We start from the raw sequence: 71,679 nt of genomic DNA, 5'->3' as shown, positions 1-71,679 counted from the left end.
TCAAATAAGTAAATTTAGTATTAAACATTAAACCCTCCTCATGTGCAATATCTAAAAGGACCAAAGACTACTGGTCTCTGACATAATCTCATAGGAGGTGCTCACACATGGATCTGTTGTGGGTAGGCATGGTGAGTGTATGCTGCTTGTCACAACAGATAGAAAGGAAGTAGGCTCTGGCAAAAATTACTTTTAATGAAGAGCTGGTGACATTACTGAACCTGTATGGAAGGCAAGTCCCTCTGGGATCCTAGGTCAACAGGAAAGAATGTGAAAGAATTAATAAGAATTTGATGAAATCCAAGTTGGAAATATACTTGCTTTTAGAATTCCAAACTACTGTATTCTGCCATGACTTAAATGGTGGTCACACTGTTTATTTTATCTGAGTTTAGCTTCTACAGACCATAAAGTGGCTGGGGAAGGCCACAACCCTTTTTTCTTCTGTACTCAGATTGATAAATCTAGATTATTTCATCCCGCTCCCACTTCCTAGTATAATAACTCACTTCCACCAGAGGTAGGAAAGGCAGTAAATTGTCCTAGCACACCTTTTTCTGAGAGTAGTAGAAAAATTCTTAGAAAGAAGTTTGGAGACAGTTATTTTTGCCCCTGAGAAAAGAACATGCTCTTTCTAATTAGACCCCAAAAGAAGGACTTTCACAGTAACTCAAGATGCAGTCATGGCCTGAGTTGAGAAGATGTGAACAAGATGCAAAATCTCAATATCCAAAAGTGTCCTGCAAGGGTGGGAGGAGGGGCAGTGGGGACAGTAGGGGATAGACAAAGCAGGTTTCTTTCTGGATCTCAGTAAGAAAGGTCCAACAACAAATGGCTTAATAAAATAGCCAGCTGGGTAAGACAGAATAAAAAGAGGAACAACTTACACCCCTTCAGATGCTGGGCAACTCATGTTCGAGCAACACTGGATGGACCCAGGATGGACCCATGGTACACTGCACAGATCCCATCTGTGGAGAGATTCCTTGTTTTCGGGTCATTCATGCTGCTACAATTTTCTCACAAAAAGCCAATTCTATTCAAGGATGTCCACATGAGAACTTCTTTTTGCACTTTTAGATACAGGCAAAGCCACGCAGGTGGTGTAATCACTGGTGCTGAGAGGGAGCTGCCTGCAGGGTCCTCCCTTACAATGAACTGAGTGTGCCCTGCAGCCAAGGGATTTGTGCAGCACAACACAGACCAAAGGCCATGGTGGATGGCAGCACAGCACAGCGCAGCACAGGCCGGGGCATGCTCAGGTTAACTGTGATGTGGATCACTGACTCCTCTATGTACAGTGGTCTCCTGGTCATGATCAAGACATTCCACCCCTTGATACAGACACAGTTTACCTTTCTCAAAGATATTATAAGTTAAAGCTTATGTTAATAACACATGGAATTCTCAAGCCCTAAGTACAAGGACCAACAGAGTAGACATGGCTTGTTCAAGATCACTGACTTCTCAAATACTCCCAATACAAATGACCTCTAATAAGATTCATATTTCAATCCGTCACCCCAAATCAAATCTCTGGCACAGCTCTAAGGTGAATTTTCACTGGAAATGAAATGTAACTGAGGAGTATGAAAATAAACAAATTCACGCTTCGGTGATTGTGACTTAAAGGATGCATAATAGCCTGGTTTTTATCTTTATGAGGTCAATTAAAACCCATCTTGATTCAGAGATAGATTCAGTCTTAATCATAGTTACCACGAAAATCTGTAGACTCCAAACCCCAGTACACACAGAGTCACTCTTGCACTTTTCAGTGACAAGACACTATATGAAATGCAACTGCTGCATGACTGCACAATAGATACATAAATAAATCCGTGTCATATAATCACTCTACTAGTGGCCATTAATTTGCAACCACATTTATTTCTGGTGTGGTTTTAGTGGATATTTTTTATCTCCTCCTAATTCAGGATTAAATTCACAATTGCATTGGAGTGTTATAGAGCCTGAAGGGGACTGGTAAAGTAAGGGTAAGAAGAACGGGGACAGAAAGAGGCAGCCCTCCAGTGCTGCAAGAGGAAAAATGGAAAAAGCTATTACCTCAACATATTCGAGACTTCCTTTTTCATTTAACTGCAAGAACATATTCTTCTTCCACTTGCTTGAAAAAACCTTTTCTCTCTTCAGTAAAACGTATTTTCCTTTGGTCTAGCTCCCTGGAAATACTCAATTTCAGTTAATGGCAGTGCAAAGTTCTCCACTGAAATGAAGGTGCTGTTGCTATCATACGGGTGTGGTGTCCTCTGCTGTATCCTGGAACAGAAAGATTTTGAAAACTCTGAGTTAACCATATTAAAATTAGAAAAATGCCATTAAGGTCTTTCCACAGAAATACAAAATAGAATATCACATCTGATCTCTCCTATAGAAATAGAGAGGCAGGCTGAGTAATGGCCTAGATGGACATTACTGGAATTTGGAAAGGCCAGTGAGGACAGGTGAGTACCGACAGAGCCAATACACAAAATTTAGATGCCCAGATTCCCACTCAGCTTCTGCCTAATTCTGAAACTGAGGCTTATGGGAACAGACCCAAAGCATGCGGGATTCTGCATCCCAAAGCAGGCAATGATTTAGCAGAAAACCTGCACATTATACCAGCAACCAGCTATCAAAGTTTAGGTTCTTAAACCTCTGTGCTCTCCACATGCTCTCCCCACCCCACCAGACACTACTTAACTGCTCTACTTCTGACCAATGTTTAATGGAAGTAAAAATTATGGCCACCTTTAGCTTGATAGGAAATCTAGAGACAGTAATGAAAGCAATGGCAGTGAGAAATGATTCATGAAGAATTACATAGTGATGCCAACTTACACATCTTAGAATTCACAATTCCTCATTTAGATGTTGAAGAAATGCAGTCTGGAAAATGTTTTTGGTTTTTTTTCTGGAAAGATCTGGGTATACTTCTAATATGAGCTCCTCAGTGGTGAAGGTTAATATTCTCAATGATTAATCAGGAGACTATCAGATAGACACTGTTGTTGAATTTGCATAGGGTGTGAAAGAACTGCGTAGAAGTGCATCTTAGACTTGTACACTACTAAAACAACATGTGGAACAGCATTAGACCAACATATGCATGTGGACATGACTTCCAAAACATCCATTTCTGCTGTATTTTCAATTACATGCCCTATGGTGATTCTGTCTTGTGGTGTCAAAGATAGGCAGCCTGCTACCTCACACTGCAGTGCAACCAAACCTCATCGTGTCTCCATCAAGCCTCACTCAGTGGGGGCCTAGCTGTCCTGTGAGGATATCTAGAACTGCCTCCCTTTTCAGGCAAACCTTCTGGTCCTCAGATGAACCTTAGTAAAAACTTCAGAGAAAATATCACATCAGTCAGAAAACAGCATGTGCACTTGGTCAGTGCCAAAACACCATTGAAATGCTGTGATGCATAGTAGCTTGCATCCAATCCTGTCCACATACTGCATATTATGCATTTAACTGGAAGTTGGAGATGGAGGTCCATGTATATGCTTCATGTCCCAAAAACCCTGTACCAAAAAGTGGGTTCAAGATATGAAAAACATCATACTAAAATAGCAGGTCTAGTGGCTGACAATGAAAGGGAGTATATTGTGGCAAAAGGTCTGCAGGTGCCTGATGTTTTATCTTTGGGAAGAATAGGTGTCATTGGTGTGGCACTACTAAGAAGACTGAAGGACACTTACAGAGATCCTGTTAGATGTTCCTGATATCAGAGGGAACCTGTTGTGATTATGTCACCTGATTATGAAACATGTTGTGTTGTTATGTTTGTTTTCAAGGTACTATGTTATGCTATCTATTTAACTGAGCACTGGCACTTAAAAAAATAGGTCTTTACAGAGGAACACCAACAGCTCTTCATTTTTTGCCCAGACATCTTCAAGATAGCCATAGTTCATGTATCTGGCTGTCTGAAACCTGGCTGCTGTTTCCTGGAGAGAGCCATGTTTGCCAGTATGTGTTGCACAGTATTTAGTGGAGGAAGGAGAAAACAAGAGATGAAGGCTAAGAATGTGAAGCTAAAGTGGATCACAGCCACCAGAGCCTATTACTGCATTTTCATTCTTCCCAAGAAAACCTAGAAGGCTGCATCTCAAAGGGTATTTTAGCAAATCATTTTGTGCAAAATTTCTGTCTATTATGCCTTTGAAGTTCTGTGAGGTTTTGTTATTCAAATAACAATTATGCAGGCAGGAGCAACTCAGATTTCTGCCAGGAAGCCACATTAGAAGGTAGGTACAGATCTTCTAAGAGATATATGTCCCCCATCACACTCTCAGAAGTGAGGTTCTCCAGAGTCTGTATCTAATGGGAGTGGGGAGTGGAAGAGGGAGAGGAAGAGAGGACATGAGGAGAAGATATGGAAAATGGTTTGGAGAGATGGAATGTGGAGTTTGAAGGCTCTGCCTAGGAGGAAGAGATGAAGAGGAAGGGTCACCAATCAATGTTGCAGCTGCTTTCTCACATAGAGTAGCTTTCTCCTGCCTTCCAATCCCAGAGCCTCTGTACAGACTACTAGGTATTACCAGCTGCTGGCAGGTCCTCTCCTTATTGCCTTTCTCCCACTCCTGTCACTGCTCCATTACCCTGATGTTTCTTGGTAAATTCATATAGCATGAACAAACTTCTCTTTCTGAGGGCATGAGTTTCTTTAACATAATTGTCAATCTCTTCACTGAAGTTCTCCAAGTCCTTTTATGTCTCTGGCTGCACCCAAAAGCAGTGGAAATTTTTGAATAAAAACATTATAATCTTTCCCTGATCCTGTTTATGAAAGGATACCACCAGTGCATTTCCTGGTCCAAGCCAGCACTAGAGATGGTACAATCTACTTTACAGTCCCCCAGATATAAAACATTCTCACACAAAGAAAATATCAGCCAAATTCCACTGTTCAGCAAGACCATGATGGATTGGGGAAGGAAGAAATAAGAGAGGAAGAAACAACTTATGCCCAGTACTTTGAAAACTGGATACAACAATGGGTAACTGTAAAGCAAATAAAGAATCCATGTCAGAGTAAATGCTCAAGGTTATGGTCTTGGTCTGATCATGACAGGTCAGCAAAAGAACCTGTTCAGACCAACCAGAGAGACATACCCTACCACTACTTTGCAGAGCCTACTTGCAGTTAGTTAGAGCTGCCACCTGTCCTGGGACACCTGCTGTGTGTATTTCTTGAGCCCATGCTAAGAGAGATGCTGCTGCATTCTTATAGGCTCAAGCTCCAATTCCTCTTCTCTTGACAGACTTGACAAACAATTAACCATGAATAGACACCACTTGGTATGGATTGCTCCAATGGTTACTGGTTCTGTGCAAATATCCTGCTCAACTAAAACAAAGTGAAACAATTTTCTCTTCATCAAAGCTGAGAGATGGAGGAGGGACAGGACCCAAAGCCAGGGAAGTCGGAAGCATCAGTAAGGCTGGAAGTTTCTGCTTTGCTGTGGTGGAAGCAGAGAGGCCAGCCAGCCCAGAAAAGATTCAGGCTGGGCAATGACTAACATTACCCACTCAGACTGGGCAGAGTAGAGAAGCTTCAGACCACACCAGTGAAGGGCTGGATCAGAATTTACAACCTGGGACAAAGAGCCCAAAAGGGAAACTCCAGGAGTCCAGCAATAACATCAGACATGGGAAAAAAAGGAGAAAACACCTAATATATTAACTAAAAAGAGCTTAATATAAGCTAGAACCTAAACACAAAAATGCCTCGGTGAGAATTTTAGTTACAGAAACTATTACTGTGGGTATACCAGGGCCTGAACAAGTTATTGTATTGCAGCTACATATCATTAACCTTCACAGATTTCTTGCAAGTATTACAGTAATGCTGACTTTTCTGTCTTTGACTGTCTAGTATGCTACCTTAAAATCAGTGGGCAATATTGGATGAGGATAGTAGCATAAAGATTGTATTGCTTATGTGTAAATGCTCCTTTCAGTGAAATGTGTTGTTCATATCAGTTATTCCCACTTTAAATGTAAAAGTCACCTCCACAGCAGAATGAACAGGGGGGAAATAATTTTTCTCAGGGGTCTTGGAAAAGGCAGGCCATAAACTGAGAATTTTGAGATATTTCAACTTCATTTTACCTGAAATGCTGAAATTACTTGTCTGTCCTTTCTGGCCCCTCTCAGCATGGGGGAAGGGAAGTCATATCTTCAGAGCTGGCAGAAAGTGAGGCAGCTGCTTGATCTCCATCTCAAGAAAGATCTATTTTCAGCATATCCAAATCCCCCCTCCCCTGTAGGGAATGTCAGCACTCCACTGCCTTGCTCACACCACATTGCTGTGCAGGATATTCTATATCCAGAGATGGTTTTCAATCAACCACTTCATTTTGACTGTGCCGTGTTTTGCTTCTAGTGCCAGTGGAATCCAACCCTGCAGAGATGGAAACAGAAATGGCAGGAAGTCATTTATTGGCAGGACCCTACTTGTTCTTCTTTTTGCATCTAAACATTGCTGGCTCTTTCAGGACTGTCGCTCCACCTCATCTAGCTGAACCTTGATTAGACATGGCATGTGGATTCGCAGACTAAATGCAATCGCATCATAAATTTCAGAGGTCATTCTGTCTTTCTCTTCATAATCACCTTTTGTAGGAACGCTTTTTGTCTTTTGTTTTGGGGTTTTTTTTGGGGGGTGGGGGGGTTAAAGCACACAAACATATACACACCTCCTCTCTCCCACGATTGTCAGCTTCCCTTGGATTGTACCTAGCTGACACTAACCTGTGCACATTATTTGCATTTCCCTTTGTTGAATATCATGAGATTTCTGTCTTCCCATTTCTCCAGCCTGTCAAGGTCCTTCCAAGGTTGGCCAAGGCCGTGGCCAACTGTATGAGGTTCAACAAGGCCAAGTGCCGGGTCCTGCACTTCGGTCACAACAACCCCATGCAACGCTACAGGCTTGGGGAGGAGTGGCTGGAAAGCTGCCTGGCCGAAAAGGACCTGGGGGTGTTAGTAGATAGCCAGCTGAACATGAGCCAGCAGTGTGCCCAGGTGGCCAAGAAGGCCAACAGCATCCTGGCTTGTATCAGGAATGCTGTGGCCAGCAGGAGCAGGGAGGTGATTGTCCCCCTGTACTCGGCGCTGGTGAGGCCGCACCTGGAATACTGTGTCCAGTTTTGGGCCCCTCACTACAAGAAAGACATTGAGGTGCTGGAGCGTGTCCAGAGGCGGGCAACGAAGCTGGTGAAGGGTCTGGAGCACAGGCCTTATGAGGAGCGGCTGAGGGAACTGGGGTTGTTTAGCCTGGAGAAGAGGAGGCTGAGGGGAGACCTTATCGCTCTCTACAACTACCTGAAAGGAGGTTGTAGTGAGGTGGGTGTTGGTCTCTTCTCCCAAGTAGCTAGCGATAGGACAAGAGGAAATGGGCTTAAGCTGCGCCAGGGGAGGTTTAGACTGGAAATTAGGAAAAATTTCTTTACGGAAAGGGTGGTCAGGCATTGGAACAGGCTGCCCAGAGAGGTGGTGGAGTCCCCATCCCTGGAGGCGTTTAAAAAACGGGTAGATGTGGCACTTCGGGATATGGTTTAGTGTGGTCTACCCTTGATTAGTCTAGAGTGGGCTTGGTAGTGTAGGTTAATGGTTGGACTGGATGATCTTAAAGGTCTTTTCCAACCTAGATGATTCTATGATTCTATGATATGATTCTGCATAGAACCATACAAAACAGTAAGAGCATTCAATAACCCTAACTCAAGCAACAGTCTGTGAGACCAATCAACAAACCCCCACAACAGAAGAAGGCTTAGAGATAGTAAGCAAGGATGATGTGCTCAAGAAGCTCAGAAAAGAATGTAGGAAGCAATCACAGCTATCCTAAAGGGAGCTGAACTTATCTCAACATAAAGGCAGCCTTTGTTTTAGATAAACAGCTGTATCAGTTGAGTGGCACAACTGTTTATGTAAATGATTTTCCCTAAAACAACCAGTAGAAAATATAATCCTCCTGAGCCAGTCAGACCAGGCAGGAGGGGAGGAGGAAAAGTTTGTGTGTGGCTCAGGACAACGACTATAAAAATCAAGCAATAAGCAAAATGAACTTTGAAGAAAGCAATGGGCTTGGGCTAGCTTCAACCCACATATTCCTTCCCAGTGACTGGGGATGCCCAGCATCATGATGGTGAGAATCTGGACACTGGTAATGGGAATCATGCTTGGGAATCACAATTCAACTGTATATTGTAATGACTATATTATGTTTGTGTTGTGATTTCTGTATTTTATGGTATCACTCTGCAAAATCAAAATACTCTGCAATGTCAAATATCTTCAAATAGCTAAATCTGGTATTAAAACTTTAAACCCTCTTTGTGTGGAATATCCAAAAGAGCCCGGTCAGAGAGTATTGGAACCTGACAGTCTGGAAATTTCCATTTAAAACACTTTATTTAACAAAAGAGAAATGATAATTATTAAAGTGCTAAAGTTAAAAAAAAAATGGCTAAACTTATTCCTAAATGCTTTATTGAATTAACCTTCTAGGTTTGCTTAAAAAAGTGTTTCTGAATACTGGCTGTGATAACAGAACTAACAGGATCAAGCAGGTACATAGCATAGCATTTAGTGTGATGCTCCCCTGGTGCTGAAACACAATAACTGTTTTGCAGTTTTCCAGTTCATAGACGTCAGTACGATGAGGACTAAGCTGCAGCTCACTACAGCAGCATGTGTATAGGGTGATGAGGAAGGCATGTGTTGCACTATGTTGCATTAGGATACAGGTAGCCTATTCAGTAGCTATATTGTCTGTCTGGAACAGATCCTGGGGTGAACTAATGTATCACATTGTGCCACAGCTGCCAGGTGGAGAGAACCAGCTGGTGTGCTCCAGATTGGATTCTGGGAGCAAAGTATCATGTCTGTATGTGGAGTCATACTGGAGCATCACAATGAGACATGCTGACAGTAATAACAATTTCAAAAAAATCTTGCCAAATTTCTCATCACTTCTGCTTAGTCCTTCAAAGAATAATGTGCGTGTCCCCTAAGCTACTCATTTGACAGCTGTTAATATGAAAGTTTTAGTATTTCCAGAGAGGAAAGCCATGATTATGCCATGCTCCAAACTGAGATGAGATGTATAAAGATCTTAGGAATCCAAAAAGTGGAAAATAGCATTGTAAAGGTGGGAGCTAACTGCAGGCTGGTTTACACTGGCAAGCAAGCTGGCATCCTGATGCTGCCACAGAAGAAGCATTAGCACCAGCTCTGGGTAGTCCCATGTTATGCATGATATCCAGTGACACCCCTGAGATACAGAAGTTTGTTTGAGATCCCCTAGTTTAACAAAAAACATGGGTGCAACTAACGAAACTGCAAACAATATGCAATACAGAAAATACAGGGCCAGAAAATATAGGTTCAATAGCGTTTAACATCATCATTAACAAACTGAATGATGGGACAGAACACACTCTCAGCAACTTTCCACACAGTACAAAATTGGGAGTAGTTGATAGGGAACTTGGCAGCAGGCTGAAGAAAAGGGCCGACATGAAGTTCAATGAAGGAAAGCGTGAAGTCCTGTACCTGAGAAAGAATAGCCACATGCACTAGCACAGGCTGAGAACCAACCATCTGGAAAGCAGCTTTGCAGAGAAGGACTAGGCACTCCTGGTGGACAGCAATGTACCCCTGCAGCAAAGCCCAAGTATCCTGAGCTGCATTAGAAAGAGCACCACCAGCAGGTCGAGGGAGGTGATCCTTTCCCTCTTCTCAGCACTAGTAAAAGGGTAAAAGAAACTGCAGAAATTATGAGAAAAGGGAATAGAGAGAAAACCAAAACAAGTCCCCAGGTTTTTGCTGCATTGCAATATGTGTATAACACCTGAATATAGTAGCTGTTCTTATCCCTCATCTGAAAGAAGACATAGCAGAACTGGATAAGGTCCAGAGAGAACAATAAAGATAGCGGCTTACAGATTTGAACAGAACGGTCTACCTGGACTTGTATGAATAATTGCTTGTGATGGACCTAATCTCCAAAAATTAGTCTAAATTCTTATGAAATTTTAAAAAAAAGACCACACAACAAAACTTGTTAATTCTTTTTAACTCATTTACCCTTTGACCTTCATAGTGTTCTGTGAAAATTATTTCTACAGTTCAGCTGTGCATTCTAAGAAAAATAATTTCATTGGTACCAGGTGTCCCTTAGCTATTTTTCCATATTCACCTTTGCATGTCTGTCATTATTTTCTGAATTCTTTGAGACCTAAGTGTAATCAGCCACTCCCACTCCAAGAAAGAAGGGTCCTGCCCTATGTAGTGTCCTTTATGTGCAGACCACTCCTGATCCCTGATCACTCTCCCCTGTTTTTTTGTTTGGTTTCTGTTTGTTTGTTTGTTTGTTTGTTTCTACATGTGCTTTTAAGTGGAGTAATCACATGGACTCCCTAGGTGAGTTGGGTGCCCAATCAATTTAATAGCATGGCATAGTAACGTTTCCTGGGTTTATTTTCTATTATTATTTTGCATGTTGCCAAGCTCTGACCTATTTTTATTGAGTACCACATTTTTTACATCCTTTTTCTAAATTTTCTGAGATGTCTGATTATGCCAGGACCCTGAACTGATCAAAACTTTGCAGCTGATCGGCACAAATCTTTTTCGTAAAGTGATGAAATCAACACTGTTATAGGACTGTTATACCCTCAAAGCTGATCCTACTATGAAGGACAGTTTGCAAGAACACAAAAATTCAGAAACAGAAAGATCAGAAATACAAAGATTTTATAAATAAATTTCCCCATCCTTTATATCCTGGCAGGCTGCTTCTCCCATTCAGTTAAGATCAGATTTGCTGTGAACTCTCTGCAATCCACTGTAAGAACATGGGAAAAAAACATCCAGATTCAACAGTCATTTTGTATACTGCAATAAGTTACATCCTTGGATGAAGGAAGCCTGGACAAAGAAGGGACATAGGAGTATTTGGGAAGTTTCTTCAGCAAAGACTACCTGTAGTCATGCTGAAGAGGGGATATGAGAGGAAGTTATAGAGCTATTAAAGCATAACTTTGAAGGAGCTGTGAGGACTCTTCATGGCCAGGTGCAGCTAATAGGATGGCCAGCAGCATGGAGCTGCTGCAAGAGACAGCAAGCAAAGAACACTGACCTGCAAATGGCTCACACCTGTGGGCATTCATGTCCTAAACTCTGACCCCAGGAAATGCAGAATCAGGTAATAGCCAGAGAGTCTCAAGAGAAAGAGGACTAATTGTGCCCTTTCACATATTATTCTGTTTTCCTATCATCTTTCCAATAATGCACTCTTTAATTAAGCCTGTTTGTTTGTTTGTTGATATGCTAGCAACAGAAAAGGGAGGGTGCTCAGATCAGCTGATCTAACTTTCCTAGGCTTCTGGTTGGGGCTTTGAGCTTACCATGGACTTCCTGAGGGCAGACTTTGGCCTGTTCAGGACACTGGCTGAGAGAGTCCCTTGGGAGACAGCCCTGAAGGGCAAAGGGGTCCAGGAAGGCTGGGCATTCTTCAAGAAGGAAGTCTTCAAGACACAAGAGCAGGCTGTCCCCACGTGCCATCAGATGAACCAGTAGGGAAGACAACTGGCCTGGCTGAACAGGGAGCTTTCGCTGGGACTCAGGAAAAAAAAAGGAGAATTTACCACTTTTGGAAGAAGAAGCAGGCAACTCCAGAAGAGTACAGGGATCTCATTAGGTCATGCAGAGAGAAAATTAGAAAGGCAAAAGCCCAGCAAGAACTCAATCTGGCAACTGTTGTAAGAGATAACAAAAAATGTTTCTACAAATACATTAAGAACAAAAAGAGAGCCAAGGAGAATCTCCATCCTTTATTGGATATATATATATAATTCCCCCCTTATATGCAGTGGGGAACATTGCCACCAAGGATGCAGAAAAGGCTGAGGTACTTAATGCCTTCTTTGCATCTGTCTTTAACAGTCAGACCTGTTATCCCCAGGGTTTTCAGCCCCCTGAGCTGGAAGACAGGGAAGGAGAGCAGGATAAACTCCCCATAGTCCAGGAGGAAGCAGTTAATGACCTGCTACGCCACCTGGACACTCACAAGTCTGTGGGGCCAGATGGGATCCACCCGAGAGTACTGAGGGAGCTGGCGGAGGAGCTTCTCAAGCCACTCTCCATCATTTATCAGCAGTCCTGGTTAACAGGGGAGGTCCCAGACAACTGAAGTCTTGCCAATGCAACACCAATCTACAAGAAGGGCTGGAAGGAGGATCCAGGGAACTACAGGCCTGTCAGCCTGACCTCAGTGCTGGGGAAGATTATGGAGTGGTTCATCCTGAGTACGCTCAACAGGCATGTGCAGGTCAACCAGGGGACTGGGTCCAGCCAGCATGGGTTCATGAAAGGCAGGTCCTGCTTGACCAACCCGATCTTCCTTTTATGACCTGGTGACCCACCTAGTGGATGAAGAAAAGGCTGTGGATGTCATCTACCTGGACTTTAGTAAAGCCTTAATTGGTTTAGTGGTGGACTTGGTAGTGTTGGGTTAATGGTTGAACTGGATGATCTTAAAGGTCTTTTCCAACCTGAACAATTCTATGATTCTGTGATTCTTCTGTGACTGTCTTCCTTTGCTGTGTTCTGACATGGTGTTAACAGCCCAGGCAGAAGCAGTCTCACTCAGCAGATGGAATGGGGAGCTTTAGGCCAAATCATTCTATGCAAAGGAAGAACAGCTCACTTATGGCTCTTTATCCCCTCAGCAGACTGAGGATCAGGATAGGGGTAAGAGGAGCACCTCATCTCCTATACAGCAAAGTGAGGAGAAATGCTTCTGCCTTGGCAAGTCCTCTTTCCAGACAGGTAATGGATAGAAACTCTTTCTAGACCGGTTAGAGTCTCCCTCTTCTCACTTTTCCAAGCTAGATGGAGAGGCAAGGCAATCCACAAGAACTCAGGGCCCCAGGATCGCTTTAGGACCAGATGGTGTACTCACTGCAGGGAGAGCATGTGTGAGGTGCTATTTCCTGCACTAGGCAGATGAAAGCCATGCATTGTGGAAGGTGGTCCTTCATTACCAGGTTTCTAGCAAAGGAAGTTAGAGACACAAGAAATAGAAAAACAAGTCATCTGTTATTCCCTCTCAAATATGTTGCCTTCCCAGATGATTCCCATTACCCTAGGAGGTGAAACAAAATGCAAGATGTCAAACTGACAGAGGGGATGATATACTGCAAGTGTGATCTTTGAACCCATGTACTGGAATCCAAGTCATCCTCTTTAATTAACATGTGCAGAGGACCCGAGAAGGAAGCTGAAATATAAAGAATCATTTTGCAGCTACTACTAGACACATAAACACAGTAATGACTGTAAAAGCAGATATTGCCAGGGTCACAGAAAGCCTTAATCATAATTAAAAGGGTGAGAGGTTTCTTATGGCTATATGGATTTCAGCCGCTAAGCTTCCAGTTCCTGCACAACTTGGAAGTCACTATGTCAACAGTCAGAGACAAGTTTATCAAAAAACTACAGATCCAACTTGGCGTTAATTTCATGTGTCATATAAAGAAGAGTCAAGTCTGTTCTTTGTAAGCAATTATATAATGCATTAGAAGAAGAGGGGAAAATCTACCCTTTCTTTCTCTCCCTTTATCCTGTTTTACATGTTAGAGGATGAATAAGACCTTTCCATTTTCTTCAAGGACATTTCTACAAGTACTCAATATTATTTTTCAAACAGAAACCATAAAATCTCACATTTACTGTTCCGAAAAACATTGACAGCCTCATGAAAGAATACTTGATCTCAGATGTTTCAGTTGTATATGAAGTATTGGAAACATAAAGTTCTTTAAAGCAGTGAGTTGTGAAGACTGGTTATCCTTTCTGACCCCTCTTACAGTGCTTCACCTCCCAGACATTTGAGGGTGAGTGTGAGCCTTCAGAATAGGGTACAGAATCACAGAACCTCATCCTAGCTCCATTGAACAACTTCAAATAGCAGATCATATCTAACTCTTTGCAAAGAAAATGACAGCTCTGCAGGACCCCAAAGGTATTCCCAGACATCTCATGAATCTCAAACTTTTATTGTATAGAGCAGATCGAGTGTTCTATTTGTGTCTTTTCCCCCTACATCCTTCCCAGAAGATATGATATAAATTTTCTGCTGTCTGATACGTAGCACCAGAGGATATGGCCACACCACATTCCCTAAACTGGCCGTATCCTTAAAATTCCCTATGAATTGCTAAAAGCCATGTGAGTGGCTTGTTTTTCCAGTTACTTAATGCGTCTCTTCCTAGGTTTACCTAATATTTGCCTTCACTGAGAACTATCACGCTTAGTTTAAAAGCTATCTATCTGCACAACTGAACTTATTTGTACATAGATAAACTATGTGCCTGTCTTAAGACACAATGCATTGTCATTGATGTAATGGAACAAGTCAAGTGTTCTTCTTCCCATATGTAAACAGCATCCAAAACCTTCGTGAATTTTGCTTAAAATAATGATTCTTTCTTTCTTTATTTGTTTTAGAAATGAAAAGGCATTTTAAGATTAAGAAAAATCTTCCTTCTTGATCTAGATTTGTATTCTTAGGGTGAGGTTTAGGTTACTTTTGTTAATACTTCCTGTTGAACGAGGCTTCTGGCACAATAAATCTACCTAGAATGCCTAGGATTTGCACTGGATTGCTATGGGGAAAAAAAAAGTCATGTCTACATCCACAGGTTAGACATGTCAAGATCCACAGCATCCCACGAGTTCTCTAAATTTCTGTGGAGTTTGTGTTTGTGCTTGGGAAGGCTGGAGGAGGTGTGTTTGTAATCTAAATCCCATTCTCTCATTTGGTAACTACAGCCACTGTCCAAGGTCTCTACAATAGCAGCAAACTGGTAAGTTAAAACTGCCAATAATCCTAAAAGAAGAAGGACGCAAAATGCCAGTATCACTGCTAATCTGACCTTACCGAAACTTCTGCTAGACATTTGTCTGAGCAAACCAGCACAACCAGATATGGAGAACAGCAAAACAATACCTTTAAAATCCAATTTCAAACAGTAGCCAATTGGCAATACTTCAGAAGAAGGTAAAAGATGTAATTAAATGTATGAATCAAGGGGGGTAAAGAGTCTTCTCTGATCTTTTGAAAGTAGCCAGCAAAAAAACTAAGGAGTTGTAAATAGCTGCAGTAACACAAGCATGATATGGTTGTCCAAACATTTGGAATTAGACTATACTAGATTGTTCTTATTCTTTATGTCCAGAGTATTTCAGAATAGAATCTCTCCAAAGCTCTTTGTAATAGTAATCTTTCTCACTACTGCTGAGTCCTGAGACACACAAATATTCTATGTCAAACAGCAATTCAGAGTCAGGAGAAAAGAAGACAACAATTCCAAGTCCCAGTGTCCTGCTCTATTTGCTGGACAGCACCTCCTCCTTTCAGATTCCTAGTCAAAATATTTATAGGAGATTTATTCACATAGCTAGTAAGACTTCAAATATTTCTAAATATATCCACGAGCACAAATGGAAATCATGCACTCAGTCAAGTTTGCCAAACAATGCTTTGCCAAAATTTTTTTGACCTCAGAAAGAGGAGGAGGGAGTTGTATGTGCAGACCAGAACCTATAAAAGTGCTGGTAGGACGAGTCTGTTCTGTCTCCACAGAAAGCTTCAAGGTAAGAATATGGAGGGCTGGGTGCTGGCAGAATCCCACTGCATTCGTGCTGCCTGTAGAACTGCCTTCCTCAAAGGATGGTTTGTATCAATAGAGGTTTTCTTTCTGCTTCCAAGTCACCAGCATATTTTTGCCCTGCTACTTATCCTTGGCATTCTGTGCAAAAATAAGAAGGAAGTTGTCATTTCTGTTTTTCAGTATTGACCAGCTTCCAGCCTGAGAGCCAGCTGGTATCACAAGAGGTAAGACTGATTTATCTACTGCATGGGAATAGACACTCCAGGATGTTTTTTTTAATGCAGCTGTATGGGCACTTTCCATATCCCTTTACATCTGTGCATACTAATGCAGTGCAATTCTACCCGAGCTGTGCTGTCTAAAACAGCAAATTTCCTTTCACCACTGGGTTGGACACATTTGTTTGGTACCTGCTGGGAAATAGTTGACTTCTTACCACACAGAATTGTTAACAGGAGATTTCCTGTAAACAGGAATCCAGGAAAGAGAAGATGAATGAACAGCACACATACAGTTAAGATTTTGTCAAATCCCTCTGAGTATTTCTTTATTGAGTTTTCCTCTTTTGGTACAAATTAATCTTAAAGGATCAGGTTGAACTGGAAAAGTCAGAACAACTGAAGAAGCTAAAAATCTGTTTTCTAACTGAGGAAAAAGCTTTGCACAGACAATTCACACGTGTTTCTGCTTACTCCATACTTTTTTTATGTTGCTCTATCTCTATAGTCGATACAAATTACATGGTCTAAAATGTGCAAGAGAGAAAGGATATAAGTGGGCTTTCATAATTTCAAGAAGATTACTTCCCTTGGAATCTTTGCTTCTTTGTACTGAAAATTTTTATATTGTGCCAATTAATCCAATTTTTCTGTATAGCCTACTGAAACACTACTAGACCTAAAGAACTGAACATATAAACTGGAATAAGGGAAAGAAGGTTAAAATAATCTAAAGCAAAGGTACCTATCTTCTTTAGGATCTAAATAAATTAAAGGATATCTAGGGTGAAAAGCAGATAAGACAGAGAGGGAGATTGTAAGAATAGGCAGAGCAGAACACTACAGAGAGTCAGGTGAGGGGTACAAAGGTATTTCTTCCTTCACTCAGCACTGTAGTCCGTTTCTCCACTTCATCCCCGTGCTGTGCTGCACTCAGTGAACTGCAGCCATGTCATCAGACTCTGAGATGGCCATCTTTGGAGAGGCAGCTCCTTACCTCCGAAAGTCAGAAAAGGAGAGAATTGAGGCCCAGAACAAGCCTTTTGATGCCAAGACATCTGTCTTTGTGGTGCATGCTAAGGAATCCTATGTGAAAGGGACAATCCAGAGCAAAGAATCAGGCAAGGTCACCGTCAAGACTGAAGCTGGAGAGGTGGGTAAAATGCAACATTTACAAGCAGCATTAAATTCCCACTCGGAGATCTTAACTGACATGCATGTACCTTTCTTTCCTCTGACAGACCTTGACTGTGAAGGAAGATCAAATCTTTGCCATGAACCCTCCCAAGTACGATAAAATTGAGGACATGGCCATGATGACCCACCTCCACGAACCCGCTGTGCTGTACAACCTCAAAGAGCGTTATGCAGCCTGGATGATCTACGTAAGTACCAGCAGCAGTCTTCCTTTGGGTAGCTAGGAGGAACTGCTCTGCCAGGATAAGTGGAAACCCATGTGCTGTCTCCCTTCCTTGCAGACCTACTCAGGTCTCTTCTGTGTCACTGTCAACCCCTACAAGTGGCTGCCGGTGTACAACCCGGCAGTGGTGTTGGCCTACCGAGGCAAGAAGCGCCAGGAGGCCCCCCCCCACATCTTCTCCATCTCTGACAATGCCTATCAGTTCATGTTAACTGGTGAGTGGCTCTCAGTTATTCTATCAAAAAGGCATTTTAAAAGTAATCACATAATTTCCCTGATAAATATGCTGATATTTCCTTAACATATCATTAGAGTTTTATTTCAGTCATAGCTTTAATCACTGCTAATTTAAAAGATTTTTTCATGTCAGTATTTCTAAAAAGGAAGTATACTACCACAGATATTTAGTGTGTCTGGAAAAACAATAAGCCAAATGGACTAGGTGGAGTAAGGAATATAATTATGTCTGTAATGAAATAGTGAAAGTGAACAGGGTATGAAATCCATATGTGATGTAAAAATTCTGTCTAACAATGTGAAGTTAATTCATCAAAGGCCTACAGGAAACATCAATATCACAAATGTTCAGATTTGCCTTGATAAAACCATGACATGAAAAAATGAAATAGAATTATATATTGCTGCTAGCTTTGCATCCACCTTTTCATTCTTTTATTTCTCTGTGCTATTGGGTTCAGAACAATTAGCCATGCTCAAGATTCCTTTGTCGTGGGTCCTTACTCTCCTTTTCTCTACTTCTGCTCTAAATACAGTCTGTGCAGCAGAAAAGTAAAACAACAAAACCAGAAACAATTTACTGTATGCAGGAGAAAAAAGACTGTAAAGAGCGCTGTAGGGAAGAAACAAATGTCCCTTCAAGGGTTTTCAATGTTCATAGAATCATAGAATGGTTTGGGCTGGAAAAGACCTTTAAAAATTATGTAGTCATTCCCTCTGGCTTTGGGAGGGACATCTTCCACTAGTTTACGTTGCTCAAGCTCTGTCCAACCTGACCTGGAGTACTTCTACTGATAGGGCATCCACAACTTCTCTGGGCAGCCTGTTCCAGTAGCTCACCACCCTCATCATGAAATATTTCTTCTTTATATCCAATCTAAACCTACACTCTTCTAGTTTAAAACTGTTGCCCCTTGTCCTGTCACTACAGGCCTTGGTAAAAAGTCTTTCTCTGTCTTTCTGGTAAGCCCCCTTTATATATTGAAAGGCTGCAATGAGGTGTCCCTGGAGCCTTCTCTTCTCCAGGCTGAACAACCCCAACTCTCTCAGCCATTCTTCATAGGAGAGATGTTCCAGACCTCAGACCATCTTCATGGCCCTCTTCTGGACCTACTCTAACAGGTTCATGTCTTTTTTGCACTGGAGACCCCAGAGCTGGAGGGAGTATTCCAGGTGGCGTCTCACGAGAGTGGAGTAGAGGGGCAGAATCACCTACCTTGCCCTGCTGTGCATGCATCTTATTGCCCAGCCCAGGATATAATTGGGTTTCTGGCCTGCAAGTGCACATTGCCAGCTCATATCCAATTTTACATCCACCAATACCCCAATTCCTTGTCTGCAGGGCTGCTGTCAAGCCAGTCATCCCTCAGTCTGGACTAATATTGGGGATTGCCCTGACCCAGGTGCAGGACTTTTCACTCAGCCTTGTTGAACTTCATGATGTTCACATGGGCCCACTCCTCAAGCCTGTCAAGGTCCCTGTGGATGGCATCCCTTCCCACTGATGCACCACTTAATTTGGTGTTGTCTGCAAACTTGCTGAGGGTTCACTCAATCCCACTATGTATGTCATTAATGGAGGTATTAAATAACTTTTGTCCCACTACAAAGCCTTCAGGGATGCCACTCTAACCATTTGCACATTGAGCCTTTGACTCTAACTCTTTGGATGTGGCCATCCAGCCAATTCCTCATCCATCTAACAGTCCACCCTTCAAATCCATATGTCTCTAATTTAGGGGCAAGAGTGGGTATGTTAAGAGGTAAGAATATGGTACAAATTACTTTGCAAGGACTGAAACTGAAAAAAAATTATTAGGAGTAAACAAAGGAAAAAATATGCAGAATTCTTTTCTTGTCACAACTTACATTTACTGCATTAATTTTCAGTCTTTTTGTGCTACTCATTTACAAAGACTGTTTGTTTCTGCCTCTTTCATAGATCGCGAGAACCAGTCAATCCTGATCACGTATGTACGCTCCCTGCTCGGGTCCCCGCGGGGCTGCCCGGTACCATGGCACATCCTGCCTGACTACATGCTCTCTGCTTCTCTCTTTGGTTTCACAGTGGAGAATCCGGTGCAGGGAAGACTGTGAACACAAAGCGTGTCATCCAGTACTTTGCAACAATTGCAGCAAGCGGGGATAAGAAGAAGGAAGAGCAGCAGTCGGCAGGCAAAATGCAGGTGAGGTCCTAGGGGTAGGAACTTGTAACTATCAAATTTGTTTATGAGCCGTATCATGACAATACGATTTCTATTTTAGGGGACACTTGAGGATCAAATCATCAGTGCCAACCCACTGCTGGAGGCTTTTGGTAATGCCAAGACAGTGAGGAACGACAACTCCTCACGCTTTGTAAGTTGTCGCCTGGGACAAAAGTACTTTTTTCATATCAGCACACGGACTTGAATATTCTTGCAGTCAGGATTGGTAAAATTGATTGACTTTTCTGCTTCTTTCAGGGTAAATTCATCAGAATCCACTTTGGCGCCACAGGAAAACTGGCTTCTGCTGACATTGAAACATGTAGGTGACCCTTCTGGCCTGATCCCTTTCCTTCCAGCCCTCCTCAGTTCTTGTGCTAACTCTGTCCTACCGTCCTTGCCAGATCTGCTGGAGAAGTCCAGAGTCACTTTCCAGCTCAAGGCAGAAAGAAGCTACCACATATTTTATCAGATCATGTCCAACAAGAAGCCGGAGCTAATTGGTAGGAAATATCACTAACTTCTCCAGACAAAGGTCATGGAACAACATTTAATTCCTTTACGCGCCAATTACATTTGATCTGTATGTGTTTTGTCCTTCTTTTCAGAGATGTTACTGATCACCACCAACCCGTATGACTATCAGTATGTGAGTCAAGGTGAGATCACGGTTCCCAGCATTAACGATCAGGAAGAGCTGATGGCTACGGATGTAAGTAATGCACAGAAGTTTTCTTAGGCAGACTCTGACCTTTGACATGCATGGTACTTACTCTAATGATTCTTTTGTTAGAGTGCCATTGACATCCTGGGCTTCACTCCTGATGAGAAGACAGCCATTTACAAGCTGACGGGGGCTGTCATGCACTATGGCAACCTGAAGTTTAAGCAGAAGCAGCGTGAGGAGCAGGCAGAGCCGGATGGCACAGAAGGTACCAGCACGATATATACTGCAGCACTGTATATACCAGAACACTCACTAATACAGGCAGTAGTTCAGGGTCAGAATCACTGAGTCAGCCTGCACATTTCCCCAGATGCTCGTATTGTAGAATATAAATGTGTCCTAACCAGAGGACTTGGCTGGAAGAACACAACTCAGTGGAAGATGCAGATTATTTTGAACTATGCAAAGCATAAGGTCCAGTGAATCCTAAAGCATACTTCCATTGGCTGACATGGTAGGAGTCAGGCAGAAGAAAAGCAAACTTTACCGCTATACTGAATGGCAGCTCCCCAGCCCTGGCACAGAAATAGGAGCTACTCTGCTAAGTTCATTCACCCAGGTAGCTACTACCATTTACCATCAGCTGTGGTCACCTCCTAATGGTATTGTGTCCAGGTGACAAGAAGCCAGAATCCTGAAGTTGCTGTGCTTCAAAGCCCATATTCTGGAGACAACTCACAATGCCTGAACTGAGATCATTGTGCTACTTCATTTTACATGGGGGGTTAGAAAGGAACATCAGTTAATATTGCGGCTGTGGCTGATATGTTCTACAATTTCTGTAGAGTCTCAGCATGTCTCCAGGACTTCTGTTTGAAAGATAGACATCTAAGATATGTCTATCACATTTACTTTGCCTAGAATTGTTCAAAGGTACATTCCTTTAAAAGTTCATGGAAGTATTTCCATGAAAACAGAGTTAGTTGCATATATCATAAACATGTGTGATTAAGGTTTGGGTTTTTTTTTTTCTGGAGTTGTTTTTTAGTGTGCATGGTTTGGGGGTTTTTAGGAAAGTTAAGCCGTAAATTAAAATGACTGCAAGGAATACAATAGCAATGAATCTGATAATGATGAATAGCAATAGTAGAATAAGCTACAAATCATAGCTGTAACTTTACTTAAGTGATGGTATTTTGCTAACCAAATCTCGGAAATATTTGGATCAGTGTATGTAATACTGATTCCACTGAAATCAGTTCTGTTGCACAGACACTGTAATCTTCTTCTGAGAATTACTCGCAACCTGTGAACAAATTTCTCTGTGTGGCAAAGTCATCTTTTATTTTGCTAGTTTTATTTGCTCCTAAAGCTGAGAGAGGACTATGGCAGTTGTTTTCACCTCTTGTGGACTCCATTTACTGTGCAATCTTTCTTTCTTTGTCTGCTTTTGAAAACATTGAGGAAAACATGCAATCTATTCCAGTACTTCACTATCCTTACTCATTGGAAAGTTTTCCCCACTTCTAGCCTAAATATCTCTTGAAACAATTTCAGTCTGTTGGATCATGTCCAATATTCATGCAGCAATCTGCTATACTTTTTTATCATGATTTCATATGTATTATATAAGCATTCTTGAACAAATTATTTTATATACTGTGCCTGCTGGCAGAGATTAAATTCAATAGTAAAAGCAATAACAGAAGGTTAAATGCCAAAATTTTTGTTTGAGGATGCACTTCTAAAAATAGCCCTTCATCTCATATGTTTATCTGTAGATTTGTAAAGGCATAGTTGACACTTATGTATTGTGCTCTCTTGAGTATGATGTCTTTAAAGTTACCCTACCACAAGTCACTGAAACAAATTGCACTGTATTTGTTTCTGAGAGGATCTGCAATTGTCTGCAACCTGATCATCATCCCAGGCTTATCTTTCCAGGGTTTTTTTTCAGCATTTATTTTTGAGAAGTCTGCCTACCTAAATGTTTCTAAACTGATTTTTCATTCAAAATTCAAACCAAAAGAAAAAAAAGAATAGGTGAAGAAAAAAATAGCCAACATCATAATTGCTCCATAATTACTGGGGAATGTTGCTTATGATGAACTACAAATACGTTACTTTATCTTAACTAATATTTTTATCGTTACTAGAATTGCCTTTTAACACTGGTTTTAAGGGACCATTAATGTCTGCTGGTAACCTAACAACTGATTTTTTTGGTCTTTAGTTGCTGACAAGGCTGCCTACCTAATGGGTCTGAACTCAGCTGACCTGCTTAAGGCCCTCTGCTACCCCCGAGTCAAGGTTGGGAATGAATATGTAACCAAAGGTCAAACTGTGCAGCAGGTAACAAAAATCCCTGTTTTGTTGACAAATCCTCCAGACTTCCTCTTTTGCTCTGCATGATAACTACAAGTTGTCCTTTTTTATTATTATTATTTTAGGTATACAATTCAGTAGGTGCCTTGGCAAAGGCTGTGTTTGAGAAGATGTTCTTGTGGATGGTGATGCGCATCAACCAACAGCTGGATACCAAGCAACCCAGACAGTACTTCATTGGTGTCCTGGACATTGCTGGCTTTGAGATCTTTGATGTAAGAACGGTGTTTTATTACCATGATTTTAGAAGTAACTCTATTGCGTGCTGAAGTACTTAAGAAGGAATGATGGTTTGGGTTTGGGTTTTTTTTTCCAGAAATGGTTTGATCCTTTCAGATTGTATCTAAAGCATCATGATTCCCACAGGTTTTTAATTGGGAATAGATTTTTGTGTTGCACATATGCCAATGGAAATCCATAAATGTGGGTTTTTGCCTGATTACAAACAGTAGACTAACATGGCATTTGGTACCTAATGCAGAGGCACCAGTTCCATAGACACAATTTGTGCTTAGAAGGCTTGGGTCATGCTTTGAAATCAGGATTTGGAAATGTTGGATAAACTGTTGCACTATGGACTCTCCCGTAACTGAATTAGCCCAGTCTAGTAGAAATCAAAACTGGCAAGTCTGAAATATTATGGTGGCCTAAGCTTCTAGGGGTCATAAACATATGGATAAAGTTTAGCTTGACAAAAGAGACACACTGACGGAAGTTCCAAACTCCTGGCTGAGCAAAGACAGAACACTCACAGATCCTCCTGTAATTAGCACAAAAAGCCAGCACTGTTCTTTATCCCTAGCTTTCTAAATTTACATTAATACTAATCTCTCTTTGTAATTGTGCAGTTCAACAGCCTGGAGCAGCTGTGCATCAACTTCACCAATGAGAAACTGCAACAGTTCTTCAACCACCACATGTTCGTGCTGGAGCAGGAGGAGTACAAGAAGGAAGGAATTGAATGGGAGTTCATTGACTTTGGGATGGACCTGGCTGCTTGCATTGAGCTCATTGAGAAGGTATTTGTATAATACACATTGTCTAATATTTTCAGAAATGCATTAATGTTTATACATTTAAAAACGTATCTTGAAAGGGTAAATGAGATATTGTAAATACATAAGTTTAGATTATTTTATAATTTGCTCTGCTGAGCAGAAGAACAATCCCCCAGAGCATTACTATTGTCCCACTGAAGAAGCTATTTCTTTATCTGTGGTTCTTTCTGCCTTTTCACCTTTTTCCTCCCTCCTTCTACTTCTTCCAGCCCATGGGCATCTTCTCCATCCTGGAAGAGGAGTGCATGTTCCCCAAGGCAACTGACACCTCTTTCAAGAACAAGCTCTATGACCAGCATCTGGGCAAGTCCAACAACTTCCAGAAGCCCAAGCCTGGCAAAGGCAAGGCTGAGGCCCACTTCTCCCTGGTGCACTATGCTGGCACAGTGGACTACAACATCTCTGGCTGGCTTGACAAGAACAAGGACCCCCTGAATGAAACTGTTGTGGGGCTGTACCAGAAATCATCAATGAAGACACTGGCCTTACTCTTTGCCTCTGCTGGAGGAGAGGCGGGTCAGTTCTGTGAAATTCATATTTTCATTTTTATTTAATGACTCTACCAGAGACATGAATATCAGCTAGAGTGTTCTAAAGAAACTGCATGTTGTGCAGAGTCTCCCATGGTTTGAATTTAGTAATAAAGGATCAAATATATTTCAGGCCTGCCACTCAGCCACGATAATCCCTTGGATCCTTTGGTCCTGTGTACCTTTAGACTGAGTGTTGACTCTGTTTCCCACTATATCCTAGGTTCCTTTCTTAGCATGACTGATACATTTGAACAAGCTTTTTGTAGTCTCATAGAGAACAATTTTACAAATCAAAGTTGTAAAACCAACTTTAACCATCTTTGTCTGGTGTTCTTCAGAGTCTGGTGGTGGTGGCAAGAAGGGAGGCAAGAAGAAGGGTTCTTCTTTCCAGACTGTATCAGCTCTTTTCAGGGTAAGTACAGATGTCATTCTCTCTATGTTTTTCCTCCTTTTTTTTTAGTTGAAGATTGTGAAATATCACACTATGTCCAACAAGGCCATTTTACTGCACCTATTAACATTTTTCTGCATCAAGAACATCTCTTCAGCTATTCATAAAAGAGCTGACTGCAAGTCAGCTGAGGCCAGCTGAGGAAGATACATCTTGACCTAGCCTTTCTTCGAATGTTAGGAAAAGTACTTATGTCAGGCTACAGTTTCATTTACTCCTGAGTACACTGGTTGGTAGGATCAAGCCCTTCCCCCTCTCCCTCTGTCTTGGAAGGACAATGGTGGATCTGGCTACCTGCCTCAGGGAATCTCAAGTCTGGATTGGCATGTACAAATGTATGTGCATTTGCACATGATAATGCATAACACATAATACATAATTGTTTGAACATGATTATACATATATAGCAAGGCAATAGGGAAATGCCAAGGCCAGTTACTTTTCCACTAATGACAGAGCTTAAGGCAGATGGAAACACCCTTGTTTCAGCACCTGTGGCATCTAGCTACTATCTGGCATCCTGAGCAGTTTTTCACACTGTGAAAGAGATATTTGTCTAAGCAGCTTTGCCCCTGCTCCAAACCAGGGCTAAACTGAGAACTGTTATGACATAGCTAGTAAAAGTAATTGTTAAAATCAGAGATAGTTCATGGGTTTGCTTTTAAAAACACTTCTATAACGGGGTGCTGTAGGACCTGCAACTCATACCTTTTCCCTATGACTTGTGACCCCCATTCTCACTGAACAGGGAGTCTTTCTTGTCTTCCCCTGCTGAACCTTTGACAAATATATCTTCACAAGTAGCCCCTAATTCCATTAAGCTTCCCTTTCCCAGACTTCACAGCAAACATGGTCCTTGCCCATCTTCTCTTATGTCCTATTTTTGGTTCTGTTTCTGTTCCCGTCAATAGTCAGTGTCGTCCATAGAGTGAGGATCTGGTGATTAAAAAGAATCATCTTTCACTCAAAATTATACCTTTTGCCACAAACATCCGGTCACCATTCTCCATAGGACCCCTGTCTGAGTGGATTTATCCCGCAGTCTCATGAAAACACATTACACTGTTTTGTGACTTTCTCTCATGCTCAAGATTGAAAGGCAGAAGAAAACTCAAATTAGGATGGCTATATGTGGGAATAATAAATCCATTATTGCTTTCCAACACTTTTCTCACATCTGAAGGTATAACTGCAAAGGTACCATTTGTTATATGAAAAATCTTTGCTCATGAACCCACAGGAGAACCTAAACAAGCTGATGACCAATCTGCGGAGCACTCACCCCCATTTTGTGCGCTGTATCATCCCCAATGAATCAAAAACACCTGGTAGGAACCTCAAGTAGAGAGAAATCATAGTGTGATGCAGCCATTATTCTCTATGCTATATCATGAAGTAATCAAATAATTGTCTTATTTGCTTAGGTGCCATGGAGCATGAACTGGTGCTACACCAGCTGCGGTGTAACGGTGTGCTGGAAGGCATCAGAATTTGCAGGAAGGGATTCCCCAGCAGAATCCTCTATGCAGACTTCAAACAGAGGTCCATTTCTTTTCTGCTCTCCATTCTGTCTTCACTGCATAAGTTATACATCATAACTATTTTAACATTTCTGGTTGTTTTTTAATGCCAACTCTATCTCATCATAACTGAAAGAAGGGGAAAAAGCTGAAATGTACAACTAAAAGCAACATGTATGGCTAGCAAAAGAGAAATTGTTGAGAAATGAAGAGATAAGTCAGGTGTCCTCACTGATTGCTATTCAGCACACAACTCTGTGTGTCATGTCTCGGAATGCCAGTGTCTCTGAATATGGAAGTACAATAGAGCTACAAGATTACAAGCCAATGCTCACAAGATTAAAAAATGCAGATGTGGCTACAATACTTTCTCAGACAAAAATTACAAACTCAGATAGAGTGCTTTGGCCATTGCATCAGCCGCAAGTTTCAGGGGAAGGTGCTTTCCTCCTATATGCATAGTGGCAATGTTCCTCTCTAGCAATTTTCTACGGCATAGTTTAAGTGAAAAAGGTATTGGGCTGAAATGGCTGGAGATAAGTGTCCTCTTTTCATCTACGACTGATCACCTAAAGACAGTAAAAGTTTCCTTAATTTTGTTATCAGATTAGGACTTCATTAGAACTGTATCTTCAAACAAGGGATGGAATTCCAACTTCCTCAGCCTGATCCTGCTGCAAAGGTTGCCCTTAATTTCAATAAACAGTATAACCTTATGACTTGAGATTACCTTAACTCATATTTCCTCTCATTTCACAGATACAAGGTGCTTAATGCCAGTGCTATCCCAGAGGGACAGTTCATTGATAGCAAGAAGGCTTCTGAGAAGCTTCTTGGGTCAATTGATGTCGACCACACCCAGTACAAATTTGGCCACACCAAGGTACAAACCCTCCTTGACTCACTCACTGTGTGCCTCTGCTTTGCTCTACCTGACAGTGATGTGTGGAAACATTCCCTTTCTCAAGGTGTTCTTCAAAGCTGGGCTGCTGGGACTCCTGGAGGAGATGAGGGATGAGAAACTGGCACAGCTCATCACTCGCACACAGGCCAGGTGCAGGGGCTTCCTGATGAGAGTGGAGTACCAGAGAATGGTGGAGAGGAGGTAGACATTCTTCATCTTCAGTTAAATTACTGTACTTGGGGGAAAGTGTTGGCACTCATCATACTGAAAATATGCAATTTACATTTTAATTATGCTTCAGGGAATCCATCTTCTGCATCCAGTACAACGTTCGTGCATTCATGAACGTCAAGCACTGGCCCTGGATGAAGCTGTTCTTCAAGATCAAGCCCTTGCTGAAGAGTGCAGAATCTGAGAAGGAGATGGCCAACATGAAGGGGGAGTTTGAGAAAACCAAGGAAGATCTTGCAAAGTCTGAGGCAAAGAGGAAGGAGCTGGAGGAGAAAATGGTTTCTTTGCTGCAGGAGAAAAATGACCTGCAGCTCCAAGTGCAGGCTGTGAGTATTATTAGTATATTTCTTCTAGGGGAAAATAAGTAAGGTCTAAATTCTGTCTCATAGTATGGAACTCTCACACTGCACACTAAATTTCCTTAGAAAATGTTTTAATCTGAATCACTAAAGGTAAAATTCAGACCAGTCACTGTCAACATTATAATATGAGGTTCTAACCTGGGAATGACTTTTTAAGTCTCTGTGCCTATAGGTATGTTGCTCCCTGCAAGCTCACAATATAAGGTCCAGCTGTAGTCACTAGAGATTTCATATATACAGTTAACAGAGTCTGGAGAGCAATTCAGCTGACTGCTCACTCTGGTTTTAATCAGTTGCCTAAGTAAAAGAGCCTTATGTTGTTTCTTATGATACATGGTACCTCACCTGTCCTCCTGCAGCTACTATTCCAGGAAGACACAAATACCCTCTACATTCTAACTGTCAGCCCCATGTGTGTCTCCAATGTCCTTTGGAAGGTCAAAAGATTTGGCAATATTTACACAATGCTCTTGTGTCTTTAAGTGTCTACTCCAAAGCTTCAAAATAAAGTCAGATTCAAATGGAAACCACTAATTGCATCTAGATTATGTACCAATTTATCTGGAACAAAGAAGACGAATTCTAACTAAGTCTTGGAAAGAAAAGCTTTTAGAGAGATAAAACAAAAAGATCTGTGCACAATGGTATTCAGATACTAACTTTCAGGGACAGTAATCAAAATCCTTAGGAAAAAAAAAAAATTATATATTTAGATACCTTCTCTATAAATACAACAAGAAAGAATACTTGGTGAGAGGAAAAAAAAAAAAAACCCACAAAAACCAAACAGAAAAACCCCCAAAAAACCAGAACAAAAACCGACTCTGATTTAAAAGAGGCAATGCAAAAATAATTTCCCACAAGATAATACAAAATAATAATTCCATGTTGCTTGGAAAGGAAAAGGAAATACCCTTTTTCTACTCAGCTTTTGCTAAAACTTGGGATTAGCAAACAAAAATATGTTTCTCTAACAGGAGGCTGATGCTTTAGCTGATGCTGAGGAAAGATGTGATCAGCTCATCAAAACCAAAATCCAGCTGGAAGCCAAAATTAAGGAGGTGACTGAAAGGGCTGAGGACGAGGAGGAAATTAATGCTGAGCTGACAGCCAAGAAGAGGAAACTGGAGGATGAATGTTCAGAGCTCAAGAAAGATATTGATGACCTGGAGTTAACGCTGGCCAAGGTTGAGAAGGAAAAACACGCCACCGAAAACAAGGTATAAGGCACAAGCTGTCACTCGCGCTCCAGAAAGGAGCACTGTGCTGTTACAGGACTTCGGTATCTACTTCCTTTACTTACATTTGCTCCCTTCTTCTGCAAGGTGAAGAACCTCACAGAGGAGATGGCAGCCCTGGACGAGACCATTGCCAAGCTGACAAAAGAGAAGAAAGCCCTCCAAGAGGCCCACCAGCAGACACTGGATGACCTGCAGGCAGAAGAGGACAAAGTCAATACTCTGACCAAAGCTAAGACCAAGCTGGAGCAGCAAGTGGACGATGTAAGCACATGTATAGCTAAATGAAACGGAAAACTTTGTAGAGGAAAGCGTAGGCAGCAGAGCACTGATGGCTTTGTTCTTTTTAGCTGGAAGGGTCCCTGGAGCAAGAGAAGAAACTGCGCATGGACCTTGAGAGAGCTAAGAGGAAACTCGAAGGAGACCTGAAGCTGGCAAATGACAGCATAATGGACTTGGAAAATGATAAGCAGCAGCTGGATGAGAAACTGAAGAAGTAAGTGTGGCTGTGGGGCACCTGAGTGCTGGGCTGGCGCACTTGGGTGGTTGTGTTCAGGCACTAACACGGTTTGCTTTGTGCAAAGGAAAGACTTTGAAATCAGCCAGATCCAGAGCAAAATCGAGGATGAGCAAGCCCTGGGCATGCAATTGCAGAAGAAGATCAAGGAGCTGCAGGCAAGTCTGTGTTCCTTCCCCTCTCCCACCCAGTCTCAGGTCAGGTAGGAGGAGGCCATGGGTGTGAAGGGTCCCTAAATGTTCCCCAGGCTCGCATTGAGGAACTGGAAGAGGAAATTGAGGCTGAACGTGCCTCTCGGGCAAAAGCAGAGAAGCATCGGGCTGACCTCTCGAGGGAGCTAGAGGAGATCAGCGAGCGCCTGGAAGAAGCAGGAGGGGCTACCACAGCTCAGATCGAGATGAACAAGAAGCGTGAGGCAGAATTCCAGAAGATGCGCCGCGACCTCGAAGAGGCCACGCTGCAGCACGAAGCCACGGCTGCCGCCCTGCGGAAAAAGCATGCGGACAGCACAGCTGAGCTTGGGGAGCAGATCGACAACCTGCAACGAGTGAAGCAGAAGCTGGAGAAGGAGAAGAGTGAGCTGAAGATGGAGATTGATGACTTGGCCAGTAACATGGAGTCAGTCTCCAAAGCCAAGGTACTGAAATATTTCTTTGTACTAATTCAAACATAATCAAGTATTTATATTTTAACATATAAATTTACATTCTTCATAGTTTAAAATAAATAGTTGCACTTTACATCTTTGAATTTGAGTTTATATATTTCAGTATTAGTATAATAACATACTGTATCCTTTGGGTGAGAGCTAAAAAATGTCACCTGAAGCACCTAACCTAAGGAACTGTAGGGTCTCATTGCTTGGTGCAGAATATTATGACAGTGAAATGAAAGACACTGACCTTATCAGTTTTTTAGTTTCTTCTAAAATAGAAATTACTCCTACCCTACCCTTTCTTTTTTATTCCAATTTTTCTTTTCGTCCCTTAAATACTCCAACGACATAATCGCTAAGAGCCAAACAGAAATTTAAAACAGTTCCTCATGTTACAGTGTCCAGTCATCCTTTTTATTGAAAAAATGGAGTGTACATTAATAAATTATACAAATGTTGGAATTAGGGATGCAAATTTCATAGAAGATGTGTTAGTTAACTGAGACATTTTGACTTGACTTCTAAATCACTGGCTTCTTTATTTGCCCTTGGTAAGACTTCAGATTCTCAGTAATTATGTGTTGAACCACCAATCATCTTTCATCCTGTTCTTCATGCAAATAGGCAAATCTGGAGAAGATGTGTCGCTCCCTGGAAGATCAGCTCAGTGAGATTAAGACAAAGGAGGAGGAACAACAGCGCACAATTAATGACATTAGTACACAGAGAGCTCGGCTACAAACAGAATCTGGTAAGACATTTGTTTTTTAAGAGAACACTGTATATGACCTGGGGCTTTACAAAAAGGCTCAAAAGTCCTGGTGGTCTTGGTGGAAACTAAGTTGAACATGAGCCAGAAGTGTGCTCTTGTGGCACAGGCCAACAGAATCCTGAGCTGCATGAGGAGAAGTGTTGCCAGCAGGTTAACAGAGGGTGATCCTTCCCCCGACTCAGCACACCTGGAGTGCTGTGTCCAGTGCTAGGCTCCCCAGTACCAGAGAGATACAGACATCCTGGAGCAGGACCAACAACATGTTTAAGGGACTGGAACAACCAGCCACTGGAACAACCTCCCCAGGAGTGTGGTAGAGTCCCCATCACTGGAGGTTTTCAAAACATGACTGGATAGGGTGCTAAGTAATCCATTCTAGGCTCTCTTTCCCACAAAAGGTTAGACCAGATGACCTTTCAAGGTCTGTTCCGACCCGGACTGTTCTATGACTCTACGACTGCAGTTTCAAAGAAGAATTCATCTATCTCATAACCTAGACTTCATCCTTCTGCTTCCCAGGAGACATTCAGGGGAAGACAGTGATATACCTGAGCACATACACCATATATTACTCATTCTGTAAGCTCAAGGCTTGAAGTGACCACTGGACTTAGTGCAAACATACAGTAAGACAAGTCAGATATTGGACAAGGGGGCATGATGTATCTCATTTCTTGCCTCTAAGATAAATAATTTGGCATGCCTAGAGATATGGACAGGTATCAGTGATTAGGATTCCACCAAAGAAATAAAATTTTGTTTAACTCAATATATTTTTATGTGTCGTTCATTATCAAGGTTAACACTTTTAAATAAGCCATAAAAAGGTTCTTTTACTCATCTGAACTCTCCAAGGTGAATATTCACGCCAGGTGGAGGAGAAAGATGCTCTGATTTCTCAGTTGTCAAGAGGCAAGCAGGCATTCACCCAACAGATTGAGGAACTCAAGAGGCACCTAGAGGAAGAGATAAAGGTGACAAGACTTTCCATATTCTATCTTATCCATTGGATTCCTTCTGTCTAGGAGGAACTTCAGATACGTATGAAATTATGGCATCAACAAAAAAAAAAAAAAAAAAAAAGTGGGAAAAAGCCCACTTGGGTAATTCAGTGCAAGTCTTCCAGTATTAGCTTTGCTCCCCGTTCCCTACAGTCTATCCATTAATTCTTTTGCAGATTCCTAGATCTTCCTTTCTCATTCAGTAGCTTGCCATCACTCACAGCAGAATAATCCAGTGTCCACCAACATGCTGCCTGGAGGAAAAGGACCTGGGGGTATTGGTAGACAGCCAGCTGAACATGAGCCAGCAGTGTGCCCAGGTGGCCAAGAGGGTCAACGGCATCCTGGCTTGTGTCAGGAATAGTATGGCCAGCAGGAGCAGGGAGGTGATTGTTCCCCTGTACTCGGCGCTGGTGAGGCCGCACCTGGAATACTGTGTCCAGTTTTGGGCCCCTCACTACAAGAAAGACATTGAGGTGCTGGAGCGTGTCCAGAGGCGGGCAACGAAGCTGGTGAAGGGTCTGGAGCACAGGCCTTATGAGGAGCGGCTGAGGGAACTGGGGTTGTTTAGCCTGGAGAAGAGGAGGCTGAGGGGAGACCTTATCGCCCTGTACAGCTACCTGAAAGGAGGTTGTAGTGAGGTGGGTGTTGGTCTCTTCTCCCAAGTAGTTAGCGATAGGACAAGAGGAAATGGGCTCAAGCTGCGCCAGGAGAGGTTTAGGCTGGAAATTAGGAGAAATTTCTTCATGGAAAGGGTAGTCAAGCATTGGAACAGGCTGCCCAGAGAGGTGGTGGAGTCACCATCCCTGGCAGTGTTCAAAAAACGGGTAGATGTGGTACTTTGGGACATGGTTTAGTCTAGTCTACCCTTGATTGGTTTAGTGTGGATTGGGTTGTGTAGGTTAATGGTTGGACTGGAAGATCTTAAAGGTCTTTTCCAACCTAAACGATTCTATGATTCTATGATTTCAGTCAGGAGATTTCCCAACTTATTTCCATTCATTGTCACGCTCCTATATTTCCCCCAGGCCAAGAACGCCCTGGCCCACGCCTTGCAGTCTGCTCGCCATGACTGTGACTTGCTCCGGGAACAATATGAGGAGGAGCAGGAAGCCAAGGGGGAGCTGCAGCGTGCCCTGTCCAAGGCCAACAGCGAAGTGGCCCAGTGGAGAACCAAATACGAGACGGACGCTATTCAGCGCACAGAGGAGCTGGAGGAGGCCAAGTATGTGAGGAATGCGGGGAAGGCTGGCAGAGACTAAGAATGGAAACTGGAGGAGACCACTGTGATATTGTCAGGAAGAAGTCAATGTTCTGCTTTGGGGTGGGGTGACAAGAAGAGAGAAAATATAACCAAGAGCAGGTATGCATTGGGGAAAAGCAGAAGCAGCAAACCTCTTCAGGTGCAGAAGAGCAGAGAGATGCTAGTGTGAACAGCAGAGTGAACAGCAGAGAGTGAATTGCTGTAGCCCAGGATTCAGACATAGAAATACAGTGGCTGGTTGGGAGAGGTCCTACACCTCTGTGTAAATGTGGATCACACACTACCACGTGGCTAAGTGTGCTCTGGTGAAAAATGTACTGGCTGCACACCATGGGTTCCCATTTGCTTCCTCACCCGGTCCCATGCTTACCACCTTCCAGGAAGAAGCTGGCACAGCGCCTGCAGGATGCAGAGGAACACGTCGAAGCTGTCAATGCCAAATGTGCCTCCCTGGAAAAGACAAAGCAGCGGCTGCAGAATGAAGTGGAGGACCTGATGATTGACGTGGAGCGATCAAATGCTGCCTGCGCAGCTCTGGATAAGAAGCAGAAGAACTTTGACAAGGTCTTTTGGGCTCCAGACCTGGGGCTCCTGGGCAGAGCATCCCCTCCTGATTGCCACATCCATGCTGAGGCCCTGTTTCTCTCCAGATCCTGGCAGAATGGAAGCAGAAGTATGAGGAAACGCAGGCTGAGCTGGAAGCCTCCCAGAAGGAGTCTCGCTCTCTCAGCACGGAGCTGTTTAAGATGAAGAATGCCTATGAGGAGTCCTTGGATCACCTGGAAACGCTGAAGCGTGAGAACAAGAACTTGCAGCGTAAGTCCCTGGCCCTCTGCTCCTGGCAGGGCTTTCCCACAAGCTTGTCTACTGAGCATTCCACATGGGTCTGTGCCTGCAGGTCGGCAAAGGCGTTTGTCACCCTGGTGTGGCAGGGCCCTTCCCAATTCGGCTCTGTGCCTGACCATGCCATTGGTCTTTGTTCCCACAGAGGAGATTTCCGACCTCACGGAGCAGATTGCTGAGGGAGGAAAGGCGATTCATGAGCTGGAGAAAGTAAAGAAGCAGATTGAGCAGGAGAAATCTGAAATCCAGGCTGCCTTGGAGGAAGCTGAGGTACACAGCATTATTTATTCCTCTCTTACATGTCCTGGATCTCTATCTCATTATAAGTGCTGTGAAGTCATTCCCGACAAAAGGGGAAAGGAGTGTTTCTGTAAAAGTGTAGAGATAGTATCTAAACATGGCACTCTCTTACTCAGAGCTTCAGGTTCAGCATTTTCACACAAAAAAGTATTCTAATTTATTGTTGTCCAGGCCTCCCTAGAACATGAAGAGGGGAAGATCCTGCGCCTCCAGCTTGAGCTCAGCCAGGTGAAGTCTGAGATTGACAGGAAGATAGCAGAGAAAGATGAGGAAATTGACCAGCTGAAGAGAAACCACCTCCGAGTTGTGGAGTCCATGCAGAGCACCCTGGACGCTGAGATCAGGAGCAGGAATGAAGCCCTGCGTTTGAAGAAGAAGATGGAGGGAGACCTGAATGAAATGGAGATCCAGCTGAGCCATGCCAACCGCGTGGCTGCAGAGGCACAAAAGAATCTAAGAAACACACAGGCAGTGCTCAAGGTCCGTTGAACAATAATTGCCTACAGAGAAATATCTTAGCTGATCTTTTCAGTGCCAAACAGCTCTGAATCTGCTTATAATTTCTTTCAATGGTTCTACAGGATACCCAGATACATTTGGACGATGCTCTCAGGGCACAGGAGGACCTGAAGGAGCAGGTGGCCATGGTGGAGCGCAGAGCAAACCTGCTGCAGGCTGAAATTGAGGAGCTACGAGCAGCACTAGAACAAACAGAGAGATGTAGAAAGGTGGCTGAGCAGGAACTGATCGATGCAAGTGAGCGTGTGCAGCTCCTCCATACCCAGGTCAGTGTATAAATATATTTAGTATTTATACTTTTGCTCCATATATTTAAAATAGCTGAAGACTGGCTGAACTGTAACAGTATTTTGTAAAATGCATTGTAATTTTCACAGTATGGATAACAAATACTAAAAGTGACTTTTCAGCTGCAGATACTATATGAATTTCACTAGACTACAGTGCAGACACCTTAAAAGTAACAAATTCAGAGATATGTGAATATAACTTAAGTGAGTTCAACAGCTTTCACATTTACATTTGAGACTGTAACGTCAAATTTTGGTTGATCATTAACAAAATAGGAATACATTAATACTGTCACTAACATCATTTAACCAAGTCCGTATAAGTATTCTATAGCACCATTCAAAATTTTTACTGCCACTAGATTGAAAATGGTAAGGAAAGATTATATCTTTTTTCTTTATAAGTCTAAATTTCTTCTCTCTTGACTGAGAAACTGTGAGGAAAGACTTTATGGAGGATGTTACTGAAGCAGCTCATAGCTGAGAAACTAAGAGCTACCACAGCAGCTCCTTTAGAACAGAATCCCATGTAACCTAATGGCACAATTTATATTAAAAAACAACATTTATGCAATATTCTTGATATGATATTGCAAGCAAACAAAACCAAAATTGTGATGTTGATGGTCTTCAACAGAACACCAACTTGATCAATACCAAGAAGAAGCTGGAAACAGATATTTCCCAAATCCAAAGTGAAATGGAAGAAACAGTCCAGGAAGCCCGCAATGCTGAAGAGAAGGCCAAAAAGGCCATCACAGATGTGAGTTGGGGGCTCCTTTCACTGCTGATGGTGGATGTATTCTCCCCCAAACCATCTCCAGCCCCAAAACGGCTTTGACCCTTTGCTCTCATCAGGCAGCCATGATGGCAGAAGAGCTGAAGAAGGAGCAGGACACCAGCGCCCACCTGGAGAGGATGAAGAAGAACCTCGACCAGACAGTGAAGGACCTGCAGCACCGTCTGGATGAGGCTGAGCAGTTGGCGCTGAAGGGAGGCAAGAAGCAAATCCAGAAGCTGGAGGCCAGAGTGCGTAGGGCTTTCAGTTGTGCATGAGTGAGCATGTCCCTTGGTGAGATACCAGGGAAGCTCCACAGATGGGCTTCTCGTTGCAGGTGCGGGAGCTGGAAGGGGAGGTTGATGCTGAGCAGAAGCGCAGCGCTGAAGCCGTGAAGGGTATGCGCAAGTACGAGAGGAGGGTGAAGGAGCTGACCTACCAGGTAACACGGGAGGCTTCTTTGTGTTGACACACTCTTGTTCCAGGAAGCCAAAATGTTGGCACATTGCCTTCTAGAGGGATTTCTTTCTATACTTCAGTCAGTGACACAGTTACTAGGATTTTGACCTCTGTCCTTCTAGACAGCAATGCTCCATAAGGAATATTACTCCCTCTGTTTCACGTTTATGTAATTTAGAGAAAGAGGCAAATGAGTTTCTATTACTTGTCATTCTCTGTAGTCTGAGGAAGATCGGAAGAATGTTCTCAGGCTCCAAGATCTAGTGGACAAGCTGCAAATGAAAGTGAAGTCCTACAAGAGACAAGCTGAGGAGGCTGTAAGTACAACTCTGACCAAGGCCAGACTTCCTTCTGGTGGAGGTGGAATTCTGTGTTGGTGTTTTCTTCTGTCCAACTTTTTGAAACCTTGACTGTTTTGATGCATTTGCTGGCACAGGACAATGGGGAATGTAAGAATAAGAATTTTCTGGGCTTGGAAGGAACTATACTTTCCCAGCTCTATTTCTTTTGCTCTAAGCTTCATTTCCCACCTCTCTTGATTCATTCCTACCCTACCTTGGGTGTCAGAAGTAGCTGCTAGTCTGTCTGTTCAGGACTCTGCCACAAACTCTGCCTGGACCTTGCTGTGTGTAATGTGGCTATGGCCTTTTTGACACTGCAATATTCTTTTCTCTTCTGGTACACTTAATGTCTTGAGCAGCTTCTTTCCTTAGTTCTGAACCTGCCCTACTTGCCCAGCTATGGCATTTAAATTGCCCAGTTTTCAGATATTAAATGTCCACATGCTACCTGTTGTTTTCACAACTCCCTCTCCCCACATAGGAGGAGCTGTCCAATGTCAACCTCTCCAAATTCCGCAAGATTCAGCACGAGCTGGAAGAAGCTGAGGAGCGGGCTGACGTTGCAGAGTCACAGGTTAACAAGCTCCGAGCAAAGAGCCGGGAGTTTCGAAAGAAGATAGAAGAGGAGGAATGAGGATCCTGAGGCTAAAAAGTGACCTGAGGCATGCATAAAATGTAAATCTCTGTGTTGCTTTCTTCTGTAATTATAATCTATGTCTAGGTAATAAAGACAGTAGAGACCTTTGCATATGAACAGTGATTAGCATGCTTTATTTATTTATTCTAGCGTTCATTACTTTTGGAGTACATGTACACAGTTCTTGTTCACATTTAAAAGTATATTAAACAGCAATAAATTTTTACATTTAAATTTTTAAAAATGCATGAGGAATAATAACAATTATATGGATTTTCTACTCATCTTGCAATGAGAAGTATGCATTTCTTTGATAGACTAAGACTACTTTCAAGTTATTTCGATGAATTCTCAGGAAAAAAAAACAAAAAAAGAAGAAGAAGAAAATAAAATGAAAAGAGATTTCTGTAGCTTTTTTTTAAAGAAAACATATATTGTTTTTGTTAACTGAAAAATGTTGCTTATTTGGTTAGGCTTAAGTGTGTGAGAAACTCAAATTTCTACTTTGATTCAGGAGACTGAAGTTCACTCCAAGCATTGATAAGCAGTCAAACCAATATGGTGAGATAGTGGCATGAAGAGATATCCTCACTCTCTTTCTCTGAAGATATTGTATTTCATACATAGCACAAAATGAGAGCCAGTTCACAGGTGGGGCCAGTGACAAAAATCCACAGTTAAAAGACTACAGAAGAAAGAATAGCTAAGTCTGCAGACTCCTGGGCGTAGGTAAAACCAAGTGTTTTATGGACAACTGAAAGATAATTGAACATATATTAAGACAGATAAAGGTGATGGAGTATTTTCTGTTTTTCATTATAGATACAATATAATGTAAAGTAATGTCATAGACAAAAGGAACAAGTTTAAGCGAAAATCACTCAGGAATCACAACAGTTTCTACTGAGGTGTTAGTATGGTATCAGGAAAGTCTGCTTCCCAGAGATTGGATTTGAATATGGATAGGTATTTCTGTGTCTTAAAAAAGAGAAATAATTCTGGAAATTGTGTTCTCATGTTGACTTCCCCCATACAGACTGAAGATCAGACATGATTGTGGGTTTTTGTATTTCTCCAGCAAGCTGTTTGTGAAACAAGAGGAGGTCACAGTCTACCATTGATTTTTCTAAGTAACAGTATTAGAAGCAAATATTTAAGTTCAAGATAGTAATCTCATAAGTGATAATGGATTGATTCAGTTTAAAAGAAAGGATACACAGAGTTTACTTAAATCACCTTTTTAGACAGTAACAAAATTTTTTAAAGTAAAAATCGATGGACATAAAAGTTCAGAATGTAAGAGGTATAGCAACTATCAACAGTTGATGGAGATCTTTTATTTCTGTTGATATATTTAAAAACTGCCTTCTATAGAAATCAAACATTGTTTCATAATGAAATGTTCTGGGTGAGATTCACCTGTTACATTCTGACACAGAGTAGACTCCTATCAATGAGTTTATCTCATCTCACTGTTTTATTTTGCTATTCCCTGCATGAATGCTTGCTGTAAGGAGACCTGCAAAAGAGTCTCTGTGAAAAGCAAACATAATCTTCAGGGTTTTCTATATTCTCCACATTCTGACATGCAGATATCAAGAGGGATGAAAGAGTATCTGCATCTCCTGGAGGAGCAGGACCAAGAGAAGGAAGTCCTGTATTAGCAGAAGGAGTGTCTGAAGAAAGATGCCCTGTGGAAACAAAAGGAAGATAGAACAGGTCTTCCCTGACAGGTCAAGCCCAGGCAGCCAGTGCTGCATGCAGCAGCCCTGGAAGAAGATGGACTGTTAGGTACAGAATACTGCTTTCCTCACCTGGCAGTGAAGGAGAGAGATCAGTCACTCACCCACACTAATCTTTATAGGTCTAAATCTTGGGAAGGGCCCTATGGTCAAGAACATTACGAGAGATACCCCTCAACAAGACCCTCAAATACATTGACAATCCCCAAATATAATGATATGAGGAAATGGAACGAAACTGCATCAGGGGAAGTTCACATTGGAGACAGGAAAATGTTCTTCACTGATAGGGTGGTCGGTCACTGGAACAGGCTCCCCAGAGAGGTGGTCATGGCACTAAGCCTGTCAGAGTTCAAGTAATGTCTGGACGACACTTTTACTCATTATGGTTTAGTTTTAGGTAGTCCTGCAAGGAGCAGGGAGTTGGACTCAATGATCCTAATGGGTCCCTTCCAACTTGAGATATTCTATGATTCTATGATTGACAATGTTGTGCACCTCATGCTTGAGGAACTGCACTGATCATCTTCAGGAACCTCACTGACCCAAAACCTGATGGTAAATACAGCGCAAAGGCAACCCAGTTGGGGTACTGAAGAATGTGATAAGGGAGAAGTAAGCTGGAAGATGACCAGAGCCAACACTGGCTTTGCAACAGAAACTTTCTAAGGTGGCAAAAAATCTCTCTCCTCCTAGCTAAGAACAAGCCCTTACCCCTCTTCCCCATGTGCGTGCCCTCCTGCTCCATGACCAGTTCTCAACACAGGCCAAGTCCCAGCCAACTTCACATATACTCCTAAGCAATTCCAGCCAAAGTTCAAGGAATGTCATGCAAAGACCTAAGAAAAACAATCCTTTCTTCAAGGTATTACATCACAGTAATGTCCTGTAATGTTGGACAGTAAAGTTGGACAGAAGCACAGCTGGATGGTCAGCTTACTGGGACAACTGAGTGAGGACTATAGAATATGCACAGTACATATCTCACATGTGGTAGTGTATCTGTACCACCAAAGCAGGGAAAGGTGCTCAGTGTAGAACTGTCTTGTGCTATTCAATTGTGAGAGGCAATCACCATGGTTTGTCATCCAAAAATCATAAAGTAAATCAATTATCATGGTGATATGTTTTGGCAGTGAGCAATGCTGTCATAGAAGAATGTGTCAGAGGAGAAAAGTACCAAGGGGGATTCCTGGGAACATATCTGTTTTCTGAATTGTCTCTACACACTGTCACGAATGCAGGTCTGTGAATCCTGCTGATTATGTCAATTCACTATGAATGAGTGACTTTACACAGTTTGATTTAGTAAAAGTTAGAATTTACTTGTAGCAAATTGCAAAATTTGATTATATTTTCAATAGCAATCAATCATCAATGATTAATAAAGTGATTAGACAAAATTGATCAAAACAGTGACTTAGTTACAGATTCGAGGATGGCAAGGTTCACTCTATTACTACATAGAAGCACTGTCATGGTTTAGCTCCAGCCAGCAACTAAGCACCACGCAGCTGCTCACTTACTCCCCCTACCCCGATGGGATGGGGGAGAGAATTGGAGGAGTAAGAGTAAAAAAAAACCACTCCTGGGTTGAGATAAGAACAGTTTAATAATTGAAATAAGGTAAATAATAATAGTAATAATAATAATAGTATAATAATGATAACAATAATAATAATATACAAAGCAAGTGATGCACAATGCAATTGCTCACCACCTGCTGACCGATACCCAGACAGTTCCCGAGCAGCGATCACTGCTCCCCGGCCAACCCCCCCCAGTTTATATACTGAGCATGACGTCATATGGTATGGAATAGTCCTTTGGTCAGTTTGGATCAACTATTCTGTCTGTGCCCCCTCCCAGTTTCTTGTGTACCTGGCAGAGCATGGGAAGCTGAAATGTCCTTGACTAGCATAAGCAGTACTTAGCAACAACTAAACCATCAGTGTGTTATCAACATTCTTCTCCTACTAAATCCAAAACACAGCACTATACCTGTTACTAGGAAGAAAATTAACTCTGTCCCAGCCCGAAACAAGGACAAGCACATAAAAGAGAATTAAATCACAACGAGTTAAAATGATTCATAAAATCATTGCATATATATGGAATAAAAGCAAGGGGGGGAGGGGGGCTCCTGTTGAGTCACGAGGTTTAGACTAGACCCCCTTGCTTTCTAAACACCTTCTCAGAGAGGAGCCTAGGTGCGGCTACGTCTAGACCTAGTCTCAGACTTGGTCAACGGTTTATATGGATAAGGATAATGTATATATATGCATGTATGTATATCTAGTACATAGGAAAAATATATAAAGAAAATTGGGTTATATGAGAGAGAAAGAGAAATCATATGTAGGGGATACAGAAACCCTCCCGTTGAGTCACGAGGTTCAGAATGGACCCCCTTGCTTTCTAAACTCCTTCTCAGAGAGGAGCCTAGGTGCAGCTGGGCCCACTCTTAGTCTCAGACTTGGTCAACGGTTTAGGAGGGTAACGCTATAAGAATAGTACAGCAATATAAAACTCCTTTTAAAATTAAATCATACATCTACAAAACTACTTAAATTGATTCATGCATGCACACTTACAACTATAAATGCATATATGAAAATAATATACCTGTTAAAAATTCCCCTTGAGTTTAGTGAAATACGTCTAATGCCTTGGCATTTCTCAACGGGCAAGAGCAGAGTCTCAAGGAGTGAAGAATATCAGCAGCCCAGGCTCCGTTGTCGATCTCTGGCAATGGAGTTCTGGTAGCAGCAGACTTTCAGAATCTGCTAGTTTTCGCTGACTCTGAGAGACATTTTGATCAGAGGGAGATGCTGCTGCAGCCTGCAGCGGTCCAGGAGAGCTCAAAGGGCCTCACTTAGGACTGCCATTTATAGGATTGTGAGATGATTGACTTTAATCACCAGTAAATTTCCATCCGAGCCACAATTTGGGTTGGCTTGTTGTTAGAATTCCAGCAGTGATGATACCACCCTGTTTTAAGACTGTCTGGGGTAGCTGTTTGTTCTCGTTCCCCTCGTTAGCCATAATATGAATGTTGATAAGAACAGAGCCACTCTCTGCTCCAGCCATGTAGGAGTTTCTGGTACAATTAAGGGGCGCTTAACTGACCAGCTTGCTACACAAAAGCTGCAGCCTGGAATTCCTGAGATTGTAAAGCAGATGAAGTAAAGGGGAAAAACAGAACAGAAAAACGGGGGCGGTGGGGATGTACCACCACACACACAGAATAGTCACTTTAAGGAGACCCCTGCTCAGGCCAGTCTCCTAAAAGTCTCCTGCTTTCACAAACCAATGTGTTTACTCTGAAATATCCTATGTTGTCCAGAATGTAGGGGACCAGCAGAGACTGGATGCTCTGAAGGAGAATATAAGGGACATTGTGACCATGGCTAGAGGCTCTTTCTACCATGTATTGTGTGGGAACACAGCAGAGTCAGGCTCAATAAAGGAGTGATACTTGCCACAGCCTCTGGATTCAGAGCCCTTTCACCACAGGGAAGACTCACTGGGTAAAGAAGGGGCAGAAACCACAGGGTGATTTTCCTCAGGCCCCTCATTTGTTTTTCACACTGCATTGCCATTTATTTCACAAGGTCCTTAAGGACTGAAGGGTGTCCTAGAATTGGTGGGCATTTGATTTAGCCATCACAGTATATTTAATCTATTTATAATTTGAGTCAAGCTCTCCCCTACCTTTCTAGGAGTCTTTACTCTCTCTCTCTCTGTCCAGGGAAAGTCTACTGCAGAACCATCCAAGAATGGGCCTAGGAAACAGTGGTTTTACCAGTGTCCAGATCCATAGCAAAGGTATAGCTGCCTCCTCACAGAAGAGGAATGACATGGCAGTGGCTGCTGCTGTTGATCATTTACTTCTAGATGAATATGCCAGCCAAGCAAGCTGGTCATCTCTGTCAGATGCAGTGCCATTGTCTTATCACACAGGTCCACCACTATCTTCCTGACTACAAAACAAGCGCCAGGGCAGGGAAGACTCCAGTTTAGGCAGTTGCTTAAAAAAATTTATTTCTTTTCTCTGAATGATTAAGGCAAAGCCTGGACACCAGATGGAAGGAGTCTATGCTGGTTACAACTTGACAACTAAGGCCAGCACTGTAGCCAGACGTCCTATGCTGTAAGAAATGTTAGGCTTTCAGCCATCCACAAGAAATCAGGCAGTGAGAAGGGGGTGTTGCATTCATTACCCTCATAGCAAGTAAAGGAAGATGCTGCAATATGCCAAGATGCTCTAGTAAGGTGTCTAACTACTGATCACACTTTACAGATGGGTAAGTAAATTACATGGTTTGGGAATACATTCAATGTCTCTAAGGACTCAGGTAAATTAGAAGTGAAGCTGTATAGGGATTCCTGTTACTGCTCAATAACTTTGGTTTTGCCAAGCCACAGAGGAGTGTGAGATTGACTTGGTTGGTATTTTTGGCATATGTGACAAGCTTTAGCAGCTACCTCAAACTTGTTGCTTATTTAAAGCAAGTGCTAAACACCTTTGGCCATCCCACCAGAATTGTCAATCCCTAGCTGACCTTCATGTGTCCTTTTTGGATATCTTTTTTAACCCTCCAGCCAGCCTTCAAGTGCTGTAAAAAAACCATTGCCTTCACATGCTAAGGGTTCTTAATAAAACATGTAAATAACATTTGGGCAGCGGAAGACAGCTGGAATTAGGAAGGGACACTACTACTCCAGACATTTTAGAAATGGTAGTTCAGGATCCATCTGAGCTGAGCATCTCTGCTGCTTTTAGTGCCCCCTTGAACCCTTCAGATTATTGTGGCACCCTTTGTACAAACAGCACCTGTTTTCCTTGTGACACTGATAATGCTAAACACAACCCAACTGCAGTGAGAAGAAGCATCGCCCATCACAGGATTTGTAACTGTACTAACATATGCCCTGCTATTCTAATGGTTCATCAGAGACCTCCATTAATACATCACAGTTTTTGGTACCAGCCACATTTCAGAAAGGGTGGCAAGAGGTGAACAAGCTGTTCTGCTAATGCACTTGCTCGTTTGGCTGTGCACCAGGAGAGAGATCATCTTTATTTCCCCCTGTAGCTGCTCACCTACATCCAGCTCCTCTACCACAAAAGCAGGGCATGGAAGGAGAGCAGTGAGAGGCAGGCAGCTGGTGGTCAAGTGACAGGAAGCCTCTGTCAGTGCCTCATGCCACCCTCTCCTGTGGGGCAATGGCCACTGCCCTTGTTGGCTCTTGAGGACAGAGGACCTGCCAGGGGAAGCGTGCAGGGAGGTAGGTCAGTGAATGCCAGCTATGAGCTGATTTTAAAACCCCTTTTGGTGGTCTATTCAGCTCTCTGGGAATTTCAATAGTTCCCTTTCTCTTTTCACTGTTTTTTCAGTCTTGGTCACCCCATGCTCTGCCCCTGATGCATCACACCCAGCACCCGCCTGAGTTCTGGCCTCATCTCCTTGCCCATGGCACAGCCTGCTGCAGGCAGGCCAAAGACTCCACTGGCCAGCTCAAGGCCCCACCAACATCAGGCCTGTCCTTGTGGCAGTGCTGCATGGCAGCATGGATGCTGGTCTCATTGCTGGAGCCCCACAGACCGTCCATACTGCAGCCTCTGCCTCTGGGGTCTTCCTGCTTAGATGTGGTGACTGTCCAGGTTGGCTGCAACCTCTGCATTGGGGCAGCAAGATGAGGGAGGGGAGCATGGGGTGAGTCTGTCAGAGGTAGGGGATGAAGAAAAATACTGTGGCATAATGCTTATTTAGCCCTTTCTTCTATCAGTCAGAAATGACATTGCCTATGTACTACTGGTGATGGTAGATAGGAAAGTATCAGTGACATCAATAGGCACCCAGACAACTTCTGGAGTATGCCTAAAATGAGAAATAATTTATTTTGTCCTCTATATAGATTTATTCTTTTTTCTGGAATGTATCATATATAAGCTAGTCTTTGTGCTCTTTTATTTTGTAGTAATTTGTTTAGTGAATGTTCAACAGTGATCAGTTGCAATCAGTTGATGTGTTCTCTGGCTGACATTTTTCAGGGATTACAATTTATCATTGTTGACTTCTTGGAAAGTGGCATTGTTATCCCAAACTGAATATGGTATAAAGGTAAAGCATGAACTAGTTATAATACAGAGGAGAAAATTATATTGGCATAGTTTTTACCATTATGTTTAATAAGAAAAACTTGTCCTTTAATAAGTGTCTCAAACATTTTCCTTTTGAAGAAGCCACCACCTTTCAACAGGTCTGGGAGCTGGCTGAAGAGGCTGCTCAGGGTTCCCATTTCACTGCAGACTCTCTGGAGGTATTTATAGGTTCCTCTGTGCTCAGGCAACTGCTGCTTCCCCTTTCTCAAGCAGCAGTGCAGCAATTTTAGCTTCAGTAACTGTTGCCAGTGTGGACACTCTCAGAATGAATAAATGGACAAAGTGAGGAGGATTTGGCCACAGGAGAGAGGAATTTCAGTGATGGGTAGATGTGTGGCACTAGGTTTGGGTTTGTTACATGTGTGGGTGAGGTTCAATTCTAAACTCAAATATTTACATCATGCACCATTTACATATGTCAACTTCATGCCTAAATGAATATGTAGGTGAGTGAGCTGAATGTCTAAACTCCCATTGTAGACACTACTATTAGAGTCAAGCAAATGTTTCGGTTTGCTCTAAGGTAGACAACCACATTAGAACAACTGAATAATTCTCCGGACTCCATTAGTTTAAGCTGCATCAGTGATAACAGGATCTCAGGCACCTAGCTCACAGGTATGAGAGCATGTCTGCATATAGTTTGTCAAGAAGGGTTGCTGCTGATGGAAGACTTGAGCAAATGCGGAGTACACATATACAGTAGGAGGACTATACTTGTACAGGTATTAGGGAGGGAGTTGCAATGGGTTTGGTAGAGAAGGGGAGACCCTGGGAGAATATTATAGCTGGCAAAAAAGTGCTAAAATGCTTTCTGTGAAATGCTGTGAAAACCTGTGGCTGTTTTCATTCTGCTTGATTGAAATAAAACCATTGTATTAAAGAAAAAGATTTCTTGACATTTTGGAGGGGAAAAACACTGCAGGTTTTATGAGCTGCCACAATTAATTTTTTTAATTTTGACTTTTTTTCTTTTACTACCAAAGGCAGCAAAAAAAAAATTACATACAAGGCTTAATCCCCCAGACACACATACACACACATGCACACACAGAGACATTTTTTTCTTGACTTCCAGCTTTTACTTGTCTGTGTTTTTTCCAAGTTTTTCCAATTCAGAAAGTCACAGATTCAGTTTTCTTTGACAGCTACAGAGTTTTTTCAAAGTAAGAAGATGTTGCTCTTAAAATGACAAAAAAGAAAAAGCAAAAGCAAGGATACATACAGATAGAAAACCAATAGTCATGTTGTATTCTGTTATATTGACCAGCAACATAAATGCAAAGAAGAGCAAGGGAAAAATATAAGTGAAAACATACCAAGTAATATGTTACATGTTGTGGAAATTTCCAATTTCAATGTAATTTTGAAAAATAATTTTAAAAAATATTTCTCATAAGTCCTTTTGAGTCTTCAGAAATTTATGGATGATTCTTTTTCTATTTGAAAAAACCTTGCAAATAAAGACTTTTGGCCAGCTGTCAGCTTTATGCCAGTATTACATATGACTCTGGGAAAACCATGAGTTTTTCTTTTTTTTGTAGCCAATTTTAATCCAGGTCAAAACTGCATGCACCAGCAAAATGACACAATACACAGAGACATTGAAATACCTGACATTCACAGTGAATTCCACTTCTCAGACAATGTAATTGCATTAAAGACATGAAAGAAGTGCTTTTTTTATACTCAGGTGAGGATCTAGCTGTTAGGGTTAAACCATAGGCCTCAGTCTTGTTCTTCAGTGTGAAGTTACTCCAAATGTGAAGCTGACCCCTGCCAATTTCCTCCCCACGCCCAGGATTACAGTGCCATCACAGAGACACAGTCATCTGAGAGAAGAGGAGGAAGGAATTTCCTCACTTTCTTATCCAGACCTCTGAGTAGGTGATGCTTAGAGGGAGTGTAGCACAACAGGTGCTGTATGTGGGGACGCAGTACGCTATGGGATCAGGTGAAGCTGCTGAGATGTGATTCAGTTCAGATTGCCTTGTTTGTCATAGCCACTGTAATTTGGAAACTGAAAACCAACACATGAAAAAGAAACCCAAATCAAGATCTGTTGCACAGGGATGAAATTGTTCCTCAATAAAGCAAAAGGTTCCACTGCCCTCTTCACCACTGCCCTCCTTGTACGGTTGCAGAACATGTGTAACCCCCTCCTTAATCTGGATCAGGAACATCCCAGGGATCAGCACAGTAGGTTGGCTTTTTTCATATACTAGTATGGGGTTCAGCTCCTTCTAACAATAACCACCTCTCTTCCAGACTAGCATAGGACATGACTGTTTCTTTTCTAGACAAAGTAAATTTATTAATACTTCCCTCCATCTAGCACACTTATCCTGCAAAAGTAGTGCTGGATGACTCCCCTATGTGGAGACAGCACCTATATCTCCTGCTTCCAGTGGGATGCATGTCTTAAGTACAGTACAACAGTTCCATAGTCCTGTTCATATGATCAGCCCCAGAAACAAGAGTTGGATTTCTGTGCCTTTCCTCTGTGATCTCACTCAGTGACTTCAGTCTTAGAGGTTTCTATTTTCAACTCCAGACTTAACTTTTTTTGCCCTTTTATTGGTCCTTGTGTCAATGGTGAACTGCTGTTATCCCTTTGGAATCACACCCCTATTTACTTCCTTTTCCTTAATCACATATAATTCCTTATCACTACCTTCAGATTCATCCTTACCCCCTTCCCTTGCTTTGGCTTTGGTCCACTTTACTACTTGGTCATTCATATCATCCCTTGATTCTCTCCTGTGACTTCTGTTCCTGAACAGGTGCTTCCTTGTATGCTGGGATTTCCTTCCTCTATCAATGACCCAGCATCTCAGTAGGACCCCTCAGTCTTCCACACTGCAGACTCAGAGCATTTACAGCATGCAGGAACCTGTGCCTTCACCTCTCTATGCCTATATGTTTCCTACTACAATACACTGGCTCTTACTCTTCACTTTGTCTGCTTGAGTCAGCATCTGATGGGTTACAGTACCAATGTAGCCCCTTTCATCTCCTTTAGCACACCCTCTTGCCCCCCACCCCCACCCCCTTCTCAGGCTCTCTTAAATTATTTATAGGAGATTGATTCACAGACCTGTTATGTCTAATTATATCCATTCACTTCTAATATGAATGGCAATTCTTCTAGGAGTTAAGATTGCCAAAAAAGTTTTGACCTAAGAAAGAGGAGGTGGTGGCTATGTATGCAGATCAGACCCTATAAAAGTACCCTGGGATCAGTGTGTCTTGTCCTTCCTCAGAAATCTTTAAGGTAAGAGTGTCAGAGGCTTTGGACTGGGGAGGTAGGGGATGAAGGGAAACTGGCCCTGCATTCCACAAGCACCAGTGCATTCCTACAGACATTCACATTCATTCAATGGGGGACTGCTAGTGTCAGCTGGGATTTTCAGTCTGCTTTCAAGGCATCCATGTGTTTTCTGTCTACAAATTTTCTCTGGAATTCTGTGCAGCAATAAGAAGGCAGTTGCTAATTATTTTTTACAGTACTGAACAGCTTCCAGTCTGCAAGCCATCCATCTTGTCTCACAAAAGGTAAGATCTTGATTTATTCACTCTTTAATGACAGATGGAGATGCTCTAAGGTAGGACTTCTGTGCAAGTGTGCTGGCCATCCGTGTATTCTTTATATTTATGTCCATTGTATAAATACAGTATGAGAATTGAGCTGGATTGCTGATATCTTTGCCACAAGATTCTCAAAGACAGTGGTCTTAAAAGTACTGATCACTGCTGCATTGCTTACATTCTCCCCAGGATCATTCTACAGAGACCAGTTTCCTACATTAACGGACATTAGGTCCTAAGCTTAGGAGAAACTGTCCTAAGAAGGAAAAACCCATCAACAAGTAGTTTCCAATTACTTGTCCATAAACCAAATATACTCTTGAAGCAAACTTTTTTTTTTTCTTTTTGCATTTACCTCAAGCATCAGGGGTCACTAGTCCTAGCTGTGAAGCAACAGAAAAAGATATACATATTTAAATAAATATTAAATAATGGTAATATTTTCCTTTTTTTATAGAGAAGCTTGGGGAATGGAGGCTTAGAATGTTGTGTATCAAAACATCAAAGTGCTAAAAGAAAGTGTTTCAGTCTGAGCTTCTTTATAAGCTTGCTTGTGCCTACAAAAATACTGCAGAATTGTGATATAATTACATAGGCAAATATTAATAATCACAGGGAAATGAAGAAAGGATGATACCTACTTGGATAAATAGAAAAAGAGACATGGAACAGCAACTAAATTCAAAGTTTTAAATATTTACACCCAGGAAAATTAACCGTTCATGCTTACTTTTTACATTAATTTATATGAATTTTGTCAAATATTGTCACTGGAATATATCCCTCAAAATTATAAAATGTCAGCAAGCTATCATGCATAAAGAATAAGTGGAAGAGAGTTAGCACATCATTGATTTCAGGAAAAATCATATAAAAAAGTAAAAATAAAATAGCCATCAAATACTTTAAACCAGCAATCTACTGACATATTATATATATTATATGTTAACGTAATGTATACTAACCTACTATATATACAATATATTGTAATAATACCATAAGATACATTGTAATAATAGCATACAATATCTATACAAAAATACAATATACAATATATATGCAATATACATAATATACACTAGTATACTATAATATATACTAGCATATTATATACTAACAGTGTATACTAATATATATAATACGCTGGTATTATTCCTGTTAGGAATCTTGTAAGAAAATGTGAGATATTATAGGCAATGATAAAACTTCTGGTGAAAGACTGGGTGTATTTTACAACCTTATGTAATTATTTTGTAAAATGGTCTCATTTGATTAATAACACTTTAATGAAGTGGAAAATCATGTACTTAGGAACAAAAACATCAGTCAGGCAATTGTACCAATGCATTTGAATTGATAATACTAAGTTGTGTCATGAAGTCTGTATTTGCTGGCTAAGAAGACAAAGCAATTTTTTTCACATGTTAGCAGTGGAATACTGAGTGGAATGAGTTTTATAATGTATAAAAATACCGTGATTACTATTAAAATACTACTTCAGTTAGGCTGGCCATACTGCAATAATGAGGTTCCTAAATGGTAAAGGACTCAGAAAAGAGTTTAAAAAAAGAATTCTAAGTTCAGAATATCTTTCCTGCAATCAAGGTGAAACTGTTTCTCAAGGAAAACTTAACCAATTATTTGATTTTCACCTAGAGAGGTGCAGTAGGCCTAGAGAACTCACTACCTAAAACAGAAATAAAGGAAAGAATATTATAGAACAGAGCTCTGAATTAGCACCATCTAATTGGCTATGCTGTGGGACTGTTTCTTCCATCATGTGCTGTTGTAATGTATTTTTACTCTCACAGATACTTGCTGCATTAGCCCTAGTAAACTGCAGCCATGTCATCAGACTCTGAGATGGCCATCTTTGGGGCAGCAGCTCCCTACCTCAGAAAGTCAGAAAAGGAGAGAATTGAGGCCCAGAACAAACCTTTTGATGCCAAGACTTCAGTCTTTGTGGCACATGCAAAGGAATCCTATGTGAAAAGCACAATCCAGAGCAAAGAAGCAGGAAAAGTCACAGTCAAGACCGAAGGTGGAGAAGTGAGTAAAAAAAATTCAAGGCTTGAGAATACACTTTAATCCTGCTGTGGACTTCTGGATGGCAAATATGTGTCTTTCTGGTTTTTTGGCAGGTTCTCACCGTGAAGGATGATCAAATCTTCCCCATGAACCCTCCCAAGTATGATAAAATTGAGGACATGGCCATGATGACCCACCTCCATGAACCTGCTGTGCTATATAACCTCAAAGAGCGTTATGCAGCCTGGATGATTTATGTGAGTACCAGCAGAAGGACAGAATTCCTGCATTTGAGCAGTTGAAGACACCTTTCAATCTCTCTGAAGAGCTTCCCGACTTCTTTCCTCATTTTCCTATTTCTTCTTTCTTTCTTGCATATGTTTTCCTCTTGCTGTCTACATCCTCTCCTTCTTCCTTCCTGCTTTCACCTTTCCTTGTGTCGTGGTTTAGCCCCAGCCAGCAACTAAGCACCACGCAGCTGCTCACTCACTCCCCCTGCCCCGGTAGGATGGGGGAGAGAATCGGAGGAGTAAGAGTGAGAAACACTCCTGGGTTGAGATAAGAACAGTTTAATAATTGAAATAAAGTAAAATAGTAATTATAATAGTAATATTATAATAATAATAATAATAATAATAATAATAATAATAATAATAATAATAATAATATACAAAGCAAGTGATGCACAATGCAATTGCTCACCACCCACCGACCGATACCCAGACAGTTCCCGAGCAGCGATCACTGCTCCCCGGCCAACCCACCCACACCCCCCCACACCCCCCCCTTTATATACTAAGCACGATGTCACATGGTATGGAATAGCCCTTTGGTCAGTTTGGATCAACTATTCTGGCTGTGCCCCCTCCCAGTTTCTTGTGTACCTGGCAGAACATGGGAAGCTAAAAAGTCCTTGACTAGCATAAGCACTACATAGCAACAACTAAACCATCAGTGTGTTATCAACATTCTTCTTATTCCAAATCCAAAACACAGCACTATGCCAGCTACTAGGAAGAAAATTAAGCCTATCCCAGCTGAAACCAGGACACCTTGTCATATGCAATATCTCACCCGTTCTCTGACAGGTCATTCCTCCACTTTATTTTCTTTCACTATCCTGGTCTCTCCAGAACATCATTCACCTCTGCCTTATCTGCAACTCTCCTCAGGTCTCCAAAATCAGCACCCTGTCCCCCTTCCTTACAGACATATTCGGGTCTCTTCTGTGTCACTGTCAACCCCTACAAGTGGCTGCCGGTGTACAACCCGGAGGTGGTGTTGGCCTACCGAGGCAAGAAGCGCCAGGAGGCCCCTCCACACATCTTCTCCATCTCTGACAATGCCTATCAGTTCATGCTAACTGGTGAGTGCTTGACTTCCCTCACAGCAAGCTAAACTAGAATGGCCCACTGATCTCAGTGGAGCATGTGACAAGCCAGCTAAAAGTACCACGGAGCTGTATGACTGAGAATTTGATCGAGTTATGCAGCAATTAAATTCAAGTGAAACTGACCTAGAAGCATGCATAGACTCAGCACTGTGTATTATTTGTACTTTATTGTATGAAATTCTACACTCTCCCCCTGCTTGACATTGCTAATTTTTTCCACTGATGGGACAGAAACAATTATTATACCATATAATCCTCTATTTTGAACTCAGATAGGCAATTTAATTACATTTTTTGATGAGAATTGTGTGAAGGGCAAGTGCATGTACAACTTGTATGAGGACTGCATGCCTCTGACAGCTCTACACATCCATTTAGGCTTATACTTTCTACTGTTAGGACCTGGAAGGGATCTAGGTAGTCTTGGACTACTTGGACTACTATTCTTGGACTTGGGAGAAACCCCAACTTCCATTTACTGCTTTATTTCTTATTCAGCATAGTGTTACTCAGGACAACTGCTAACACTAGCTTTCATTCTGCCTCTTTCATAGATCGCGAGAACCAATCGATCCTGATCACGTATGTACGCTCCCTGCTCGGGTCCCCGCAGGGCTGCCCGGTGCCATGGCACATCCTGCCTGACTACATGCTCTCTGCTTCTCTCTTTGGTTTCACAGTGGAGAATCCGGTGCAGGGAAGACTGTGAACACAAAGCGTGTCATCCAGTACTTTGCAACAATTGCAGCAAGCGGGGATAAGAAGAAGGAAGAGCAGCAGTCGGCAGGCAAAATGCAGGTGAGGTCCTAGGGGTAGGAACTTGTAACTATCAAATTTGTTTATGAGCCGTATCATGACAATACGATTTCTATTTTAGGGGACACTTGAGGATCAAATCATCAGTGCCAACCCACTGCTGGAGGCTTTTGGTAATGCCAAGACAGTGAGGAACGACAACTCCTCACGCTTTGTAAGTTGTCGCCTGGGACAAAAGTACTTTTTTCATATCAGCACACGGACTTGAATATTCTTGCAGTCAGGATTGGTAAAATAGATCTCGATTGACTTTTCTGCTTCTTTCAGGGTAAATTCATCAGAATCCACTTTGGCGCCACGGGAAAACTGGCTTCTGCTGATATTGAAACATGTAGGTGACCCTTCTGGCCTGATCCCTTTCCTTCCAGCCCTCCTCAGTTCTTGTGCTAACTCTGTCCTACCGTCCTTGCCAGATCTGCTGGAGAAGTCCAGAGTCACTTTCCAGCTCAAGGCAGAAAGAAGCTACCACATATTTTATCAGATCATGTCCAACAAGAAGCCGGAGCTAATTGGTAGGAAATATCACTAACTTCTCCAGACAAAGGTCATGGAACAACATTTAATTCCTTTACGCGCCAATTACATTTGATCTGTATGTGTTTTGTCCTTCTTTTCAGAGATGTTACTGATCACCACCAACCCGTATGACTATCAGTATGTGAGTCAAGGTGAGATCACGGTTCCCAGCATTAACGATCAGGAAGAGCTGATGGCTACGGATGTAAGTAATGCACAGAAGTTTTCTTAGGCAGACTCTGACCTTTGACATGCATGGTACTTACTCTAATGATTCTTTTGTTAGAGTGCCATTGACATCCTGGGCTTCACTCCTGATGAGAAGACAGCCATTTACAAGCTGACGGGGGCTGTCATGCACTATGGCAACCTGAAGTTTAAGCAGAAGCAGCGTGAGGAGCAGGCAGAGCCGGATGGCACAGAAGGTTCCAGCACGATAGATTGAATACTTAGTTGTAAAAACACATACAATAGAAGCAGCTCAAAATTAGCATGTGTATACATATATTTTATAATGAGGCTTGGCCTTCTCACATTAAATGACTCTGTAAATAGTACTGGTGCTCACTATCATCTTTGCTGTGAGAAAAGACAGGCAGCAAAATGGGAAGTGATGACAATATATCCAGTGCTCTAGTGTTTGTATTTAAAAGTCTAGATTCAGAGAAAATGAGAGCTGGTAAAGACCTATGTGTGTCTCCCTTAGGGAGAATGTGGTCCCAGTATGAAAGTTGTCTGAGATATCATATGCATACGTTTGGCATAATGCTTCACTAATCTCTCTCTCTAATGACAGTAGAGTTTCACTGAGTAAAACTTTCCATTCAGTGTATTTCAATACCAACCAGTTTCCTTTTCTGTTTTATTCAGATATTGTAACTTGTTTGACCTGCCATTTTCATGGCCCTTTGCCCTTTTTTCTGTCTAGTTACTAGTTTCAAAATTTGCATGTTCATGTAAAGGCATTGGAAGAATCTTTACATTTACAAATCATCTAAATTAAATGGGAAAAAAACAGTAAATCAAGAAAACTGACAATATTTTAAAGTATGTGACAAAGTATATGTGGCTTCTGCAGAAACGATTCTGAATTACTACAAGATACATCTAGTAGAGAGCCAATATTCAATCCTGCTGTATACTTGTTTCCTTAGTTGCTGATAAGGCTGCCTACCTGATGGGTCTGAACTCAGCAGATCTGCTCAAGGCCCTCTGCTACCCCCGAGTCAAGGTTGGGAATGAATATGTGACCAAAGGTCAAACTGTGCAGCAGGTAAGAAAAAAGTGATGATAGAAAATAAATGACATGAATTAAAAACTTTGAACTTCCTCTTTTGCCCTGGATGGTAACTTTTCTCTTACTTTCCTTTAGGTATACAATTCAGTGGGTGCCCTGGCAAAAGCTGTCTTTGAGAAGATGTTCCTGTGGATGGTTGTTCGCATCAACCAACAGCTGGATACCAAGCAGCCGAGACAGTACTTCATTGGTGTCCTGGACATTGCTGGCTTCGAGATCTTTGATGTAAGAGGAGGATCTTCATACAAGTTTCCTGGAAGGGGCATTTAGAAACTGGAATAGTTTTGGGTTTGGCTTTGTTTGGTTTAGTTATGGATTGTTTTTATTTATTGGGTAATCTTGACATTCCTGTGGAATGACACTCTTCTGGTTCTCATTGTACGTATTATCCCACAAGGGCTGCAGGTTTTTATAGATGTCTGTTGTTGCATGCAGAAGTGTAAATTGCATTGAAAACTGATATGAAAATGTTAAACAGCTGATAGGTAATAGCAGAGACAGATTTTGAGGAAGTTAAAATATGCCATCTTGAAGGAAGATTTTGTTAATGCTGAAGCCAGGTCCCCTCTGAATGCTTGGGAATAGACTGGTAGTGTAGATAAATTCAAGCAGATGAAAAGCTGGACTTGGACTAAGCTCTGCAACTCTTTTCAGAGCTCAGAAATATGTTGGGACAGTACCAGGGCCTGGAAGGGTAGGTATATTAGAGGATGGAATATGCCAGTCACCTGTCCAGTCCCATGACTAGAAATTCAGGATCCCAGTCATGGAGACCTTAATGGGTTGAAAATAAAACCTACTGGAAGATTGAAAGTGTTCCTGGAACTGAACTTTGCAAGTAAATAAATCTCTTTGCATTCTGCAGTTCAACAGCCTGGAGCAGCTGTGCATCAACTTCACCAATGAGAAACTGCAACAGTTCTTCAACCACCACATGTTCGTGCTGGAGCAGGAGGAGTACAAGAAGGAAGGAATTGAATGGGAGTTCATTGACTTTGGGATGGACCTGGCTGCTTGCATTGAGCTCATTGAGAAGGTTCTTGGGCCCTTCACACGTATAATAGTTTTCCAGATGTAAAATGTAGATGGAATCTTCTATGCTCAAATTAGACGACTCTAATGTGTGTCACTCACACTTAATGCAGCACATAACATTAATTTTTCGGGGCTCCAAGCATTTCATATACATTTTCATTTCTCTGTTACTTCACTGCCTGTGGGATTCTGTCACGTAGTACATATGATTTACATGGGGCAAAAATTTCAGTCCTAGTCACTGTTCTGGAGTTCATACTCTGCATGTATTTTTTAATGCATGCTGAGTGAGAAAATACACTGAGCAACTTCTATTTTATTATGTTTAAAGGCATTTTCTATCTTGTTTCCAAGAAAAAGCATTTAGGAAGTGTAAACTCTTCCCTACATCTAAATGCTACTAATTTCATTCATTTTGCTTTCCATCTTCAACTAACATGCACATAGAAAATTTCTACATGCTAGATCTTTATTATATCACAACCCTGAAACCTATCGGTGAGCTTGTTTTCATATAACTGATGGCATATCCACTAACAAAACGCCCTTTCTCAAAAACATAAGATTACACATCCTGAAGAGGTTTTTTTTGTATACTTTTTATCTTCCATTCCTTTCTCATATACATTCTCTCTGCTTCTTGCTTCCACACTTTCTTTCTTCACGTGTTTCTATTTCTTCCAGCCCATGGGCATCTTCTCCATCCTGGAAGAGGAGTGCATGTTCCCCAAGGCAACTGACACCTCTTTCAAGAACAAGCTCTATGACCAGCATCTGGGCAAGTCCAACAACTTCCAGAAGCCCAAGCCCGCCAAAGGCAAGGCTGAGGCCCACTTCTCCCTGGTGCACTACGCTGGTACAGTGGACTACAACATCACTGGCTGGCTTGAGAAGAATAAGGATCCCTTGAATGAAACTGTTGTGGGGCTGTACCAGAAATCATCAATGAAGACACTGGCCTTGCTCTTTGCCTCTGTTGGTGGGGCGGAAGCAGGTGATTTCTTTGAAATCCGTCCTACTATAATTTAGAGGAAAAAAACTCTTGCAATAATATTTACATTTCAAAAATTGAAAACCCAAAACCTCATCTACTTTTTGGAAGTCCGTCACTCAGACTAATAAAGGATATTACACTTCCCTAGAGACCTTAATAGATATTTTGGTTGTAAGACCAGACAGCTGTACTATAACATTAACACAGGCTAGCTGACAAACCAGATTTCTGCAACATGGGGCATTCCCAAATACTTCAGGGAAAACAATCAAATGTATCAACATGCTGTTAAATTTATGCACACCCTTAGATGTAGAGATACATAAAGACTGCATTTGGTGTATTCACTAGAGATTTATTTAATTCTGTAAATACCTTACTATGCAAAATATTACATTTTATTTCCTGTTTATATTTTCCTAACTTCAGCTTGAAGTCATTAGATTTCATTCTGCTTTCATCTGAAAAAATTGAGTGTCCCATTGTAACTTTAAACACTGTATGCATTTGCAAATTTTGATCATATTATTACATTTTCTATTTTTTTAAGACAAACACACAAAGTTCTTCAGATTCTAACTGCATGCTTTTGTTGTTCATTTCTTTTAAAAAAAAATTATTGTTTAGAGAGTGGTGGCGGTGGCAAGAAGGGCAGCAAGAAGAAGGGTTCTTCTTTCCAGACTGTCTCGGCTCTTTTCCGGGTACTGTAGAATAATCATTATAAAATTTACCTCACTGTCAAAAAAAAAAAAAAAATTCAGTTCAGAAAAGCTTTACATCGATCTAATATACAAAATCTGTATGTTCAGAAAGGATAAAGGCACGTGTTTCTTAATAAAGAAGGATTCTCATTGAATTCTTGGAAGTAATCTTTCAGAACTGCCCAAAATTTCTGTAAAAAAAAAATACTGATCATGGTTTTATTGCAGTGTTTTTACTCCACCTAATATTGAGATTGTGTAAATGACATTTCTAAACCCAAACCTTTGCTCTTGCTCTTAAGGAAAATTTAAACAAGCTGATGAGCAATCTGCGAAGCACACATCCCCATTTTGTGCGATGCCTTATTCCTAATGAAACAAAAACACCTGGTAAGTTGTTGAAGTTCAAAAATGTGATAAATTTGTTCTTCTCTGTGCAGTACAATGAAGTACCAATTCATTACATCATTTATTAGGTGCCATGGAACATGAGCTGGTGCTGCACCAGCTGCGGTGTAACGGCGTGCTGGAAGGGATTAGAATTTGCAGAAAAGGATTCCCCAGCAGAATACTCTATGCAGACTTTAAACAGAGGTCAGATTCCATGTCATCCACCCTCCACCATATCCACCAATGCTGAATATTTTGCATTTCCTATTTGTTTTAACTACTGTGGGAGTTATGGAAGGGATTCATTGCACCTACCCTTAGGCATACAAAAGTTAATTGTCCAAGTTAGTCATCCAGTTTCTTTCTACAGCTAACTAGAATAACAGGCATTTTCAAAGGGCAATTATTTATTCCTCTCCTTGATTCATATTCTGGTATGGGATAAAGCATTTTTTAATTAACTATCCAGAAATGAAGTTGACTAGCTTAGGCTTAGGTAACTTCTGGGTAGCAAAGTAAGATGACTTGCAGCCATCATCACAGAAATGCAAATAAAGAAAATACAAAATATTCTAAACTACCTTGATGGACCAAATCAAATAAAAAGAGCTTTTTTCTTGTTCTATATCAGCTGGAAAATACTCAGATAGTATGTACTGCCACTATTTTGGATGAAGAATTGCTGCTTCTCTCCACATACATTCTTCTTGCACATAAAGTTTTCATTTGGAGATAAGGCATTAGATAACAGGGCATGTGAAACAGTCAGCAGTTAGCCATGTAAATCAGTACCCATTCTGTGTCAAGAATTTCTGCAGTAAGGAAAGTGCAAAGTTTTTCCTAAAAACAGATTTAGCAATGAAAATATGATTTCTAAACAATGGAGCAGACTTATTCACCTCTCTTCCATTCTTGACCCCCTTTCAGAGAATCTTAACAATGGCATCAGTTGGTACAGGTTTGATTGAGCTTTCAGAAATCTGACCTTCTTCATATTCTACTTCCTCCCATAGGTACAAGGTGCTTAATGCAAGTGCCATCCCAGAGGGACAGTTCATTGATAGCAAGAAGGCTTCTGAGAAACTCCTTGGATCCATCGATGTGGACCACACCCAGTACAAATTTGGTCACACCAAGGTACAAATGCTGCTTGGCTGTTGTACTGTGCTTGCAATACCTGACAATTATGTACTGCAACATTCCCTTTCTCAAGGTATTCTTCAAAGCTGGGCTGCTGGGACTCCTGGAGGAGATGAGGGATGAGAAGCTGGCACAGCTCATCACCTCCACACAAGCCATGTGCAGGGGTTACCTAATGAGAGTGGAGTTCAAGAAAATGATGGAGAGGAGGTAGATACTTATACTTATCTGGACTTCTGGGCCAATCCTCATCAGATGCCAATGACATGAACAAAAATGCAAATTAGCTGCTTCTCACCAAATTTCATTTATTTCTCATTAATTCAGTTTACCAATATGGATGCATTTGGGAGTATACCCTGGCAGTAGATGAAGCAGTATAAAATCCCAATTTATTAAAAAAAAATCATATTTAACTTATATCACCCTTTGTACTAATTTTTGCTAAAATCAGTAAATGGTTACATTATATGTATGTCCAGAAACCAGTCTAAGCTAATTATTTTAGGTTACCATTAATCAAAGGTGAAAAACACATACTTCTAGCACAAGAGAAGTATCCTCTTCCCTTGGATAACTTTCATGAAGGCGACCAAGTCAATTTCTCGAGGTGTTCCTTTTCTTTGGCCATGAAAGTTAGCCAAATATCTGGACTTCAAAACTGTCCATACAAGTTAACAATCTATATCACACTAGGGACTAGGGAGTTTTCTTCAGAGATATATGTTTTTTCTGTATAATAAATATACTAAATATTATTAAAATATATATTTAATAATATATAATGAATATTTTACATACACACTGATATATAGGACTATAACTATAAAGTGTTATATGTAGAAATTCATGTTATACGTGTCAATATATACAATTAAATATGTATTATAAATTTAAAAATATCTAACATAACATATTTGTTATTATGCTTCAGGGAATCCATCTTCTGCATCCAGTACAACGTTCGTGCATTCATGAATGTCAAGCACTGGCCCTGGATGAAGCTGTTCTTCAAGATCAAGCCCTTGCTGAAGAGTGCAGAATCTGAGAAGGAGATGGCCAACATGAAGGGGGAGTTTGAGAAAACCAAGGAAGATCTTGCAAAGTCTGAGGCAAAGAGGAAGGAGCTGGAGGAGAAAATGGTTTCTTTGCTGCAGGAGAAAAATGACCTGCAGCTCCAAGTGCAGGCTGTGAGTATTATTAGTATATTTCTTCTAGGGGAAAATAAGTAAGGTCTAAATTCTGTCTCATAGTATGGAACTCTCACACTGCACACTAAATTTCCTTAGAAAATGTTTTAATCTGAATCACTAAAGGTAAAATTCAGACCAGTCACTGTCAACATTATAATATGAGGTTCTAACCTGGGAATGACTTTTTAAGTCTCTGTGCCTATAGGTATGTTGCTCCCTGCAAGCTCACAATATAAGGTCCAGCTGTAGTCACTAGAGATTTCATATATACAGTTAACAGAGTCTGGAGAGCAATTCAGCTGACTGCTCACTCTGGTTTTAATCAGTTGCCTAAGTAAAAGAGCCTTATGTTGTTTCTTATGATACATGGTACCTCACCTGTCCTCCTGCAGCTACTATTCCAGGAAGACACAAATACCCTCTACATTCTAACTGTCAGCCCCATGTGTGTCTCCAATGTCCTTTGGAAGGTCAAAAGATTTGGCAATATTTACACAATGCTCTTGTGTCTTTAAGTGTCTACTCCAAAGCTTCAAAATAAAGTCAGATTCAAATGGAAACCACTAATTGCATCTAGATTATGTACCAATTTATCTGGAACAAAGAAGACGAATTCTAACTAAGTCTTGGAAAGAAAAGCTTTTAGAGAGATAAAACAAAAAGATCTGTGCACAATGGTATTCAGATACTAACTTTCAGGGACAGTAATCAAAATCCTTAGGAAAAAAAAAAAATTATATATTTAGATACCTTCTCTATAAATACAACAAGAAAGAATACTTGGTGAGAGGAAAAAAAAAAAAAAACCCACAAAAACCAAACAGAAAAACCCCCAAAAAACCAGAACAAAAACCGACTCTGATTTAAAAGAGGCAATGCAAAAATAATTTCCCACAAGATAATACAAAATAATAATTCCATGTTGCTTGGAAAGGAAAAGGAAATACCCTTTTTCTACTCAGCTTTTGCTAAAACTTGGGATTAGCAAACAAAAATATGTTTCTCTAACAGGAGGCTGATGCTTTAGCTGATGCTGAGGAAAGATGTGATCAGCTCATCAAAACCAAAATCCAGCTGGAAGCCAAAATTAAGGAGGTGACTGAAAGGGCTGAGGACGAGGAGGAAATTAATGCTGAGCTGACAGCCAAGAAGAGGAAACTGGAGGATGAATGTTCAGAGCTCAAGAAAGATATTGATGACCTGGAGTTAACGCTGGCCAAGGTTGAGAAGGAAAAACACGCCACCGAAAACAAGGTATAAGGCACAAGCTGTCACTCGCGCTCCAGAAAGGAGCACTGTGCTGTTACAGGACTTCGGTATCTACTTCCTTTACTTACATTTGCTCCCTTCTTCTGCAAGGTGAAGAACCTCACAGAGGAGATGGCAGCCCTGGACGAGACCATTGCCAAGCTGACAAAAGAGAAGAAAGCCCTCCAAGAGGCCCACCAGCAGACACTGGATGACCTGCAGGCAGAAGAGGACAAAGTCAATACTCTGACCAAAGCTAAGACCAAGCTGGAGCAGCAAGTGGACGATGTAAGCACATGTATAGCTAAATGAAACGGAAAACTTTGTAGAGGAAAGCGTAGGCAGCAGAGCACTGATGGCTTTGTTCTTTTTAGCTGGAAGGGTCCCTGGAGCAAGAGAAGAAACTGCGCATGGACCTTGAGAGAGCTAAGAGGAAACTCGAAGGAGACCTGAAGCTGGCAAATGACAGCATAATGGACTTGGAAAATGATAAGCAGCAGCTGGATGAGAAACTGAAGAAGTAAGTGTGGCTGTGGGGCACCTGAGTGCTGGGCTGGCGCACTTGGGTGGTTGTGTTCAGGCACTAACACGGTTTGCTTTGTGCAAAGGAAAGACTTTGAAATCAGCCAGATCCAGAGCAAAATCGAGGATGAGCAAGCCCTGGGCATGCAATTGCAGAAGAAGATCAAGGAGCTGCAGGCAAGTCTGTGTTCCTTCCCCTCTCCCACCCAGTCTCAGGTCAGGTAGGAGGAGGCCATGGGTGTGAAGGGTCCCTAAATGTTCCCCAGGCTCGCATTGAGGAACTGGAAGAGGAAATTGAGGCTGAACGTGCCTCTCGGGCAAAAGCAGAGAAGCATCGGGCTGACCTCTCGAGGGAGCTAGAGGAGATCAGCGAGCGCCTGGAAGAAGCAGGAGGGGCTACCACAGCTCAGATCGAGATGAACAAGAAGCGTGAGGCAGAATTCCAGAAGATGCGCCGCGACCTCGAAGAGGCCACGCTGCAGCACGAAGCCACGGCTGCCGCCCTGCGGAAAAAGCATGCGGACAGCACAGCTGAGCTTGGGGAGCAGATCGACAACCTGCAACGAGTGAAGCAGAAGCTGGAGAAGGAGAAGAGTGAGCTGAAGATGGAGATTGATGACTTGGCCAGTAACATGGAGTCAGTCTCCAAAGCCAAGGTACTGAAATATTTCTTTGTACTAATTCAAACATAATCAAGTATTTATATTTTAACATATAAATTTACATTCTTCATAGTTTAAAATAAATAGTTGCACTTTACATCTTTGAATTTGAGTTTATATATTTCAGTATTAGTATAATAACATACTGTATCCTTTGGGTGAGAGCTAAAAAATGTCACCTGAAGCACCTAACCTAAGGAACTGTAGGGTCTCATTGCTTGGTGCAGAATATTATGACAGTGAAATGAAAGACACTGACCTTATCAGTTTTTTAGTTTCTTCTAAAATAGAAATTACTCCTACCCTACCCTTTCTTTTTTATTCCAATTTTTCTTTTCGTCCCTTAAATACTCCAACGACATAATCGCTAAGAGCCAAACAGAAATTTAAAACAGTTCCTCATGTTACAGTGTCCAGTCATCCTTTTTATTGAAAAAATGGAGTGTACATTAATAAATTATACAAATGTTGGAATTAGGGATGCAAATTTCATAGAAGATGTGTTAGTTAACTGAGACATTTTGACTTGACTTCTAAATCACTGGCTTCTTTATTTGCCCTTGGTAAGACTTCAGATTCTCAGTAATTATGTGTTGAACCACCAATCATCTTTCATCCTGTTCTTCATGCAAATAGGCAAATCTGGAGAAGATGTGTCGCTCCCTGGAAGATCAGCTCAGTGAGATTAAGACAAAGGAGGAGGAACAACAGCGCACAATTAATGACATTAGTACACAGAGAGCTCGGCTACAAACAGAATCTGGTAAGACATTTGTTTTTTAAGAGAACACTGTATATGACCTGGGGCTTTACAAAAAGGCTCAAAAGTCCTGGTGGTCTTGGTGGAAACTAAGTTGAACATGAGCCAGAAGTGTGCTCTTGTGGCACAGGCCAACAGAATCCTGAGCTGCATGAGGAGAAGTGTTGCCAGCAGGTTAACAGAGGGTGATCCTTCCCCCGACTCAGCACACCTGGAGTGCTGTGTCCAGTGCTAGGCTCCCCAGTACCAGAGAGATACAGACATCCTGGAGCAGGACCAACAACATGTTTAAGGGACTGGAACAACCAGCCACTGGAACAACCTCCCCAGGAGTGTGGTAGAGTCCCCATCACTGGAGGTTTTCAAAACATGACTGGATAGGGTGCTAAGTAATCCATTCTAGGCTCTCTTTCCCACAAAAGGTTAGACCAGATGACCTTTCAAGGTCTGTTCCGACCCGGACTGTTCTATGACTCTACGACTGCAGTTTCAAAGAAGAATTCATCTATCTCATAACCTAGACTTCATCCTTCTGCTTCCCAGGAGACATTCAGGGGAAGACAGTGATATACCTGAGCACATACACCATATATTACTCATTCTGTAAGCTCAAGGCTTGAAGTGACCACTGGACTTAGTGCAAACATACAGTAAGACAAGTCAGATATTGGACAAGGGGGCATGATGTATCTCATTTCTTGCCTCTAAGATAAATAATTTGGCATGCCTAGAGATATGGACAGGTATCAGTGATTAGGATTCCACCAAAGAAATAAAATTTTGTTTAACTCAATATATTTTTATGTGTCGTTCATTATCAAGGTTAACACTTTTAAATAAGCCATAAAAAGGTTCTTTTACTCATCTGAACTCTCCAAGGTGAATATTCACGCCAGGTGGAGGAGAAAGATGCTCTGATTTCTCAGTTGTCAAGAGGCAAGCAGGCATTCACCCAACAGATTGAGGAACTCAAGAGGCACCTAGAGGAAGAGATAAAGGTGACAAGACTTTCCATATTCTATCTTATCCATTGGATTCCTTCTGTCTAGGAGGAACTTCAGATACGTATGAAATTATGGCATCAACAAAAAAAAAAAAAAAAAAAAAGTGGGAAAAAGCCCACTTGGGTAATTCAGTGCAAGTCTTCCAGTATTAGCTTTGCTCCCCGTTCCCTACAGTCTATCCATTAATTCTTTTGCAGATTCCTAGATCTTCCTTTCTCATTCAGTAGCTTGCCATCACTCACAGCAGAATAATCCAGTGTCCACCAACATGCTGCCTGGAGGAAAAGGACCTGGGGGTATTGGTAGACAGCCAGCTGAACATGAGCCAGCAGTGTGCCCAGGTGGCCAAGAGGGTCAACGGCATCCTGGCTTGTGTCAGGAATAGTATGGCCAGCAGGAGCAGGGAGGTGATTGTTCCCCTGTACTCGGCGCTGGTGAGGCCGCACCTGGAATACTGTGTCCAGTTTTGGGCCCCTCACTACAAGAAAGACATTGAGGTGCTGGAGCGTGTCCAGAGGCGGGCAACGAAGCTGGTGAAGGGTCTGGAGCACAGGCCTTATGAGGAGCGGCTGAGGGAACTGGGGTTGTTTAGCCTGGAGAAGAGGAGGCTGAGGGGAGACCTTATCGCCCTGTACAGCTACCTGAAAGGAGGTTGTAGTGAGGTGGGTGTTGGTCTCTTCTCCCAAGTAGTTAGCGATAGGACAAGAGGAAATGGGCTCAAGCTGCGCCAGGAGAGGTTTAGGCTGGAAATTAGGAGAAATTTCTTCATGGAAAGGGTAGTCAAGCATTGGAACAGGCTGCCCAGAGAGGTGGTGGAGTCACCATCCCTGGCAGTGTTCAAAAAACGGGTAGATGTGGTACTCTGGGACATGGTTTAGTCTAGTCTACCCTTGATTGGTTTAGTGTGGATTGGGTTGTGTAGGTTAATGGTTGGACTGGAAGATCTTAAAGGTCTTTTCCAACCTAAACGATTCTATGATTCTATGATTTCAGTCAGGAGATTTCCCAACTTATTTCCATTCATTGTCACGCTCCTATATTTCCCCCAGGCCAAGAACGCCCTGGCCCACGCCTTGCAGTCTGCTCGCCATGACTGTGACTTGCTCCGGGAACAATATGAGGAGGAGCAGGAAGCCAAGGGGGAGCTGCAGCGTGCCCTGTCCAAGGCCAACAGCGAAGTGGCCCAGTGGAGAACCAAATACGAGACGGACGCTATTCAGCGCACAGAGGAGCTGGAGGAGGCCAAGTATGTGAGGAATGCGGGGAAGGCTGGCAGAGACTAAGAATGGAAACTGGAGGAGACCACTGTGATATTGTCAGGAAGAAGTCAATGTTCTGCTTTGGGGTGGGGTGACAAGAAGAGAGAAAATATAACCAAGAGCAGGTATGCATTGGGGAAAAGCAGAAGCAGCAAACCTCTTCAGGTGCAGAAGAGCAGAGAGATGCTAGTGTGAACAGCAGAGTGAACAGCAGAGAGTGAATTGCTGTAGCCCAGGATTCAGACATAGAAATACAGTGGCTGGTTGGGAGAGGTCCTACACCTCTGTGTAAATGTGGATCACACACTACCACGTGGCTAAGTGTGCTCTGGTGAAAAATGTACTGGCTGCACACCATGGGTTCCCATTTGCTTCCTCACCCGGTCCCATGCTTACCACCTTCCAGGAAGAAGCTGGCACAGCGCCTGCAGGATGCAGAGGAACACGTCGAAGCTGTCAATGCCAAATGTGCCTCCCTGGAAAAGACAAAGCAGCGGCTGCAGAATGAAGTGGAGGACCTGATGATTGACGTGGAGCGATCAAATGCTGCCTGCGCAGCTCTGGATAAGAAGCAGAAGAACTTTGACAAGGTCTTTTGGGCTCCAGACCTGGGGCTCCTGGGCAGAGCATCCCCTCCTGATTGCCACATCCATGCTGAGGCCCTGTTTCTCTCCAGATCCTGGCAGAATGGAAGCAGAAGTATGAGGAAACGCAGGCTGAGCTGGAAGCCTCCCAGAAGGAGTCTCGCTCTCTCAGCACGGAGCTGTTTAAGATGAAGAATGCCTATGAGGAGTCCTTGGATCACCTGGAAACGCTGAAGCGTGAGAACAAGAACTTGCAGCGTAAGTCCCTGGCCCTCTGCTCCTGGCAGGGCTTTCCCACAAGCTTGTCTACTGAGCATTCCACATGGGTCTGTGCCTGCAGGTCGGCAAAGGCGTTTGTCACCCTGGTGTGGCAGGGCCCTTCCCAATTCGGCTCTGTGCCTGACCATGCCATTGGTCTTTGTTCCCACAGAGGAGATTTCCGACCTCACGGAGCAGATTGCTGAGGGAGGAAAGGCGATTCATGAGCTGGAGAAAGTAAAGAAGCAGATTGAGCAGGAGAAATCTGAAATCCAGGCTGCCTTGGAGGAAGCTGAGGTACACAGCATTATTTATTCCTCTCTTACATGTCCTGGATCTCTATCTCATTATAAGTGCTGTGAAGTCATTCCCGACAAAAGGGGAAAGGAGTGTTTCTGTAAAAGTGTAGAGATAGTATCTAAACATGGCACTCTCTTACTCAGAGCTTCAGGTTCAGCATTTTCACACAAAAAAGTATTCTAATTTATTGTTGTCCAGGCCTCCCTAGAACATGAAGAGGGGAAGATCCTGCGCCTCCAGCTTGAGCTCAGCCAGGTGAAGTCTGAGATTGACAGGAAGATAGCAGAGAAAGATGAGGAAATTGACCAGCTGAAGAGAAACCACCTCCGAGTTGTGGAGTCCATGCAGAGCACCCTGGACGCTGAGATCAGGAGCAGGAATGAAGCCCTGCGTTTGAAGAAGAAGATGGAGGGAGACCTGAATGAAATGGAGATCCAGCTGAGCCATGCCAACCGCGTGGCTGCAGAGGCACAAAAGAATCTAAGAAACACACAGGCAGTGCTCAAGGTCCGTTGAACAATAATTGCCTACAGAGAAATATCTTAGCTGATCTTTTCAGTGCCAAACAGCTCTGAATCTGCTTATAATTTCTTTCAATGGTTCTACAGGATACCCAGATACATTTGGACGATGCTCTCAGGGCACAGGAGGACCTGAAGGAGCAGGTGGCCATGGTGGAGCGCAGAGCAAACCTGCTGCAGGCTGAAATTGAGGAGCTACGAGCAGCACTAGAACAAACAGAGAGATGTAGAAAGGTGGCTGAGCAGGAACTGATCGATGCAAGTGAGCGTGTGCAGCTCCTCCATACCCAGGTAAGGTCACTTGGTGAGAAATGACACTTTTGGTAAATAGAAGAACACTTGTATGCTTTATTCCAGTCACTATTGGAGCCTCAACTTCAAAGACAAGAGGGTGGTTTTTTTAAGCAATCCTCATGATAATAAGAGAATTTTGCTGAAAAAGTGTGTACATTGATTATGTTCCCAGGCTGCATTCAATGAAACCCATGCTTCTACCCATGCATCCTAACATAGTCTCCAGAGGAAAGACATTTAGTGACAGGGACCAAGTTTTTTAGTCACCCATGCCAAATGATTTGCCATATGAGCAGTCAGAGACTGAAACTCTGAGACTACAGCAACATTCATTCCTTGCTCAGTTGAAATGTAGCACTAGGGAATCCTCATATTCCTTCAAAAATGTGCTTGTCCACTCTAACAATAAAGTGGGGATGAACTCCTGGCTCTGATGTAGCCCAAGCAGACTTTGACACGAGCTGCATGTCACAGCAGTCACCCAGCAGTCAAGAGCGGAAATCTATGGAAAGTGCCTGGTTTCAAATACTGAAAAAAATTTTGGAAGGAATCCATCCTATCTATGTCACAATTTTTTCTCTTTTCAGTGATGAGAGTGGATTACTCTTCCCGAATTATGTTGAAGAGAAGGCATTTCACTGATTTCCCTCACTCTGTTGTTATTACCTTCCTGTGCCAGCCTTGGTGGATGAGATGTGGCACAGATTGTATTTCTAAGTAGTCTTTTTCAACTTAATAAAATTGTTGGAGGAAAAAAAAAAAAAGCATTGTTCCTCAGTGAGAAGAAATTTTACAGAAAAATCTGTGGTATCTATTTTTCACATAATTATGTCTGAAATGATTCAAAATCCTGTAATGTTCTTGATTTGACATAATGAGCTAAGAAAAACAAATCTCTGATGCTGCTCAACAGAACACCAGTTTGATCAATACCAAGAAGAAGCTGGAAACAGATATTTCCCAAATCCAAAGTGAAATGGAAGAAACAGTCCAGGAAGCCCACAACGCTGAAGAGAAGGCCAAAAAGGCCATCACAGATGTGAGTTGGGGGCTCCTTTCACTGCTGATGGTGGATGTATTCTCCCCCAAACCGTCTCCAGCCCCAAAACGGCTTTGACCCTTTGCTCTCATCAGGCAGCCATGATGGCAGAAGAGCTGAAGAAGGAGCAGGACACCAGCGCCCACCTGGAGAGGATGAAGAAGAATCTCGACCAGACAGTGAAGGACCTGCAGCACCGTCTGGATGAGGCCGAACAGTTAGCTCTGAAGGGAGGCAAGAAGCAAATCCAGAAGCTGGAGGCCAGAGTGCGTAGGGCTTTCAGTTGTGCATGAGTGAGCTTGTCACGTAAGTAACGACCAGGGGAGCTCCACAGATGGGCTTCTCGTTGCAGGTGCGGGAGCTGGAAGGGGAAGTTGATGCTGAGCAGAAGCGCAGCGCTGAAGCCGTGAAGGGTGTGCGCAAGTACGAGAGGAGGGTGAAGGAGCTGACCTACCAGGTAAGGCAGGAGGCCTCTGTGGGCAAGAATACACCATTCTTGCAGGAAGCCAAAATGTAGCCCTTAGGGACTTCTTTGTCCTGAGTCACACAGTTAAAAAGGAGAAGATTGAGAACATCAGAAGAAACTGTCTTTCTGGTCATGATAGGAACATCCACCTTATCACCTCTGTTTTACTGGACAACAATGGTCTAAAAGGAATGTTATTTTCTGTTTCATACAGAGGGCATTTAAAGAGGAGGGGCAAAGAGATGCTTCTTTTTCTTGCCTTTCTCTTTAGTCTGAAGAAGACAGGAAGAATGTTCTCAGGCTCCAGGATCTGGTGGACAAGCTTCAAATGAAAGTGAAATCCTACAAGAGACAAGCTGAGGAGGCTGTAAGTATTGCTGTGTGTGGAGTCAGTCTCCAGCCAGGTGGAGGTGGAATTCTGTGTTGGTGTTTTCCCCTGCATAGCTCTGTTTGAACCCTTAACTTTTTTGTCTTTTTCTTGCTCTGCACTCAGCTCTTCTAGCTGAACAGCTCAGGGATCTAGAGGGGTGTAGAATACATTTTCTGTGAGCATTATTGCATCACTGAGAAAAGCAGTGAAGGCTCAGGTCAACAGAGTGGGAGTGGGTGTCTGCTTCCTTTCACTGTCTTTATTTCATATTTCTGCCTATCAGAAAAAAGAATTACCTTCAAAAATTGTAATACATAATTTTATAGCAGTAAATAAATGGAAAATTATTTAGTGGTAATAACTGTAATTATATATAATTATTCAAAAATTCCAAAGTGCATTAGCACTTCATATCCAGAGAGGATTCCTGGTATATTTTATTAACCATCTAAACATTTAGCATTTAATCTATTTTTTTGGATTCCCTCTAGAAGTATTAGAGAGAATTACATACTCACCCACAGTCTTTTTTCTTTTTTTTTTTTCCATTATGTAAATGCAAAATACCACAGCATGTCCAGTGCAATGTTACAGTTAACATTTTAAAACTTATTTTATCTCTCTTCCTATCCCCAGGAAGAGCTGTCCAATGTCAACCTCACAAAGTTTCGCAAGATCCAGCATGAGCTGGAGGAAGCCGAGGAGCGGGCTGACATTGCAGAGTCGCAGGTCAACAAGCTCCGAGCAAAGAGCCGTGAAATTGGCAAGAAGACAGAAAATGAAGAGTAAATGCCTCCAGTGGTGTGATGTGGAAGAGAATTACACAAAATGTGAAATTCTATCACTTTGATTTTGTAATCACTGCTTAGTCCTTCATCAGTCTCTAGATAATGCCTAGATAATAAAAATTGTAGACATTTTCCCATGGAAATACTGAGAAGTTCACTTGTATTTTAATCGTTATCCTGAATTCTTATATGGTTTACATTTTTCCTTACTTATTTAAATTCATTTCATTAAGAATCTTGCTTCAGGTTATTTTCAAAGTGTTTCAGCCGCTGTTGAAGTGGTCTACTCAGATATCCTGCTTCATTCTCACCATGGAATTTCATCTAAAGACTTCCTTAAGGAAGAAATTCATCATTTCTTTGCAACAGAATGTAATTATCACTTATAACTTCTGCTTTAGGAATACAATAGATTTTAACTCAAAGGTCCTGTCCAAAGAATAAGAATTTATTGCATCTTCCAGTAAGCCAGTCTAATCATTGATTATTCTATTAAATCATGTGTCTTATTTGCAAGAAGATCTTTTTTCAGGTTAAACTTCTTCAGTCCATCAAGCCACTTTGAAACATAGATTAGAGGACATTTAAACCTAAAATGAGATCTACTTTTAACTGCCATTCATGAAAGTGATGTGCAAACCAACATTTCAAGGGCAGCACAACTAGCTACCTGATATAGTCATTCATTGTTTATATTCTGTTTCCAAAAGTCCCCTGAATCTTCTAAGCTGGTCAGACAGCCACTTAGCTCCTGTGTAGTCTCCATGGTAATCCAGATAACTTTGCCTAGGTTGGCCTCACTCAAAATGTGTGTTTTCATTCTTTGTAGATATCAGCATACATCAGAGAATCCATGGTCACCTCTTTGAAAACAAGGAGAAATAGGTGTCACTTTGTCATAATGTAATACTTAGAGCACTTGTCCTTCCACAGTGTGAAGGGATTTGAATCACTGAGACTTTCTCAGTATTCTGTCATATTCCACCTGGAAATAAGATAATTGGGGAAGCAAAATCAACCATTCCTGTTGAAGATGCACTGCTATGCCTTCAGGAATAAAAAGTAATTATCTACAATGAAAAACATCAAAACAG

General features: G+C 42.0%; 2 protein-coding genes across 2 annotated transcripts; both read left to right on the top strand.

Moving 5' to 3' along the window:
- Positions 1-16,868: 16,868 nt before the first annotated feature.
- On the top strand, positions 16,869-37,505 carry LOC104029801 (myosin-1B-like). Its single transcript, XM_075720277.1, has 38 exons — positions 16,869-17,072; positions 17,161-17,304; positions 17,398-17,554; positions 19,519-19,546; positions 19,645-19,762; positions 19,842-19,934; positions 20,042-20,105; positions 20,188-20,286; positions 20,392-20,495; positions 20,577-20,715; positions 22,684-22,802; positions 22,901-23,050; positions 23,684-23,854; positions 24,103-24,409; positions 24,765-24,838; positions 26,118-26,205; positions 26,302-26,419; positions 27,157-27,280; positions 27,366-27,502; positions 27,603-27,858; positions 28,872-29,114; positions 29,220-29,396; positions 29,483-29,628; positions 29,717-29,807; positions 29,897-30,286; positions 30,929-31,055; positions 31,932-32,050; positions 33,106-33,302; positions 33,722-33,905; positions 33,992-34,157; positions 34,330-34,454; positions 34,656-34,964; positions 35,066-35,269; positions 35,931-36,056; positions 36,152-36,322; positions 36,409-36,513; positions 36,752-36,847; positions 37,353-37,505. The coding sequence occupies exons 1-38, from the start codon at positions 16,869-16,871 to the stop codon at positions 37,503-37,505; spliced, it is 5,823 nt and encodes a 1,940-aa protein (XP_075576392.1).
- A 13,347-nt stretch (positions 37,506-50,852) lies between these two features.
- LOC104024219 (myosin-1B) lies at positions 50,853-70,586 on the top strand. Its single transcript, XM_075720276.1, has 38 exons — positions 50,853-51,056; positions 51,149-51,292; positions 52,245-52,401; positions 52,983-53,010; positions 53,109-53,226; positions 53,306-53,398; positions 53,512-53,575; positions 53,658-53,756; positions 53,862-53,965; positions 54,047-54,185; positions 54,915-55,033; positions 55,133-55,282; positions 55,923-56,093; positions 56,777-57,086; positions 57,714-57,787; positions 58,090-58,177; positions 58,264-58,381; positions 59,191-59,314; positions 59,391-59,527; positions 60,252-60,507; positions 61,522-61,764; positions 61,870-62,046; positions 62,133-62,278; positions 62,367-62,457; positions 62,547-62,936; positions 63,579-63,705; positions 64,582-64,700; positions 65,756-65,952; positions 66,372-66,555; positions 66,642-66,807; positions 66,980-67,104; positions 67,306-67,614; positions 67,716-67,919; positions 68,836-68,961; positions 69,057-69,227; positions 69,314-69,418; positions 69,699-69,794; positions 70,434-70,586. Exons 1-38 carry the CDS (start codon positions 50,853-50,855, stop codon positions 70,584-70,586), a joined length of 5,826 nt encoding a protein of 1,941 aa, XP_075576391.1.
- The last annotated feature ends 1,093 nt before the right edge of the window (positions 70,587-71,679 follow it).

Source organism: Pelecanus crispus, chromosome 12 (assembly GCF_030463565.1).
Source record: "Pelecanus crispus isolate bPelCri1 chromosome 12, bPelCri1.pri, whole genome shotgun sequence".
Taxonomy (NCBI): domain Eukaryota; kingdom Metazoa; phylum Chordata; class Aves; order Pelecaniformes; family Pelecanidae; genus Pelecanus; species Pelecanus crispus.
Note: the sequence above shows the minus strand (reverse complement) of the source record. Positions and strands in the feature narration are given on the sequence as shown.

Bases quoted from the DNA above. Each gene is read 5' to 3' on its own strand.
- LOC104024219 (XM_075720276.1), top strand. From the start codon at position 50,853: ATGTCATCAGACTCTGAGATGGCCATCTTTGGGGCAGCAGCTCCCTAC. The intron at 52,402-52,982 runs GTGAGTGCTTGA...CCTCTTTCATAG, and splicing joins CTATCAGTTCATGCTAACTG to ATCGCGAGAACCAATCGATC. The intron at 53,966-54,046 runs GTAAGTAATGCA...TTCTTTTGTTAG, and splicing joins AAGAGCTGATGGCTACGGAT to AGTGCCATTGACATCCTGGG.
- LOC104029801 (XM_075720277.1), top strand. From the start codon at position 16,869: ATGTCATCAGACTCTGAGATGGCCATCTTTGGAGAGGCAGCTCCTTAC. The intron at 20,287-20,391 runs GTAGGAAATATC...CCTTCTTTTCAG, and splicing joins CAAGAAGCCGGAGCTAATTG to AGATGTTACTGATCACCACC. The intron at 36,848-37,352 runs GTAAGTACAACT...CTCCCCACATAG, and splicing joins AGAGACAAGCTGAGGAGGCT to GAGGAGCTGTCCAATGTCAA.